This window comes from Saimiri boliviensis, chromosome 3 (assembly GCF_048565385.1).
Source record: "Saimiri boliviensis isolate mSaiBol1 chromosome 3, mSaiBol1.pri, whole genome shotgun sequence".
Lineage (NCBI taxonomy): Eukaryota > Metazoa > Chordata > Mammalia > Primates > Cebidae > Saimiri > Saimiri boliviensis.
In genome coordinates this window covers 144,228,162-144,300,250 of record NC_133451.1, presented here as the reverse complement: position 1 = coordinate 144,300,250, position 72,089 = coordinate 144,228,162, and positions in this window count along the sequence as shown.

Sequence of the window (72,089 nt, the reverse complement as noted above, 5' to 3'; positions counted from 1 at the left end):
GCCAGGTAAGAGATGCCTGCTTCCCCTTCCACCACGATTGTAAGTTTCCTGAGGCCTCCTCAGCCATGCAGAGCTGTGAGTCAATTAAATCTTTTGCCGTTATAAATTACCCAGTCTCAGGTAGTATCTTTATAGCAGTGTGAAAATGGATGAATACACCTTTTCAGATTAGCACCTTTTACTTAATAACATGTACTTAAGGTTCCTCCATGTCTTTTCACAGCTTGATAGATCATTTATTTTTAGTGCTGAATAAGAGTCCATTCTATCAATGCACCACAGCTGGTTTATCCATTCACCTACTGAAGGAAATCTTGGTTGCTTCTGAGTTTTGACAATTATGAATTAAGCTTCTGTAAACACATGTGTGCAAGTTTTAGTGTGGACATAGGTTTTCAGATCATATGGATAAATACTAAGAAGTGTGATTGCTAGATCATGTAGTAAAAGTATGTTTAGTTTTGTAAGAAATGGACAAACTGTCTTTCAAAGTGACTGTACCCATTTGCATTCCCAGCAACAAGGAAAGAGTAACTGTTGTTCCACATCCTCCCCAGGATTTGGGGTTTCAGTGCTTTGGATCTGGGCCATTTTAATTGACATACAGTAGATTTCATTGCTTTGGTTTGCGATTATTTAATGACATACTATGGGAAGCATCATTTCATATGCCTATTTGCCATGTCTTCTTTGGCAAAGTGTCTTTTCAGTCTTTTGCCCATTTTTACATCAAGCTGTTAATTTTCTTACTGTTGTGCTTCAAGAGTTCTTAGTATATTTTGGACAACGGTGCTTTATCAGATATGTCTTTTGCAAGTATTTTCTCCCTGTCTGTAACTTATCTTCTCATTCTCTTGGGAGTCTAATTTCTTTTAAAAAGCTTTATTAGAGGCCTCAACCAATAACTGCTACTTCCATCTCATGATCACCCCATGAGCAAGAATGTCTGAAAATGCAATGTTTTGGCTAAACGCACTGGAGGCACACATTAAATCATGATGAGATGGAGAGAATAGATATTGAATGGGGTATTAGTTCTATTTGGGCTGGCATAACAAAATACCAGGGAATGAGTAGCTTACCAACAGTAGAAATTTATTTCTTACAGTTATGGAGGGTGGTTAAGTCCAAGATGAAGAGAATGGCAGACCTGGTGTCTCGTGGGGACTTACTGTCACAGATGGTGTCTTGTAGCTATGTCCTTTCCTAGTGGAAAGGGGAAACTACCTATCTGGGGTCTCTTTTGTAAGGATAGAAATTACAATTGTGAAGACTCCACCCTCATAACCTAATCATCTCCCGAAGGTGATACCATCCTCCTAACATCATCACATTGATGAATATGTTTCAACATATGAATTCTGAGGGGGATACAAACACACAGACCACATCAAGTGGCATTAATAGTGTTTGCCACAGAAACCCTTTTACCTAGGGGCTTGTAAATAATTTTATGGCAGAGTAGAACTAAGATTCTAAATGAATAGAAGCTCATGTGCTTCTTTTTAAAATTTTAAACATTATAGAAACTAAAATCCAAAAGGGCAATTACAGGCTGTCTAATCAAACTCTCTTATTTTATACATACGGAATAATTCTCCAAGATGTGTAAGCAGTGTAATCAGAGTTTACAAAGCTAGTTGGTATCAGAGCCCTTGACTCTCATAGATGAGCTTTTGCCATTGCACCTGTTTTAGTGTGCAGTTCATTTTTTAAAAGCAATATTCTAATAATTTCTTCAACAAGGTAAGAAAAGCATGATTTCTTTAGAAGGTAATATCCTAATAAATTCTTTACCAAGCTACAGAAAGCATGCAAATAGTCTACTAGACACCAAAAAACCTCACCCAAATAGCTAAGTACAGCATCCATTCACTTTGCCTCTTATATCTTATTCTAAGCTTGAGGCAGAAATGAAAGGTTTAATAAGAGCTACAACCTAGATGACCTATATTTGGGTACAAAAAATAATAATAAACTCTTTGTTTACTCAACTTTGTTGATTCCATGACTAGATTCCTAGACCAAGAAATACAAGAAGTAAAAATTTAGCTGATTTTAGACCTCCAAAAAGAGTAAAAGAAACAATGTAGTCATATCTTTCCAAAAAACTATCTGTTAAAGTCTTGAAGGTTGAAAAACATCATGAAAGACATCTTGAATTAATGTATGTCCTTGAAATCAGTCCCTGAGTGTTAGAGGTTCAAATGATTTTATGATTTACATATAAAAAGTGTACTGCAAAGTTAATGGAGCTACACTGGATGGCATGAAGTTTTATATAAAATAAAATATACATAGCATTCAGGTAAGAGATAATATATCTATTTCATTAATAAAAGTCACTCCCACAATATATACAGCAGCATATAATGAGATCTAATTCACTCATCGAGAATACCAAGATATAAATCTATCGGTTAGGTTAGGAGGATGGGCCTCTATTGCAAATCAGATGTTAATAGTAGTTTATGGTTTCTTAGAATGCAGACACTGTTTTTGAACTGATCTGAAGAAACTTGCATGGAAAAACTTGCTTCATAGTGATATAAACTGTATAATAAACTGTAATGCCTAGGGGTCCTATTCTCTGAGTCATTCTAATTTTGGTTTATATGCTGCTGAATTAAGCATTGCCTCAGAAGAACAAGTCATGGGGCAATGAGCAGGAGATGAAGACAGGGCCACTGGGGAGTAACCAGCCGCTTGTCCTGAGGCTCACCTGCTGTACAAGCTTCCACATACCTGCCAGGGAAATTTTAAAATGGTGACTGTATTTCTGAATACATTTCAATGGTTTGACATTTAAAGATACAAAAGGGGAGGCAGGGAAGAATCTCCCTCCTATCCCTGCTCTCAGCCATCCCTTTCTTTCTTTCTGTCTTTTTTTTTGATAGAGTCTCACTCTGTGACCCAGTCTGGAGTGCAGTGGCATGATCTTGGTTCACTGCAACCTCTACCTCCTGGGTTCAAATGATTCTCATGCCTCAGCCTCCCAAGCAGCTGGAACTACAGGCATGAGCCACCATGCCCAGCTAGTCACCCCTTTCTTAAGGCAACTAATGTTATAAATTTTTAATGTACAATCATAACATTGTATCTATGGATCTATGTGTGTATTCATGAGTTGTTATTCATCTCATTTAGATAAAAATATAATTGGTTTCAATGAGTGGTGAAGAGAAATCTCCACTTGACAGAGGCCAAAAATTTTGGAGTTATCCTTCTCTCCTACATTCCTTCTTCCTTTGCTTGCTTCCTTCTTTTTATGCCCGATCTCAATGCATCTCCAATACAATTCTTCCTTTCAAAATATATGTAGATTTCAAATATTTCTCACCACTTCCACCTATACCATCCTGGCCCCAGACACCAATCTCTCTCAGCTGGACTATGTCAACAGCTTTTTCGTGCTTCCCCCTGCTTCCTTCCTTTTCCCCTTTAAAACTAGAGTGATCCTAAAGCAATCCAAGTCAGATCACATCACTCCTCTACTCACAACTTGCCAATGGCCTCCTGCTTTACTTACAGAAAATGTGAAATTCTTACAATGGGCCACACATCCCTTTATCATGTGTCCCTACATCTCCTTGATCTTACCCACCATTGCTCTCATCCTCACTCATTTCCCAGCCACACTGTCCTCCCTGCTTCCCTTAAACTTGCCAGTCTTACTCCCATCCCACCAGCTGTTCAGCTGTTTCCTTTGTCTACAGCCCTCGTTCCCAGACACCTATGTGGCTTGTCCCTCACCCCCTTCACCTACTTGTTCAAATGGCACCTTCTAGGCAAGGCCTCCCTAACCACCCTGCTTACAATGTCGGCCTCCACCCCAGCCCCTGTATTTCCCATCCACCTTGCCTGGGCTTGCTTTTCTTCATAGCATTTGTTGCCTACTGAAGTACTGTGATTTACTTGCTGGTTTTATTTGCTGTCTCCCTTCATTCGAATGTGATAACTATGAAGGGAGAGATTTTTGTTCATGTGGTTCACAGCTGTGTCCTTGCTGCTCAGAATAATGCCCAGTAAGCATATGTTAAGTGAATAAATTTCAGACACTCTAGGAAATCTTTCTACTTTGTTTTGCATATAGCATTGTTTCTAAATTATACCTGCCTAGACCACATATAGAACGAAGCTGACAGTACTCGAAAGCTGGCTGTTGTAATCATTCTGTCCCTACATATTCTCATTCTTGAGAGAAAAGTACATCTGCTTTATTTATGAAGCACAGAGGGTCATTGCTCTGGGATTGTGCCCACTGAGGAGGTGTTATGGGTTGAATCGTGTCCCCTCAAAATCCATATGTTGAAGTTCCAACCCTCAGCGCCTCAGAACGTGACCTTATTTGGAATAAGGTTATTACAGATGCAATTAATTAAGATGAGGTCATACTAGAGAAGGATGGGTCCCTAATCTTTTATGACTGGTGTCCTTACAAAACAGAAAATTCAACACAGACATACACACAGAGAATGCCATGTGAAAATAAAAGACAGAAATCTGCAAACCAAGGAATGCCAAAGACTGCCAGAAAATTACCAGAAGCTAGAAGAGGGGCATGAACAGTTTCTCCTTCATACCCATCAGGAGGAACCAGGTCTGCTGACACCTTGACCTCAGACTATCAGCCTCCAAAACTGTGAGACAATGAATTTCTGCTGTTTTTGCCACCTGGTTTATGGTAGCTTATTATGGCAGCCCTAAGAAACTAATATAGGACCTATGGAACCTTGGTACTTATTTGCTTTTGTTTACGAGTGGTTCACATAATTGGTGCAGAATACCACTCAACAAACATATACTGAATGAGCAGTAGGGAAAGTTCTCCATGATCTGCTTCAAGGAGGACAAGGAAGATGGGAAATAGAAAATCAGCAGTGGACTGTCATTCCCGCCAGGGCATAGACCACATCATTTAATATTCAGCTTCCAGAAAATAACCTGACTCTGATTCTTAAAAGACACATTTGTTGAGACAAACCGATTTATTGGGCAGAGCAGGCAGCTCTATGCCAAGCAAGAGATGTTAGATGGGAGACTGTGGGGCTGAGGGGCTGGTGCTCCCTGATCCATTCATGAAGTTAAACCAAACATCCTGGTTTCACATTGCCAGGAGTCTCCCTACTGACAGGACACCCAGGTTCTGCATCATTGCTTGAGTTTGCTTTTACTTAGGTAGATAGTATGTGGTTTTTAAAGCATATTTCTAGGGCTATTGATAGGAACAGATTTATTTTACATTTAAATAGCTGGTTCAACATTCCTTCAAACTCAGATGTGTAATTCTGTTGTTAAATTATTATGTAGCTTTTCTAAAAACTTCATTTTCTTAAAGGCTGATGTGAATACAGAAGCTTCAGAAGGAGTGTTCGAAGTCACAATAGGTGTTCCTAATAGATTGCCTTTCTTGGTTGGTTATTTTACATTAGAGGAGAAAATAATGCTATCATTATGGATTAAAATAGTGTGTTTTAAATGTCATTGCTATTAAATATCAAGGACATAGAAAACCAAAATGGTAAGGACAAAGATTTAGGATAAAAGAAATGAGATCCAATATGCTATTTTTGAAATGTGCTTATTCATGCGAGTTCAGAATGCATGTAATTATCTGGACAAATCAAACTTTTTTTCCATCTGAAATACTCTTATTTTTATATTTTTTGAGACAGTTTTGCTGTCACCTGGGCTGCAGTGCAGTGACACAATCTCGGCTCGCTGCAACCTCTGCTTCCCAGGTTCAAGCAATTCTTGTGCCTCAGACTCTCAAAAGGCTGCGATTACAGGTGTGTGCCACCATGCCTGGTAAATTTTTGTATTTTTAGTAGAGACAGAGTTTGGCCAGGCTGGTCTCGAACTGCTGCCCTGAAGTGATTGGCCTACCTCAGCCTCCCAAAGTGCTGGGATTACAGGTGTGAGTCACTGTGCCCGGCCTCCAAATGAAATACTCCTAAAAAGAAATCATGACTTTTTATGCCTGAAATTTAAAAATGTCTCTATTATTCATCTGTGGTTGACTAAAAAGGGCCATAATTCCCTGATTATCTATACCTTGATAAGTGTGAGGTGTGATTTGGTTCACCCTCCTCCTGACCTTGTGCTGACCAGTGACTGCTCTGACCACTGAAAGTATGGCAGAAGAAATGACATGCCAGTCTATCTGGCGCTCTTGAATTCTCAGTTACCATGTGAGAAGTTGGACAGACCTGCTACCATACATGGAGGGACCCTCAGTAGCCACACAGAGGCTTGAAAAGAGAAAGAGAGATGGAGAGAAAGAGAGAGTTGACCAGGCCTTTTTCCCATCTCTTTCAGCCTCCAGCCATTTGAATTATCCTAGACATTGTCAAGCAGAGACAAGCAGTCCTCACGGTACCCTGTCCAAATTCTGACCCACGAAATAGACATATTAGACCCAGAGTGAGACATGCTACTACCACCAATAAATTGTTTTAAGCCACTAGTATTTGGGGGAGTTTCTTATGCATCAGTAGGTAATTGGGGCATCATCTTTCACATATAGGTAGCTTCAGATGAGATCTTGTAACTTCCTAGGTGTTCTCTTTATGACATCTAATAATACCTCCCGTCTTCCGAACTGGAATTTCTCCTTTAGTTATATTATGCTTTCCAGCCCAGCATATACTGATTAATTTCTTATCACTCAGAAATAATCTATTCAAACTACTGATATTATTTACTTGAAACAAAAGGTGCCAAAAGTTTTGCATACTTTTTCTCTTGGCATGACATGTGTATTATGCTCACTAAATTATTTAAAAGAAAGTATGTGCATCTGATATGAAGATTTTCTTTAACTGATACTAGGAAAAAGTAGACTTTCTCATTAGCGTAAACAGTTTTCCAGTATCTCTTGTAGCAAAGTGTTAAAAAAAAGTTACAGTTGGCTCCCAAGAAGTGTAATATAGTATGTGCTGATAAACATGACGAGCAACTGGACTTGTATGGCTACCGGAAATTATATAATATGCCTCATAAATGTCTGGCACATATTAAATTCTCAAAAATGCTACTTCTCACCGTTTCTCTCTCTTTTTTTTTCTTTTTCTTTTTCTTTCTTTCTTTTTTTTTTTTCTGCTATGTATCATTTAAACCTTTGAAACCACAATCCTGGTTAAAACCATAGTCTATTGCATGTATGTGTTTTAACCATTTGCAATGTGAGCTTTAAAAAGCAACCATTTCTATGGCTAGCAGTTAAAGAGAAATTAGGGGTATAGTATACAGTATTATAGGTAACAGATTTGCAAAGTTCCTCTAGCAATTTGCGTTTAGTGGGCTTGTGTCAGAAGCTTAGAAGCTTCCATTGAAGTGAATTCATTTACCTTTTAAAAGAGATGTATTTAACACATGAAATTGAATTTACTTGCAAAATTCACTCTGCATCCTCAGGATCAGTAAGACATATGCAGCAGTTGTTTAATGTGCCAAAAGAACAGGGTGTTTGTATTTAGTATAAATAAATTACAAATACATACATGAACATGTGGAAAAAATTCCCTTTAGATGAAGTCAATTGTGCTTTATATATTTAAGGGTCCTTTTTATTAAATGAGTTTCTTTTGGCTTGACAAAACAAAACAGCAAGAAAATTCTACACAGAAAAAAATTATTGTAGTTTAATTTGAATGTAAATTGAGTGGTAGAAGAACACCAAATTATTTCATCTCTCCTAAAAGGGTAGAATAAAGGGCTTACTTACACATATACCAAGTTTTTTATGTCTCAGGTAAACAGGAGTTACAGCCCCAGTGTTCAACTGCATTTACTTTCAATCTCAAAACCACCACAGGCTTCAGCACAACTCATAATAATGTGTGGCCTCTGTCCAAGAGGAAGTTCAAGATTGGCATGCTGGCCAAGTTAAGAGCCAGGTATATGCATTAGCAGACTTCATGGGTTTTTGCATAGTATTTCACTCAAATGATTGCTGTAAATCACTCCAAAATTCATATTCAAAAATGACTGTAGGACTTTTAGTAGGAATAAAAAGTGTACAGTGGGAATTTACAGCCATTCTGTAAGGCTCCTCAAATTTTGATTCTGCTTTGCAAGGTGCATGAACTTGACGCCCCTGGGAACCGTTGCTGTGGAGAACGTATCAGATTTTTAGTACAGAGGTCAGCTTTTCACTTACTTTGTCACTGGCATGCTCAAAGAAAATTTGTTGGGGCATTTCTTCTTATCCTCGAGATAAAAACAATTGCCCAAGTTTTTTTCTTTTAAATATTTTGACCCAGAGAGAGACAATTCTTATCTGTCTAGAGGTGCTCTCAGAATTGCTCTCGTTTTGTGCAGTACATTTGGATGGAGCTATTTATATTAGTTCTCTGAAGCAAAGCGTCATATATAGCGGCAGAGCTGTCTACAAAGTGACACAGGAAACTGGATTGCAGTGGGGCAGCTGATCTAAATCATTTTTTGTTTCTCATTTTAAAAGCCCCTTTATGAAATCCACAGGTTTTTGCCAAGCTCTTCAAATAGTCTTTTAGCCACCACATGAGTTGAGTTCCTGCCTCTGTACTCTGACTGATTGCTCAGGCAGCTGCGTGGGTGGCTTCAGAGTTGCACTGAAGGCTTTTATGTGGTTTTTTTGGCTGATGGATTATTTCTACTGCCTTGTCCTTTTGGGTAGCATCTCAAATTTGACTGGCTGTGATGAACACATCGTTAGTCATTTGAGAAAAATATTTGGTGAAAATGCCCTGTGATGTAAATACAAATTTGTCTTCTTTTCCCAGCCTGGAAAATTTTCTGCCTCAGAAAATTGTAAAGGACTTGGAAGAATTAGATTGTGTCTCATTTTAATGAATAAGAAGCCAACAAAAACATCATCATCTTTGCCACCTTAAAATCCTTAAAGGTTTCTTGAATCAGAAGATAAAAGTAAAAAAGAAGAAAGGAAACTTAAGTTTGTTTCTGCCATATTACTAGACTATGACTAGGTATGTAGTTTGCCATAGACTCCTGTAAATAAATGAGTCCTGTTATCACATATTTAATGAGCACCTATTATGTTCCAGGTACTATGCTAGGTAATCTGCTTACAAAAATGAATAAAATGTGTTGCAGGTCAGGTTCTCTGGAGGGCAGAAACTGAGATGGAATTAAGAGTGCAAACATTTTACTGGAGAGTAACTCCTGTGAAAGAGAAGCTGAAGAAGCAAGACTGTGAAGAGGAAATCATCAGAACATGAGGAACACCTTAAAATACTTGTGCTGGCCCAGCAGGAAGTTCCAGAGTAATCACTGCCCCATTGGAGGAGGCCTGATTGGTAAGCAAAGGACTAGGCCCTTATGCCACTGCCATGCTCAGTTGTTGGCTGGGCACCACCCAAAGAAGGGCCTAACCTCTGCTACCACTGTCTTGCTCAGTCATGAACTAGGATCTCTCCAAGAAGAATTTGAACATAGCTTGAACGCTGAGGCAAATCCTGAAGAAGCTGACAGCTGGAGACTGCTGGGTAATCACCTTCTCTATTCTGGTCAGTGAATCTTTTCTCTAAGATATTTGGAAACAGCTAGTTTCTCAAGGGCTTTGATGGACCTAATTTCCTCAGGGATACTTCAGAGAGGTCAGTGTGACGAAATAGAGCCCCTGTCTCTGAGTTGGTCTCAAGACCACATCATCTTTCTCCTGCGCTATCCATTCTAAATTCTCTTCCCTCTATGTTGGCCTTGGCAGTTTTTCTGAAGAGTAGAACTTCCCGTTAAACATAAACTTCTCTGGCTAGGCTTGCTGCATGTTTCCATTCATATGGACAAAGAGTAGCAAGAGATGCTCAGATTGGATCACCTGAGTGCTACACATATTCCTGTTTGTCTCTATCATGCCAGGAAATCTTCTTCCTCATGCATTTTAGGATCAATTATAACAAGCTCATGACTTCTCTTCTTGTTTGGTGATCGGGGGACATAAATATCCCAAAGTGTTTAAGGGGCAGCTGTATCCTGTACTGCAAGGAATCCCTTGCTATTTCCCTGGGTGAGAGCATGCCCGCTTTAGAAATGAGGGCTTCTCATCCTGCAGACAGCCCAGGCAGGAATCTGCAGAGTACCCCAGTAGATGTTTGGAAATGATCGTAAGTGGGGCCAATTCTACTACTCTCCAGACCCATGGGAACCTGATGGTACCTGATGAAAATGTGGTGCCACAGTGAGGTCTCTGATTCAACAAATGTTCTGCTTCCTGAAGGATGGTGCTGCATCTCATAGGGCACTGCTTGTTAGCTAGTGCATCAGCTGCCTCTTCAACAAGTTGCTCAACACTTTAAAACACCAGCAGCTTCTGCGCGATGTGGGTGAAGTATGTGTAATATCACTAGTAAATTGCACAATCATGGGGTCCACCTTTTGCTCTTGTATTACAGTTAAGGTGGGTTCTCTGACTGGATGTTATGTTGTGTGGAATTCTATATCTGTAGATTAGGCATTCCATAAATTCCCAAGTACTGGTGCTTTCCTGTAGGTGGGAAAGGCAAATTCATATCAGGAATAAGTATTCCTGTGAGAAAAAACTGCTGGCATTTCCAATGTGAAAGAATCCCAGTGAAGTCAGTTTGTAGCCAAGTGGCCAGCTGGTCTTTTTGAGGAACGCTGCTATGTTAGCAGCTTAACATTTGTTTCTGTTGTTGGCAGGTTAGATATTGGAAGTGTTAATAACTAGACGGGCCTTGATGAGTAGCAGTCTCTGCTATTGGGCTCCTGCACAATCTCTATCTCAACTGCCACGGCCACTTTGTGTGTACATTCTGCCAGCATTGCAGTGGACAGATTGATAAAGGCTGGCTAACATAAACTAGGGCCAATCTATGTTGTCTACCTGGTTTATATACTTCACATGCAAGTCCACATGTTTAACCCATTCCTCTACCCAAGAGTGCCCTACTTTGAAGATTTCAAAGGCTCCCACTTGGCTTTCTCCATCCACTATGATAGTCTTATTCCACAGGCCAGGGACCCAGTGGAGCTTAGGGTTCCAACTGCCAGGTATGTCAATATCTCTGATACATTCATGGACAAGAAAAATATGTCAGGCTTTGGCCAGGACGCCATTTGTTAACTCTCCCCACAGGCTCCAACTGTAACAGGTAGACCATGGTGATGCTGGAGAATCAATGCCAACTTATACTGTATCCACCAGACCTCACAAAGTGTGTTTATTTCCATTTCCATAGTGTATGTAGTCCCTTGAATATGACTGTAGGTTACTTTAGAGAGGAACTGAGCAAATCTTTACAATATATGCTTGCCATGGTATTGCAAGGCATTTCTTTCTAGGGACCCAGACACTTCTTTAGTCAGTGGGTTCTGGATCTCAAAATTGGCTCAAGGACAGGAACTGAACAAAAGATCATGAATTTTTGTTTGGACAACCACTCTCAACTTCCTGCTTCTCTAGTCTTGCTTTATTCTTACAACAAATATTAAACAGCACCCTTGTTGCTGCCTATTTTACCCCTAGGGACACATGTTTAATTAACCATCTCTACGACTCCCTATAAGTCAAAGGCCTTTGGTTGTCCCTCTGAACTGGCTCCCAATGATTAAGTACCAATACATGGCTATTGGTACTAAGCCATTCTATTAAAGAACCCAGCTCTGTAACCACCTTCTGTATCACCAGTCCTGGCATGCAGAAGAGAGCCATCGCTGAACATCCTAGTGATACTGATATTTTTCCCACCAGCACATTCCTGATTATGACATCCAAAACTTGGTCATAAAAAGCTTAGCAACTTCTCCATGGCCTACCAGCGTCACAGATACCATATTGTGAGGAAGCTCAAACCAGCACAAGAGGAAAGAGCAAAGAGAGAGGTGACATCTAGGTGTTCAGCCTAAAAAATCAGTTGAGGTTGCACTCAGAAGCTGGAGGTGCCTTCACTCAACTGCTAGACATGTGAGTGAAGGCACCTCCAAATAATTCCAGCCCCTAGCTGTCAAGTCACCTGCAGCCACTAAGTCTTCTCAGCAGAGGCCCCAGACATCATGAAGCTGAGACAAATTGTGCCCACTGTTTCCTGTCTAAATTCCTGACTCCCACAAAATCCATGAGCAAAATAAGATGGCTGTCTTAATTCCAGGAAGTTTTGGCATGTAATAGTAAGCAGAGCAAAAAATTAACCTCACAAATATAAAATATATTCCTCTCTAGCAACAACAACTAACTAGAAAATATAATGTAAAATAAAATATTTAGAATAGCAATAAAACTATTAATAAATAGAAACTAGAAATCAGCCTGACAAAGAATGCACAAAACTTTATAGAAAAAAATATTGAACTCTATTAAAGAAAATAAAAATTATATTCAACTAAGTCTGCTTTAAAAAGCAAAAGTAATTTAGCAAAAGAGCCATTGATTTGACTATATACAAATCAGGACTAAGTCTGCTTTAAAAAGCAAAAGTAATTTAGCAAAAGAGCCATTGATTTGACTATATACAAATCAGGATTTCTGTTCAAAGAAGTACACATGTTGAAGTTAACAGATACTAGACTGAGATAAAATATTTGTGAAGTCTAAAATTAACAATGGTTTAATATCTAGACTGTATTGCAAACTTCTATAAATTAGCAGTAGAAGGGTAAAAAGTAAAATACGAGCAAAGGTGATATCTTGGCAATAATGTAAAGTCTGAATAAGGAACAACTTTTTAAAGTAAAACTCTCACGCAGGCACAGAGGCTCACACCTGCAATCCCAGCACTTTGGAAAGCTGAGGTGGGCAGCACTTGAGATCAGGTGTTCAAGACCAGCCTGGGCAACATGGCAAAATCCTGTCTCCACAAAGAATACAAATATTAGCCAGGCATGGTGGCACACCTGTAGTCCCAGGCTGAGGTGGGAGGACTGCTTCAGGTTGAGGCTGTAGTGAGGCAAGATCACACTACTGCACTGCATCCCAGGTGACAGAGTGAGATCCTGTCTCAAAAGAAAAAATTAATTAATAAAATAAAGTAAAACTTGCTAATAATTGAAGGAAAAGGCAAACTAAAACCAAGATGAAATACTACTTGTATTAGTCAGTTTCACACCGCTATTAAGATACTGCCTGAGACTAGGTAATTTATAAACAAAAGAGTTTTAATTGACTCAGAGTTCTGCATGGCTGGAGGGGCCTCAGGAAACTTACAATTATGGCATTAAGGTGAAGAGAAAGCAAGGTATGTCTTACATGGCTGCAGGAGACAGAGAGAGAGAGAGAGAGAGAGAGAGAGAGAGAGAATGCAGGGAAAAAACTGACGCTTTTAAACTATCAAATCTCCCAAGAACTCCCGCACTATCATGAAAACAGCATGAGGGAAACCACTCCCATAATCCAGTCACCTCCCACCAGGTTCCTTCCTTGACATGTGGGGATTACAATTTGAGATTTGTAATCCGAATTACACATAGAGCCGAGTCAAACCATATCACCACTTTATGCCCAAATGTCAAAAATTAGGAAAATGGATTAAACATAAAATATTAATGAGAATGAGAAAGCATGAGGCCTCTTTTTCACTAATGAAGGGGTTTAAGCATGGCAGCCATGCTTGCATGGACTTTAGCAGGATTTTAAAAAATTGCACATGCATATTCCCTGTAACTGATGATCTCACTTCTGAATGTAATTCCCCTTTCTCCCTAAAATGATTGCACAGAGATTTAAGGAGATGAATCAATCAGGGTCCAGACCAAAAAAAAAAAAAGTTATGCTAAATATTTCAGTAAATATTTAATATAGCAGGCCAATTAAACAGATATTGGAAGGATAAAAGAGGTCATAGTGCACACTGGGGTAACTCAGGGATTAATAACTGTGGATAGTAGCTATCACTTTTGGAACTCAGGGAACTAAAGGAAAGAGGTGGTATGAACACAACTTAGGGACTTTGAGGCAGGAGCCTTTGGGGTTGGTGCCCAGACCTCTGAGAGGAAGGTGCCACAAGGCTGATGGTACATGAACCACTGAAAGGGTATAGAGCTGGAGCTCAGATTGCTAAGGGGCACAGCTCATCTGCTATCATCCCTGTGCAGGTGTGATGCTGCTGGTGCTACGTACAATGTAAGAAGCTCTAGGCTGCAGCCCTAGCTGCTTGCTGTCAATGAAAGAATGCCAGTAGAGGCTGTTGGCAGGAAGAGCCCCTTTTCCCTACCTCATGTCTTGTGATCTTCTGCCAGTATCTTCTTTTGGAAGGACATAACTAGAAGTAAGCTGACAAGGAAGTCTGGGAAGTGCAGTTTGCGGAACTTGGCCTTCAGAAGGGTTGGCTAGAGTCTGAGGTAATAAATAAAAGGTTTTCTTCCCAGTATTGTTTACGGCAGCAAGAGATTGCAGCCAAAGTGGTCTCCATTGCTAGGAGAATAATACATAAAATATTATGGATGCATAGTATGAAATACCATGCAGCCAAGAGAAGCCAGGGGACTCTTGAGCAACACAGGTTTGAAATGTGAGGCCTCACTTATGTGCAAATTTTTTTCAATAAATACAGTGGAAAATTATTTTAAGATTTACAACAATTTGAAAAAACTCATAGATGAACCACATAGCCTAGTAATGTCAAAGAATTAAGAAAGAGCTATACATGTCATGAATGCATAAAATATATGTAAATACTAGTCCATTCTATCATTTACAGATATAAAATACCACAAATTTCTTATAAAAACTTAAAATATACCAAAATGTATACACACAAACACTAACGGAGCATACATGGTGCTGCTGGCAGTTGACAGAAATCTAAAAATTGTAAAGATGCAGTGTTAATCATAACTGCATAAAGTAACTGTAGTGTATGCTGTGCTACTGTAATAACTTCGTAGAGAGAGAGAGATCCAAGATGGCTGTTCACTAGCAGCTCGGGATTGTAGCTCCCAGTGAAAGCACAGAGAATGGGAGGACGCCACACTTTCAGATGAATTCTTGTTGCTCACACACCAGGAGATTCCCAGCGGAGGAGCCCCACGGGTCACCAGCGCAACTCTTGTGGCCAGTGAGGCAGTTTTGCCGGCGCCTCAGAGCGGGGGTTCTTGGTGCAGAGTCATTAAAGTACCATCAATCTTAACGCCGCTGTTTGAGCTGGAGCAGTGGGTTGCTCAGATTTTGGCACTGAGAATCAATAAGTTGGACGTCTACTCAGAAACCCAATTACAAAGACAGTAATGATAAAGAACACAGATTGATAAATCTATAATGAAGGGAAGAAACCAGCCTAAAAAGGCTGAGAATACCCAAAATCAGAACGCCTCTCCCTTTACAGGGGATTACAGTTCCTCATCAGCAACCGAACAAGGCCTGATGGAGAACGAGTGTGTTCCATTAACAGAAACAGGCTTTAAAAGGTGGATGATAAGAAACTTCTGTGAATTAAAATAACTTGTTCTAACCCAATGCAAAGAAACTAAGAACTTCGAAAAAAGGTTTGACGAAATGTTAACAAGAATACACAATTTAGAGAGGAATATAAGTGAACTGATGGAGCTGAAAAACACAATACGAGAACTTTGCGAAGTATGCACAAGTTTTAACAGCCGAATTGATCAAGCAGAAGAAAGGATATCAGAGGTCGAAGACCAACTTAATGAAATAAAATGAGAAGACAAGATTAGAGAAAAAAGGATAAAAAGGAATGAGCAAAGTCTCCAAGAAATATGGGACTATGTGAAAAGACCTAATCTACGTTTGATAAGTGTACCTGAATGTGATAAAGAGAATGAATCCAAGCTGGAAAATACGCTTCAGGATATTTTTCAGGAAAATTTTCCCAACCTAGCAAGGCAGGACAATATTCAACTCCAGGTAATACAGAGAACACCGCAAAGATATTCCTCAAGAAGACCAACCTCAAGGCACATAATCGTCAGATTCACCAGGGTTGAAATGAAGGAGAAAATACTAAGGGCAGCCAGAGAGAAAGCTCAGGTTACCCACAAAGGGAAGCCTATCAGACTCACAGCAGATCTCTCAGCAGAAACTCTACAAGCCAGAAGAGAGTGGGGGCCAATATTTAGCATCCTTAAAGAAAAGAACTTTCAACCCAGAATTTTACATCTAGCCAAACTAAGCTTCAAAAGCAAAGGAAAAATAAAATCTTTCGTGAACGAACGAGCACTCAGAGATTTCATCACCACCAGGCCTGCTTTACAAGAGCTTCTGAAAGAACTACTACACATAGAAAGGAACAACCAGCATCAGCCTTTCTAATAAAATACCAAAAAGTAAAGAGCATCAACATAATGAAGAGTTTACATCAACTAATGGGCAAAACAGCCAGCTAACATTAAATGGCAGTATTAAACTCACATATATTATTATTAATTGTAAATTTAAATCAACTAAATCCCCCAATCCAAAGACACAGACAGGCAAATTGGACAAAAAGCCAAAACCCATCAGTATGCTGCATCCAGACCCATCTCACATGCAACGATACACAAAGACTCAAAACAAAGGGATGGAGAAAGATTTGCCAACCAAATGGAAAGCAAAAAATAAATAAATAAACAAAAAGCAGGAGGTGCAATTTTTGCCTCTGATAAAATAGTCTTTAAAGCAACAAAGATCAAAAGAAGCAAAGAAGGACATTGTATAATGATAAAAGGATCAATGCAACAAGAAGAGCTAAAGATCCTAAATATATACGCACCCAATACACGAATACCCAGATATATAAGACTTATAAAGAGACATAGACTCCCACACAATAATAGTGGGAGACTTCAACATTAATATTAGATCAATGAGACAGAAAATTAACAACGATATTCAGGACTTGAACTCAGATCTGGAACAAGTAAACTCAATTAACATTTATAGCACTCTCCACTTTAAATACACAAAATACACACTCTTATCAGTACCACATCATACCTACTTACAGTTTTAAATGAAATACTGGCTGGCTGCTTGTTTGTTATTTTCTTCCCTCATTTTTTTCGTGTCTCCGTTATTAAGCACAATTATAGGCATACCCATTTTTGGACTGCATCCTAGCCCGGGCAATAAAGCAACACCCCTGTTCTCTCTCCCTCTTCCACTTTCTCCTTCTTCCTCTCCTTTATTCTTTTTTTAATTTTATTATTCTTTTTTTTTAAAAAAATACTTCCTAGTTACCTCCTATTATTGCAGTGAGCTCAGGTGTTGCCAATACCCATTTAGAATGCTGCGTGATGCTAATCATTTCTGTGTGAGCAGTTCAGCTCTTCAGTAAATTGCATATCATTGTAAAAGATGATCTCTTGTGGCTCTTGCATATTTTTCATCATATGTAGTGCAATACCATAAACCTTAAATAACACTATGGGACGTGTATGATGCTCAAAGTGCTCCCAAGAATCAGAGAAAAGTCATGATATTACAAGAAACAGTTGAATCGCTTGATATATGCCATGGATTGAGATCTGCAGCTACAGTTGCTCACTATTTCAAGTCCAGCATAAGGACCAGTATAAAAAAAAAGAAAATAAAATTTGTGAAGTGGTTGCTGAAGCTACACCAGTAGGTGCAAAAAAAACCTTATACTTTTTGAAAAATACCTTTTTATCTCATATTGAAAATGCAGTTTTTATGTGAGGGAGGGATTACTATACAAAAAGCATATGTATAGACTCTAATATGGTTTGAGAAAAAAGAGGTCATTATATGACAACTTAAGGAAAAAGAAAGATGCAGAATATAAAGCTGAAGAATTTAATGCCAGCAAAAGATGGTTTGATAATTTTAGAAAGAGGCTTGGATTTTAAAATGTCAAGATATTAGGAGAAGCAGCTTCTGTCAACCAAGAGGCAGCAGACAAGTTCCCAGATGCCATTAAGAAAATCACTGAAGAGAAATGATAATCTGCCTAAACAGATTTTTAATGCAGATAAGAGTGCCCTATTCTAGAAACAAATGCCACAAAGGACATGCATTAGTAAGGAAGAGAAGTGAGCACCAGGATTTTAAGCGGGAAGGGCATAGGCTACCTCTACTGCTGTGTGTAAATGCAGTTAGGTTTATAATCAGAACTGCCCTTATCTATAAAGCTGCTAACCCCTGAGCCTTGAAGAGAAAAAATAAACACCAGCTGCCAGTCTTTTGGTTGTATAACAAGAAGGTCCAGACAATGAGAACCCTTTTTCTGGATTGGTTCCATCATTGCTTTGTCCCTGAAGTCAGGAAGTACCTTGCCAGTAGGGGACTGCCTTTTAAAGTTCTTTTGATATTGGACAATGTCCCTGGACACCCCATGAATTCAACACTGAAGGTAAAGAAGTAGTCTACTTGCCCCCAAACACAACGTCTCTAATTTACCCTCTAGATCGGGATCATAAGGACCTTTAAGGCTCATTATGCAAGGTACTCTACGGAAAGGATTGCCAACGCTGTGAAGGAAAACCCCGATAAAGTAACATAAAAGTCTGGAAGGATTACACCACTAAAGATACCAGCATTGTTCTAGGAAAAGCTGTGAAAGCCATCAAGCCCCAAACAACACATTCCTGCCAGAGAAGACTGTGTCCAGATGTGGTGCATGACTTCACAGGATTTGCAACAGAGCCAATCAAGAAAATCATGAAAGAGACTGTGGACGTGACAAAAAAAAAAAAAAAAAAAAAAAAAAAGGCGGGGTGTGGGCAGTGTGAAGGGTTTCAAGATATGGATCTTAAAGAAATGTAACAGCTAACAGATATCACATCAGAGGAATTAACAGAAGATGATTTGATGTAGATGAGGGCTTCCGATCCAGTGTCTGATGATGAGGAAGAAGATGTAGGAGAAGCAGTGCCAGGAAATAAACTGACATTAGACAACCTGGCAGAAGGTTTCTGATGACTCAGAACTGCTTCTGACTTCTTTTACAACATGGATCTTTCTATAATAGAGACACTGAAACTAAAGCAAACTGTGGAAGAAGCAATGGTATTTTGGAAACATTTTTAGAAAAATGAAAAAGCAAAAATGTCAGGCAGGAATTATCATGTATTTTTGTAAAGTTACACCAAGTATGCATGCTTCTCCTGCCTCCCCTTCCACCATCCCAACTCCTTCCATCTCTGCCACCCAAGAGTTAGCAAGACCAACCCCTCCTCTTCCTTTTCTTCATCAGCATACTCAGTGTGAAGACAATGAGAATGAAGATCTTTATAATGACCCATTTCTACTTAATGTAGAGCAAATATATTTTCTCTTCCTTATGACTTTTCTAATGACATTTGTCTTTTCTCTAGCTTACTTTGTTGTAAGAATACAATATATAGTACATATAAAATACAAGCTATTTGTCAATCAACTATTTGTGTTAACAGTAGGCTGTTAGTAGTTAAGTTTTGTGGGAGTCAAAGTTATACACAAATTTTCAACTGCATGGAGGGAGATCAGTGTCCCTAATTCCCACATTGTTCAGTGATGAATTGTACATGTAAGAAACATGGATGTCTTAGATCACTTCATGTCGCTATAACAGAATATTTGAGACTGAGTAATTTACAAAGAAAAGAGGTATATTTAGCTCACAGTTATGCTGTCTGGGAAGTTCCAAGGACCCGGCACCAGCATCTGCTCAGCTTCTGGTAAACGCTTTGTGCTGCATCGCAAAGTGCTGTAAGGTCAGAGGGGAAGCTAATATGTGCAAAAAGGGAAAACCCAAGGGGCATCCTGATTTCATAACAACCTGCTTTGACAGGAACTAGTCCATTCCTGTGAGAACTAATCTAGTCTCACCAGAACAAGAACTCACTCACTCTGTGAGAATGGCACTAAGCTATTTATCAGGAATCTGCCCCCACGAAACAAACGTCTCCCACTGGACCCCACCTCCAAATACCGTCAAACTGGGAATCAAATTTTAACATGAATTTTGGTGGGAAAAACCCCTATCAAACTACAGCAATGGATAAATATCAAAAACAGCAATGACAGAAAAATTAGAAAAAGGCATCAGATTTAGTGTTCAACCATAATAGTGGATTCATCTAATTTTCTTTATAGTTTTAATAATTTGTGCTTCACATATTTTGATGCTCTGTTGTTAGGTATATAAACATCAAGAATTGTTATTATTATTATTTTTATTTTTGGAGAACTGGCCCCTTTGTTGTTATGTAGTGTCTCTCTTTATCCCTGATAACTTTTCTTCTCTGAAGTTTGCTTAGTCTAAAATTAATATAGCTACTCTTGCTTCCTTTGATTAGTGTTAGGATGGTTTATCTTTTGTCATATACTTACTTATTTAAAAAACTTTGCCCTTTATCAGAATTTATAGTAGATTTTTGGTAAGTTATTATAACTAGTGATACACAATAACTCAATGTTTTAAGTTTGTTTTTAATATGTAAGAGATTATCCAATCCCAACTATCTACTTTTAATTTGTATGTGTCTTTACATTGAAAGTGGGTTTCTTATAGACAACATATAGTTGGGTCTTGTTGTTTCATTTACTCTGACAATCTCTGTTTTTTAATTGGCGTATTTAGACCATTGATGTTCGAAGCGATTATTGATATAGTTGGATTAATATCTACCGTATTGTTACTGTTTTCTTTGTCCTGTGTTCCTACTTCTGTTTTCCACTCTCTGTATGCCTTTTGTGCTTTTATTTCTAGTTTAGTTTAGTTTTTGTTTGTTTGTTTGTTTGTTTTTGTTTTTCTGTTTAAGAGAAGGGGTTCACCATGTTCCCAAGGCTATTCTCGAACTCTTGGGCTCAAGGGATCCTCCCATTTCAGCCTGCTAAGTAGCTGGGACTACAGGCATGTGCGTTTTAACTGAGCAGTTTATGATTCCATTTTCTCTCCTCTCTTAGCATATCAGTTGTACTTATTTTTTATGACTTTAAGTTGTTTCTCTAGAGTTTGCAATATACATTTAGAATTAATTCAAGTGTCCTTTCAAATAGCACTATACCACTTTAGGGGTAGTGCAAGTACCTTATTATAACAAAATAATCTTAATTCCTCCCTTCCATTTTTTGTATCGTTTCTGTCATTTATTTCATTTATACATAATTATGTATATAATATGTAATTGAATATACATGTATTCAACAATATATAACAATATATAATATATAATTAAATATATTGTTGCTATTACTATTTTGACCAAACTGTTATCTGTTAGATCAGTTAAGAATAAGAATTTTAATTTCACTATTGTTTCTCAGAAGCTCTCCTTTATGTAGATCCAAGTTCCTGACCTATATTATTTTCCTTCTCTCTGAAGAACTTCACTTAACATGTCTTAAAAGGCAGATCAATGGGCAACAATTCTCTCCATTTTTGTTTGAAAAAGTCTTTATTTCTTCTTCACCTTTGAAGGATACTTTTGCAGGGTTCAGAATGCTAGGCTGTGTTTTTTTAATTCTCAAAACCTTTTATATTTCACTCCACCATCTTCTTGCTTGCATGGTTTCTATGAAGAGGTCAGATGTAATTCTTATCTTTGCTCCTCCATAGGTTTTGTGTTCTTTCCTCTGGCTTCTTTCATAACTTTTTATTTATCTTTGATATTCTGTAGTTTGAAAATGATATGCCTAGGTGTAGTTTTTCTGACACTTACTATGTTTGGTGTCCTCTGAGACTCTTGGATCTGTAGTTTGGTGTTTGACATTAATTTGGAAAAATTCTTAGTCATTGTTTCAAATATTTCTTCTGTTCCTTTCTCTTTTCTTTTTCTGGTATTCTTATTACATGTAAGTTATTCCTTTTGTAGTTGTCCCACAGTTCTTATATATTCTGCAGGTTTTTTTCACTCCTTTTTTTCTCTGCTTTACTTCTCCTTTTTTTTTTTTTTTTTTTTTTTGTTGTTGTTGTTGTTGTTGTTGAAGATGGGGTCTCACTTTGTCACCCAGGCTGGAGTGCAATGGCACAATCTCAGCTCACTGCAACCTCTGCCTCCCTGGTTCAAGCGATTCTCCTGCCTCAGCCTCCTGAGTAGTTGGGATTACAGGCACATGCCACCATGCCCAGCTAATTTTTTGTAGTTTTTAGTAGAGACGGGGTTTCACCATGTTGGCCCGACTGGTCTCAAACTCCCAACCACGTGATCCACCCGACTTGGCCTTCCAAAGTGCTGGGATTACAGGAGTGAGCCACCGTTCCCGGCTCTGCTTTTCAGTTTGGAGGGATTCTATTGAGATATCCTCAAGCTCAGAGATTCTTTCCCCAGCTGTATTTTGCCTATTAATAAACCTATTAAAGGCATTCTTCATTTCTGTTGCAGCGTTTTTGATCTTTAGCATTTCTCTTTTTGTTTTTATCTTGGCACTTCCATCTTCCTTCTTACATTGCCCATCTGTTTTTGTATGTTATCTGTGTTATCCATCAGAGCCCCTAGCTTATTAACATAGTTGTTTTAAATTCCTGGTCAGATAATTCCAATATTCCTGTCATGTTTGAGTCTAGTTTTGATGCTTTTTATGTCTCTTCAAACCGTGGGTTTTTTTTTTTTTTTTGGCTTTCAGTATGTCTTGCACTTTTAGTAATGTGGTGGTGAGGGGTTGGGTTGAGGAATAATTCTGTAGTCCTATGATTAGGTTTTAGTCTTTTAGTAAGCCTGTGCCTCTGAATTGTGAAGTTCACACACGTGTTTCAGTTTGTCTTCCCATCCCCCACCCACTAGGTAGAGCAGGCTGGCTAGAGGAAGGTGGAGTTAGGAATTTCTCTTCCTGAATAGGTAGGCTTTGATAAAACTCCAGCAGGTTAGGTTCTGGATAAACAGTTTCTCTTGAGAGCAGAACAGGATACTCTGGCATATTTCAAAATGGTTCCTTTTTCTTTCTTTCTGTTGGAAGGACAAGGGGTTTTTCTCTTTAATATTCACTGTGTGAACCTGGTAGAGCTCCAGGAAGTAAAAATCATGAGTGTGGCATCTTCCTCTCATGACTGGGCCCCCTTGGAGTTTTTGCCTCTCCCAGCTATTCACACTTTGCCTCCAGCAATTCATCAGTTACAGTTCAGGTTTCCCTACCCTGGCACTTGTTCCCTGACGATTGCTGCTCACAGGTTTCTGCTCTGATAAATTGTGATTCTCTGTATTCTGTTGGTTTCTCCAATTTCCCTGTGAACTCACTTCTGTTATGCATTTAAGAAAAGTTATTTTTTCCATCTGTTAAACTTTTTATTTCTTTTTAGAATAGAGTGACCACTTCTAAGCTTCTTAAATGAGGGTCTAGGGACTGGAAATCCCAAGGAATGAGATTTAAAGTTAAAATTTAAACGTCATTTATAAATATTTAAAACAATGTACAAAATTGCAGTACATATATTAAAAGATTGCTCACATACTTTAAGATATATGAGTAGATATTTATCAGAATGGGTAGCAAGATAGCTACATCCGGCACAATTCCTGGAATTACGCAAAATAGGAGCTTTAGTGGTTGCCTATGCTAAGGAGAGAAACAGAAATGAGAATTGAAATGGAGGGAAAGAAAATAAGTAAAATAAGAGAAAGAGGCCATTAATAGATAGAAAAAAAAATGTGCTATGAACTGAAGAGTATAACTCAAATCTCTATACCTGAGAGTTTTACAATAAGTTTTATTAGTTATCTTCTTTGCAGATTTTTTTCTAATGTGGTCCCTCATTTATTGTTGTTTTATAAAGCATTTGACAATCTGAATTTTTTCCTATAATTGTAGGAATTGATCTTTTCGTTTCTTATTGCTGTTAGCAGTGGATTAAAGATGTCTCTCTTCCCATTGAGAGTTCTTTATTTCTCTTCTTTCCTCTTAAATCTGGGCTGGTCTTGTGACTTATTTTGACATGTAGAATATAGGAAATGATATCACATGACTTGTCCATGTTTGACCTTAAGAGATCTGCAATTCTTACCTTGCAGCCCCATAGAGAAGTCCATAGAAGTGAACTGAGGCATCCAATTGACAGACTCAGTCGACCTTTCAGGCGATTGCCATCACCAACTGCAAGCTGTATGAAAGAGATATCTTAGATCTCCTGGCGCTGTCAAGCCTCCAGATTTCTGCAGCCCTATTCAACACCATGAGGAAGAGAAGAACTACCCAGCTGATGCCAATCAACCCAGAAACTCATGAAAGATAATAAATGACTGGGATTGTTTTGAGATGGTTTGTTAAAAAGCAACAAATAACTGAAGTACTTCTATTGCTTCAATACTGAGAAAATCCAGATACCAATGAACTCTTTTCCTATATTTTCTTCTAATTTTTAAAAATATCTTCTAGAGTTTTGGCCTACATTTCATTTTTAAAAATTCAGCCAAATGACAACTCCATTTGGTAGATAATTTATTCACTCTTTTTTAAATACTTTTTTTCTATAGATATTGAAGGAGGGTTTAGGTTATTTTTCCTATTATAAATTAATATATGTGCATTCTAGAAAGTGAGAGTAGGGAGGGCAGGGCTGGACCCTGCCCTTAATCTAACCTCTGCAGGGACAACCACAAGTACAATTTTGATGCATTTCCACTAATTTTCAGTATAAATTTTAGCATTAATACTATTATTTTGATATAATCCATTTTATAACTCAGGAATGCTACATATTTTGTAGGGTAATTCACAGTACAAAGCACTCTGCTGAGAAAGTGAGTGAGTACTAGAAAGCAGGGTTACACTAACCCAGAGGAGGTGTCTTTTCCTAACAAAGATGCTGGAAGCTTATAAGCCATGACCGCTCAGAGCTCTTTCACCCAACGGTGGAGACTTCTTAAGCTGTGGGTCTGTTATGACCTGCTCTATTTTTTGCTGAATTTTGTAACATAAGCCTTGCCTTGTATTGCTCAAAGCTGAGAAATGTTTTGAAGAAGGAAGCCACTAGACTTGGGCACAACTGAATATATGAAATACAAGGCTGAATGCAGTGGCTCATACCTACAATCCCAGCACTTTGGGAGGTCAAGGCGAGTGGATTACTTGAGATTAAGAGTTCAAGACCAGCCTGGCCAACATAGTGAAAGTCCATCTTTACTAAATATACAAAAAGTTACCTGGGTGTGGAGATGACCACTCATAATCCTAGCTATTCTGCATGCTGAGGCAGGAGAATCATTTGAACCCAGGAGGCGGATATTGCAGTGAGCTGAGATCATGCCACTGCACTCTAGCCTGGGCTAGAGCAAGACTCTGTCTCAAAAACAACAACAACAACAAAAAAGAATTATGAGAAAGTGAAGGATCAAGAACGACTCTGAGTGTTTAAGATTGGTGTTACTAGTATTACTAAAAGGGAGAGAGGAAGGGTACTGTAGTGTGTTAGTGGGTTTAGCAACGTCCCCTTAAAATTCATGTTCACATAAAATTTCAGAATGTGACCTTATTTAGAAGTAGGATTTCAAGATGAGGTCACATTGGACCTAGGGTGGGCCCCAAATTCAATGAAAGGTGTCCTACACTAAGAGGGGAAGACACACAGAGGCACAGAGAAAGCCAGGCGAAGATGGAGGCAGAGGCTGGAGTGATGCACCCACAAGCCAAGGAATGCCAGGGGCGGCCAGCAGCCACCAGAGGCAGGAAAGAGGGACAGAACCAGTCCTCCCTCCGAACCTCCAGAGAAAACCAATCCTGCTAACACCTTGATATTGGATTTCTGGCCTTCAGAACTGTGAGAGGACATTATTCCATTGTTTGAAGCCACTAAATTTGTGGTAGTTTGTGATGGCAGGCATAGAAATTTAATGCTGATACTTATTACCAGTAATTTATTAAGAGCTTATTGTACTACAGAAGGATGAACCCTAGGAAACTGTCAACATTTGAATGATTTTTTTTCACCTACTGAGGCAGCCATTTCATATGGTTCAACCTAATATTTGATGTAACTGATTTATTTCTCTCTCCCATAGATAAAAATCCCAATTTTCTTGGATATGTTTGCAACAGCTTTTTAAAGTAAGTATCATTATCTTTATTTTTACAGATGAGGAAATTGAGATTCAGAGACACTAAATAATGTGCTCATCGTCTCACAGATGATAAATCACAGAGCTAGAAAACAAACTCAAAATTGTCCGACCCTAAAATCAGTGTGCTTTATTTAAGCCAATGTATCTCAAACTTCAATAATGTCTATACAGATTACCTGAGGATCTTGTTAAAATGTAGATCATGATTCAGGAGGTGTTGGGTAGGGTCTGAGACTCAGCATTTCTAACACACTCATGGGTAATGCCAATATTGCTGGCACTCAGAGCATAGTCTGAATGTAGAAGGCCCAGGTATCCTGCCTTCCCCAACATGGTGTAACTGACAACGTGTGGGTTCTAGTTATATCCAGACAGATTCATAGTGCAGTTGGTTGAAAATATGGAACTGGACTATTTGGGATAAATGAGTGCTAGAGGCATAGTTTTAGGAGTCATTAGCAAAGAGAAGACAGTAAGACAGTTGAAAATGTGAATAGATAAGCTTACTGAGATATGCTCTATTCTAATTTTTTAAATGTTCATGTATCATTCCTTTTGGATGGGACCAATTAAAAAGAAAACAAAATCTAGGTATTCTTTGCATAATGATTAAAAATATTTTCTATTCATAATGTTTAGTTTCAAAGCAGCATTTTAAAGTCTTAACTGGATAGAAAGTGCTATTACATAAATTAATATTGCCTTTGGTGAATTTAATGAACTGACTTACATTCTTATTTAATGAAATTCTTACAACTTGAAGTTTATTGGATGCTTTAATGGAGTACTTCTTTCAGTTTGGGTTTAATGGAGCAACTGAAAAAACTGGGAAATATTAAAGGTACTCACATTTTCTATGGCCAAGAGTGAATCTGAGTTCAATGCCTTCTAGACTGCTAAGATGCCCATAAGGTGCATTGGCAACAACACATATCGCGGGACAAGAAAGTTGTGTGTGTGTGTGTGCGTGTGTGTGTGTGTGTGTGTGTGTGTGTGTGTTGTGTGTGTGTGGCGGGGAGAACATCTTCAAATTTCTTTAAAAAATATTTTCTTGAAGACTTCCATAGAATTCTGGGATTGGTCTGTCTTTGTGAGTTAGTAATGAAATTCGCATTAGAGTTACATCTACCGTAAAGAATTTCCCTACTTCATTTGCAATATTTTAAGAGCTAATTTGCAACATCTGTCTAAGTAAATAGAACTTACTTGAAAAGTAGAGAAGCAAAACCATGTGTCTGAAATATTGCACACAAGTACTTGATGGCTTAACTAAATCAAACCCAGATGGACATGTGGCCCTGTAGAATCTCAGTAGTTTTCTTGCACAACATTTCACAAAGGCCGCATCATTAAAGTCAAGTAGAATATTTGAGGCCAAGGAATTCCTATTGTTAAATGATATGATTAAGAAAATAATTGATGATCTCCATTACCCTGGCTAAAGACTCCTAAGACTTTTTCTCTGAATACCTTGTCTCAGAAGTTCTGGGAAGCAACTAAGCAAGGTACCCCTGGCTTATGACTGACTTAGAAAGAATATTGGCACCATAGAAAGATTTAAAATTTTCATTTGTGGATATTTTTCCTAGTGATTTCATACAAGTGTCAAATATCTGAGCTCTTTTCAGAGCCTGGAATTCATTATCCACCTGTTATAACTTGATAGAACTGTTTATATTATCTAAGAAACAAATATTTATAGCTACAGATATTTTTATAGAATATATATGTATATTCTGTTCAATAAATCAAGAGGAACAACGCTGACAATGATTTTGTCACAACAAATTCTATGAGGAATTCCTGAAGATAATTTAATAATTCAATTCAAAGTATCTTGATAGTTGCTAATTAAAACTGGGCAGGTAACTGAGTTTGTCTCCTTCATGGTATGCTACTTTGCAATTATTCAAGATAGAACAATTTATTGTGGGGAATTATGATTGATCTTTTCAGCTAATAGATTTGGTAATTCTTTCACACATGTAAGTTTGCCCAGATTAAAAGTAAGATATCCAGAAAAGTATCTGGGAAATAACAAAACCAGTATTCTTCCCCTAAAGGAGAGATGATAGGTAACTATTTTTATATCATTTTCTTTTTTTAAATAACTGAAGTATGTTCTACTTTTGTAATTTAAAAATTCCTATGAAGGAAAAAAGGTCAAGTAAATTTATAATAACTTGAGCAGTTGCATTTTGAAGTAATAGATTAAGAGTTTTTCTAGGTGATGGTTTATCTGGAAGTTAGAATGATTTATTGACTATCCCAAACTCAAAAGACATTCCACAGTAAAATATCTTTCTGTTGCAAAGACAAGGCTAAGCATAGTCACTTGATAAATACTTTTTGATGATTGTTAGAAAATCTCCTAAACCTTTAAAATTGAATAAGCATAAAACATTCTACACTATGACATTTTCTTGGCTTTCTTTTATAACTCCATGAAAAATCAAATTAGTTTCCACTTTGGCTAAATACTTCATCATTTGTGGTCAGAAGATGCCAAGCATCATTTTAGTTATTTTCATTTATGAATCAAATGATAAATTGACCCTTTGTGAATACACATATTATACACAGTGTAGTCTTATTTTAGTATTTCAAATTGACATTCTAATTAAGGAGGATGAGAAGAATCATGTCCCTAGGGACTGGTATTCAGTGCAAGTGAGAGTCCTTTGGAAGTGTGTCTTCACTTCCACTCTATCCTGCTCATTCAGTCTTCCACTTAGCCATGCTGAGTTGACCCTGTCTAAAGTGCATACCATATTGAACAGAAACCATATGCTTATGTGTCTGTTCACAAGAATATAAGCTCAGCATGCTTGTTGATGACGGAGCAAAGCAGGGTAGTTGAGCTCATACTCTTCTCGGATAACCCTTAGCTTATGGTCACATAAGGAGGTGGTAAAAAGGGCTGGCCATTTCCATCCAATGCAGGATTCCTCTCACAGGTAGTCTTTGATCCAGAGGTCCCATTGGGCTGGTAGAGATTTGTCATGTCTGTATTGTGGTCTGAAGCTTACCCTGCCCCACTCTGCTCCCATTCCTTTTCTTCTACTAGTGTTCTTCCACATAAATCTTTTCACTCCTCAATCAAGCTCACATCCATTTTCTGGAGAGTGCAGACTGTGACTGTTGGTGCCAGAAATTGTCCAAGAAAACAGTAAGGTGGGATACAGGAGCAAGTTCACTCACTCCTTGGCTAGTAAAGAGGTAATTGGTGTACAGAAAGCCCCTGGAACAATTGGCAGTCCACTTGATAAAACTTTCATAGGTAGTGAGCTGGAATGTGCAGGTAGAGAGAAATGCACTCAACAAGGAGATAATTTGGGTAACTGAATGTGTAGGGGGATGAGAAAAATGATAGTAGAATTGAGCGGTTATTTGTAAATTTCATTGAAACTCTACAGATTAATAATGAAAAGCTGAGGGCAATTGATGAATTGAAAACTACAAAAACCAGAGGGGCTCTTTGGTAGCTTTCAAAAACGCCCTCACGGTATGCAATGCATTCACAGGAAAAGCTGATCAAACCCAGGATTTGATATTCAGACTGGCTAAACTTCAAAGATGGTTGGAAGCTCAACCACAGTAGTCATGACTCTGTTTGGGAAATCCTGAACTCCTGACACATGAGATGAGGACGCTTGAGGGAATGCCTTTATAGATTTTGACTCCCGAGGCTATTTTGAAGCTTATCAGTGTGCACAAGAGACTTCCCCTCCTTATTCCAAGCCAGCCCATTAGAGTACTGACTGGGAGTTGGAAGGGGCTGCTGAAGGGGCAGCTGAAGTGCCATCACATAGATGACACTCTGGCCCTACTTCTCCTTCCCCAGCACCCTACCATTGCAGTTACATCACTTTCTTTGGCTAAAATAATAACTTTGTGTTTTACATGTCGTGAGTCAATATTGTTTTCTATGGAGCCAAGAAATCCAGTATGATTATGTATTTTCTTTCACAATCTATTAGTTTTTCTGGAGTTCCTGCCTAGCCCTTTTATACCCACAAACACACATACAACTCACCACACCAAGTATTTACTGCAATGTTTTACCCAGTTTTTCCACAAAGAGACCTGCAACCATTTATATTGGGTAAAAGCGAATTGCCAGCATTGTAAAGCCTTGTTGGACATGGAGTCCAAGTTCACATTTGTATCCAGAGTCTCAGAGACCCAAAGCGTCATCATGGCACCTCTGTCAAAGAGAAAGCACATGGGAGGAGGTCAGGTCATAAATGGAATTCTGGCCAAAGTTTGGCTTACAGGAGATCCCCAGGATCCACAGACCCACCAAATGATAATTTCTCTCATTCCCGAGGATTTAATTGGGATTGACATATGTGGCAGCTGGAGTAGCCCCACATTGGGTCCTTTTCCCTATTCTCCTTTCTGCAGATGGGAATTCTAAGAGCTGACAACCTGTTTGCATAGGAGACCAGCTACCTCATTTTCAAACAGTCAACTCATTTCCCTCCTTTTCAGCCTGTTCCTCTTCTTTGCCCTCTGTGATACCAAATACCTCCAAGTCCTTTTGAGCCTCTTGGAGCTTTGGCTTGCTTTGAATCAGGTACCCATTTTAAAGGCATTTTAGACTCTATTAAGTCAGCTACCACTCTGATCTATTTTATGTCTTCCAAGCTTTTTTTTTTTTTTAACTCAGAGTATTTCTCTTTTAAATGTTTCATTTGCACTTCTTGAGTTTCTGTAACTTTAAAATCCATTTATCATTTTAGCAGATATTTGAGAGAAAAATCTTCTCCCAATCCACCGTAATTAATTAAGCATCCAGCCCTTTTCTTATGTAGAGCAGTTACTTCACAGCTTCAGCAATTTGTATTCTTACACACCATGCTACTGGATCATTTGTGGAGCTCACACCACTTAGAAGACAATAGTATTTGTAATTAAGAAATAATTTTAAATAATTAAAAAATAATACAATGCTGCTGTATATGTTCTATATGCATATTCATATTATTTTTTAATAAAAAAAGTAAAGTTGGAGAGTTAGGCAGGAGTGAACTATAATGACCTTCACATATGAATTGGACCTTGAAAAAATGAGACATAAACAATAGCTACCATTTATTGAGAGCTTACTCTGTGCCAGATACTGTGATAATTGTTTTCTGTCCACTGTGAAAAAAGAACAATTATTAGCTCCATTTTACTAAAGAGACTGAAGCTCAGAGATTATTATGCTATAATCACTCATCACAATGTAGCATTAGGGTGTGATTATTTGCATACTAGGTTTCCTCCTCTGTTAGTCTTGTGAGCTCCTCCCAGGGCATATAATATGTGTCTCATCTGTTTTTAGTTTACTTCAGTGCTATATCCACCACAGAAACAGTGTTCAGAAAAATGTATAATAAATGAACATTGGCTACTGATTTCAAACATTAGGAAGAAAAGCATTTTGAAGCAAAACACGATTTTGTGTACATGGGAAAAAAAAGGACTTCTTAACTTTATTTTAGTACTTATGGGAAAGGAAACAGGAGAATTTTTACTTTGAACTTACGGGGCAAAGTATTCTTAACTTACGGTATTCTTAACTGGTGCCTTTAAAAAAAATCATCAAAGTCTGGCTGAGTATCCAGAGAATATTGCTATAACTAGCCATGAACTATGACCAAAAAGGACAGCTCTATATTTAAAAACTGTGGTGGCTGCTGGGATGCGTAAAGGAGGAGGAAATAGAGGAAAGTGAAGTTTACAGTTCTGTAAATTACAGCCCGCGGCAGGACCAGGATGCCTCCCTAACCTAAGCCTGAAGGCAAGTCATCCAAAGGGCGGCTACTCATACTTGTGTAATTAACGATGCATTTTTAGGGTAATAAAAAGCCTTACATTTTGGCTTACATTTCCTTATTAACCATTATAGTGACAGGCAATTTATTCCAAAGGACAACTGCCAGGATAGTCACAAAAGACAACTGACAGTTTAGATATGAGAATACAGTGAATGCCCCAAGTCTAAAGTTGGAAAACAAGAAAACAAAACAAACAAAATGACTGAAAATCAAGAACTGAGGAGAGAGAAACCCACAGTTAAACTCTGAGATACAAGACATTTTACCTTGATCCGTGCCATTCAGAATTATTTACTTGTCAATATCAACATTTAGGGTAGATATCAAGAAATCCCTTCTAGTACATTGAACATTGGACTCACTACAGAGTGAAAACTTGCCCTCCCCAGGAACTTCTAAAAGAGGAGTTAGTTATTTCTTAGGGAATGTGGAAGTATTTTTGTTTTGTTTTGTTTTATTAGTATTTTTTTTCTCTTTGGAATGTGGAAATATTTTGATTTTTCCAAGATGTATGTTTCTGAGGCAAACAAAAAAAAAAAAAGCTGAGTAATTGATATTCATTAGGTTATTGACTACTATATATGTATCTATATATCTATATATACATGTACACACACACATTTAAGGTTATTTTACTAAGAATAACCATATAAATATATAAACAATTATATAAACTGATAGGATTTTGCTGTGCACCCCCACCCAAATCTCATCTTAAATTGTAATCCCCACATGTCAAGGGAGGTTATCGGATCATGAGGACAGTTTCCCCCATGCCGTTCTTGTGATAGTGACTTCTCATGAGATCTGACGGTTTAACTGTGTGTGGTTTCCCCCACACCCCTCTCTCTCCTGCTGTCATGTACGATGTGCCCTGCTTCCCCTTTGCCTTCCACCGTGATTGCAAGTTTCCTGAGGCATCCCCAGTCATACAGAACTGTGAGTCAATTAAATCTCTTTTCTTTATAAATTACCCAGTCTCAGGTAGTTCTTTATAGCAGTCTGAAAATGGAGTAATACATAAATGCGTGTATATTTATTTATTTATAGTTTAAAGGGTCTAGAGCATGGCCATTGATTGGTCAGTCTCTGAGAACTTTGGTAGCCTCTGAACTCCCAAGCCTTGAACTAACTGAGCAGTAATTTGACTTGTTGAAAGTCCTTTGTGTGTTGGGCGCAGTGGTTCACACCTGTAATCTCAGCATTTGGGGAGGCCGAGGCAGGTGGATCACCTGAGGTCAGGTGTTTGAGACCACTCTGGCCTACATGGTGAAACCCTGTCTCTACTGCCTGTAATCTCAGCTACTTGGGAGGCTGAACTCAGCATGAGAATTGTTTGAACCCAGGAGGTAGAGGTTGCAGTAAGCCAAGATTGTGCCACTGCACTCCAGCCTATGTGACAGACCAATACTCTGTCTCCAAAAAAATAACAAAAAGAAAGTCCTTTGTGAATTCTTTGAAAGTAGGGTCTACTTATCTAAGTCAGTTTGATCATATACAATTCTTAGGTTCTTTCCAGAAGGTAACAGTAGCCGTTGAAGAAGCTGAGGTGGGTAAGGGTTACTTAGTTATTCCTTAACCTTGCTACAAGGTCATGAAGAATGCAAGTTTCAAACCAAATTCTGCCACATATACAGATATTTATTCATCAAACATTGATGAGCAAGCAGGTCCAAAACTATGCAGTTTTGTATATTTAATAACGTCCAGCTGTCTGTCATTTTAGGTTCTCTGAAAACTCCCATGCCTGATTAGAGGCTAACACAGCACTCAGAGTCAGGATCTTTTACCCCTGTATTATAGATCAGGCCATCAGAAGTCATCATAACCAATATCTAGACACAAGACTATAGGGAACAAACCCTGGGCTCCACCTAACAGGTAAATTCTAAGTCTTAGTTTACTTCTTCTTCTTCTTTTTTTTTTTTTTTTTTTTTTTTTTGAGATGGAGTCTTGCTCTGTTGCCAGGCTGGAGTGCAGCTGCACAATCTCAGCTCACTGCAACCTCTGCCTCCCAGGTTCAAGTGATTCTCCTGCCTCAGCCTCCTGAGTAGGTGGGATTACAGACACCTGCCACCACACCTGGCTAATTTTTGTATTTTAGTACAGACGGGTTTTGCCCATCCCCCTCTCTTGTTGGCCAGGCTGGTCTCGAACTCCTTACCTCGGGTAATCCACCTGCCTGGGCCTCCCAAAGTGCTGGGATTACAGGTGTGAGCCACTGTGCCTGGCCCTTTGTTTACCTTTTATACCCTATTCATGCAAGCTTGGAGCAAGTCTCTACCATATTTGTAACCACTCTCCTCTCCATGCAATATGAATACTTTTAATTTCACCACTGATATCTAATAGCTAACATTTAATATTCATCATGGCAGTCAACACTGTGAAACCCAAGAGATTTGCTTCTGGCATTCAGTATGCTGATGAGCAGAATGTAGGATGTTGATTCTGAGGTATAGAAAATTGAATAAAACTGTAGTTGCTCCCTATGTGAGTTCAACATCCCTGAACTGATTTATGCTTAAGACCCTGTAACTTAATCAAATAATATTTTAAACTAAACTACAGATCATGCTAATACCAACTAATTTACCAAACAAAGTACATGGCCTAGTGGGGCCACTCAAACTTCACTGAATTGAATGGGCTAGTTTGAAGGGTTTGTAAATTGGAATATGGTTATGTCAATTAGATTACATATTCATAGGCAGTCTGGGTGTTAAGATTAGATTATAGTAACTCAATCAAATTTTGATTTGATTGATTTGGGCTTATTTTGATTTCCAGTTCTCTTGGGGCACTCTGGAGAAAGCCCTTGGTTGGCTTCAGGCTCCAGAATTAATAAATTCTGTGATGTTTCTTTTGGGAAGGCCATTTATCGGTAGACTTTGCCAATAATTACTTTGAAGTGATGGTTGAAATTGTGTATTTGTAAGAATTGCTTAAATATTTGCAGGTAATAAGTTTAATTATTTATAAAAGAGTGGGCTTTTTTCTTTTCTTTTTAGGGGAAGCAGAGTGGGGCAATAGCTACACACTCCTGAGAAACAGACCACAACACTGTCAATCTACCTCACTATCTTCCTCTGACATGCTTGGGCAGTCCAGAAGCGGCGGGAGCCATAAAGCAGATGATGGTGCAGCTGTATTGTTGACTGCAGCACATGTCCTTTTCTAAACAACACTAGGTGAAAGAGCTACAGAAAAGAGGTTTCAAACCTCCCCATACAAACATCAGCTGACCCACAGCAGTCACACATAGAACTCTCTCAGCTCCGACAAGAAAGTGAAGCTTCGAGGCTTCCATATCTGGATCTCAAGGCCCAGCATGTGATTCAGAGTCACGAAAAAAGATATCACTTAGATATTCTTTTTGAAACGACCTTCATTTAAAATTCCTTTTAAAACATTCAGAAAGTCCTAAGCTATTTGCAACCATCTCTTGTCTCTTAAGTCACCTTAGTTTGAAAGGCTTACTCTTGGGATGAATGGTAATGTCTCTTTAATTAAATAGGCTGTGTGTGATAAGCATCAATTCCATTTGCTTCCTCTTCACCCTAGAACACATACTTTCTTTCCTACACCCCAGTTCCTGGAGAAAAATTTGTGGCTGCACCTGTACTGACACTTATCAGGTGTTCCCAACTAACAAATGCTTGGTCTGCCAGCTTTGAAAGCTTCCTCGTGCTTTGCCTCCTAGCTCAAGAGAAAACATGCACTTCCTCACTCAAGCTTTGATTTCTTGCAGTCTGTGGCTTACTGGAATAACATATGTGCTTGCTCAATGTCTTTATTTTGCCAACAAAACACCCACAATCTCAATGATATTTTCAACCCCTTGTATGGCATCCTGATGTCTATTTATACTGACATCCAGGCATTTTAGTCTCACTACTGGCACAGAGATGACATTTTCATGACTAATTATTATTGTGACAAAGTAATGCAGTCTCTCTCCAGACAAAACCCCTTAATGCCAGCTGAAGCTCAAAAATTTCCTTTTTGAAAGGTTTTGATGATAATTGTGTTTGGCTTCTAAGAAACCATCCATTTGCTATTATGTGATTGCAGGAGATTTAGAAGAGCAGAGGGCCATGCATTCCTCTTTAAAGCTAAGTGTTTGTACCAATATCAGAAGATGTGGTATTATTATTCATGTGACCAAAACACTTGACTTACACATCCTTGTCCTTGCTATTATCAGCTTATTGTGGGATCACATATATTACTTATCCTAGAATGTGGAATAAAAGAAGCTCTACAATGATTTAAATATGTATATTCAGCCTCTACTGTTAGGTTAGGATGGAGTGAGGGAAGATGAGCATGCAAGGCTAACCTAGAGTAAGTAAAAGGCCCTGATGACACATCCCAGGATAATGAAAATTTGGGTGTAATCCAATTAGCTCCTATATTCTGACCAGTCACCATTCTTGAATGCAGGTGTGTTAATGTTCTTATGTTCTGGGGAGTGGGCTGGGACAAAAGGAGCACGAAGGTTAACAGGAAGGCGGCAGGTGATCCCAAGTGGGAAGCAGGGTGCCAGGGCAGAGGTCTGCAGTAATCCCATTGGTCCAGCTTTTCAGATTGGGTTGACAGAGCAGCTTTCAACCAAGCAGGAGATTTCTGGAGTTACTCTTGCTGTCCTCGAAGATCCAGCGACCCACATGACCCAGAAGCATCTACATTGATATTCAGACGGGGGGCTTAGGGCGACAGCTCCCACTAGGTGGTTCCAAAATGCATCAGGGACTTTGCTGCATTTGGATCATACTAAGAATTCCTCATGGTAACTCCCAGCTAGCAGGCAAGATAATTTTATTAACCTCCCAGTAAGGTAACCCCAAAGGTGACACAATCTTTCTGGACTCCACTTGTGGTGGGATTCTACCACAGCTCCCTACTTACTCTTAAAATATGACTGATGCTCCCTTAACATTATGGAATCAGACAAGTGTATCATGACATTGACCCTTCAGCACAAGTATCTTCTTCCTACTCCTCAAATATGTTCTGTCAAATAAAGTTAAGATCATGGTTTTCAGGCAGCTTTGCAGTGAAAGAGCAAACTATATTCCAGATTTTGGCACTGTGATACATATGAATATGTGTACGTGAATATATGCAATATATACGTTTACAAATATATGCTATTATTTGTACTAATTAAATGTAAAATCATAGGTAAATTTAGATTTGCATTTAATGTACAGAGCTTGAGATGCTAATGCACAGGTTGCAAGGGAAAAGTAAACAAAGCATCACAGTATGTGTTATGGATACCCTACCAAACTAACACCCAGCTTGCAATCCAATTTGAGCATTTATGTTTTTTCTTTTTTCATCCTGTTTTCTTTCTTTCTTTCTTTCTTTCTTTTTTTGGAGTCAGTCTTTGTTACCCAGGCTGCAGTGCAGTGGCACAATCTTGGCTCACTACAACCTCCATCTCCCAGTTCAAGCAATTCTTGTGCCTCAGAGTCATGAGTAGCTATGATTACAGGTGTGCATCATGCTTGGCTAATTTTTGTATTTTTAGTAGAGACGAGGGTTTCATCGTGTTGGCCAGGCTGGTCTTGAACTTCTGACCTCAAGTGATTCACCTGCCTCAGCCTCCCAAAGTGCTGGGATTACAGGCATGAACCACCATGCCAGCCTTTTTCATCCTGTTTTCAAAGATAGAAGTTGGTAGCTGCTTTAGTGTACAATGAGTCTGCAGGGGAATTCAGTAAAGCAGATAATTATTGTTTGGGGAAGAATCAGTTAAGTGGTTTCCTCACTTCCGTAAGCATGGTGTGAACAGACTCCATTTTCCTGATGGACACTATCACTTTGAAAAAATTTTCCTTGTTCAACAGTATCACTATGAAAAAAATTTCCTTGTTCTGGGAAGGGTCATGTAAGTGGCCTTGCTTAGTCACTTAAGTGCAGGGTGAGTTGGCTGTTATTCTGGAAAAGGCGTATAATCAGAACTTTGATATCTCAGTGTCTTTATAAAGTTGTGAGGTCATCATTGCAGAAAAAGGTGGGAATTTCCTTGGCCAAATGCTCCTGGGGTCATGTTCCATTCTGAGAAGTGACCCTGGATGGGAACTGAAAAAGTTTGGTCACTAAGGGATTCTTGAGCTCAGGAATCTCAGATCAGGAGGGTCTTGTAATGGGACAAGATATTGGGGATGATCTTTCTCTATAAAAAATGATGTGAAAAGAGGGAATAGAGGATTCAGACTCTTCTAGGGAGCTACGGCACTGCCCTCTGGCTTCTAGGGCATAGGTCGCTTTTCATTTTCTTGCATTGCTCCAGAGAACTCCAAACAAATGTTCTGGGACACCTTCACCCTAGGTTTCTCAGCCTTGAGCACACTGCTTCTCTGGAGTCAGAACTTGTCAAATATAATTGACATAGACATGACACTTCCCACAAATATCTTAACTTACACCTATGTAGATTTAGGGGACTAAACCAAAGAAGAGTAGAGTTTAGTTGACATTCAGTACAGTTTAGCTGGAAGTCATATAAGTTCATGGTTGGTGAGCTTGTCCAGGTCTGACAAAAATTATGTTGATTTATATTTGAATTGCTAGCATTTATCACAGCACTTAGACTCTAGAAGGCATTCAGCAATGTTGTTCACTATTGAAATATTGATAACAGTAGTGGTAAAGATGCTGTCCTTCTCTTAGAGGGGTTCACTTGCTAACATCTGCACATCCAGCCAAGGCAGGAAAACACAGACCTTAACTGCAGGATTATCCTGAGAATTTTCCCTGGTTTGCCTTGGGCATAGCTGAACTTAGTCAACACATACATTCTCCTCTGTAGTTACTGCTCAAATTTTCTCTTCCTCCCTCCTTACGTGTTTCTATTATTGTTTGAAATTTTGAAAATTTGTTTAGATACTTGCACCTGGGGCCAAATAAGACTATTTCCTGTATGAAGGAGCTTAATTTCATCTTTGAGTTCTGTCTGGGTGCTGTATGAAGGGGAGGACTATTCAGGCTTTGGATCCATGTCCATAGGGGTCATCTTGTGTCACTATCTAAGAGATTCTCTTTTTATGGTGTATCAGTTCATTTTCATGCTGCTGATAAAGGCACACCTGAGACTGGGCAATTTATAAAAGAAAAAGGTTTAATTGGACTTACAGTTTCACGTGACTGAGGAAGCCTCACAATCATGGTGAAAAGCAAGGAGTAAGTCATGTCTTACAGGGATGGCTGCAGCAAAGAGAGCTTGTGCAGAGGAACTACCCTTTTTAAAACCATTCTATCTTGTGAGACTTCTTCACTGTCATGAGAACAGCATAAGAAAGACCCGCCCCCATGATTCAATTACCTCCCACTGGGTCCCTCCCACAAGACGTGGGAATTCAGGATGAGATTTGGGTGAGGACGCAGCTAAACCATATCACATGGGGAGTCACAGTTTAGTCTTCACCATTGTCTCTGGGAATTAAGTTGGGGGTGGGAAGAATTCAGATTTTCATTTTTTGTCTTTCTGCCAAAGATCAGTCATTGGATACTTAATGCCTAATCCACCCACTGGTCACCACAGGACCAAGTAAAGAGGATCTACCACTTAATCTCAAGTTTGGCTTTGGATACAAGAACTCTGCTTTAGGGCGCATTTCTTCACCTTCTCCAGGTCTTTCCTTAAATGTTGTCTACTCCTGTGGCCATCTTGGAGCACACTATTTAGGGCACATCACTTCTTTACAGAGAAAGACCATCCCCAATATCTTGTCCCATTACAAGACCCTCCTGATCTGAGATTCCTGAGCTCAAGAATCCCTTAGTAACCAAACTTTTTTCAGTTCCCATCCAGGGTCACTTCTCGGAATGGAACATGACCCCAGGAGCATTTGGCCAAGGAAATCCCCACCTTTTTCTGCAATCATGACCTCACAACTTTATAAAGACACTGAGATATCAAAGTTCTGATTATACACCTTTTCCAGAATAACAGCCAACTCACCCTGCACTTAAGTGACTAAGCAAGGCCACTTACATGACCCTTCCCAGAACAAGGAAATTTTTTTCATAGTGATACTGTTGAACAAGGAAAATTTTTTCAAAGTGATAGTGTCCATCAGGAAAATGGAGTCTGTTCACACCATGCTTACGGAATTGAGGAAACCACTTAACTGATTCTTCCCCAAAGAGTAATTATCTGCTTTACTGAATTCCCCTGCAGACTCATTGTACACTAAAGCAGCTACCAACTTCTATCTTTGAAAACAGGACGAAAAAGGCTGGGTTTGGTGGTTCATGCCTGTAATCCCAGGACTTTGGAAGGCTGAGGCAGGCAAATCACTTGAGGTCAGGAGTTGAAGACCAGCCTGGCCAACACGATGAAACCCTCGTCTCTACTAAAAATACAAAAATTAGCCAAGCATGATGCACACCTGTAATCGTAGCTACTCATGACTCTGAGGCACAAGAATTACTTGAACTGGGAGATGGAGGTTGTAGTGAGCCAAGATTGTGCCACTGCACTGCAGCCTGGGTAACAAAGACTGACTCCAAAAAAAGAAAGAAAGAAAGAAAGAAAACAGGATGAAAAAAGATAAAAACATAAATGCTCAAATTGGATTGCAAGCTGGGTGTTAGTTTGGTAGGGTATCCATAACACATACTGTGATGCTTTGTTTACTTTTCCCTTGCAACCTGTGCATTAGCATCTCAAGCTCTGTACATTAAATGCAAATTTAAATTTACCTATGATTTTGCATTTAATTAGATATCTGTTTTCTCCATATCACTCATCAACATTTGACCTGCCACAAATGTAACTTACCTTCCTTCTTCATTGTTTCTCTTCCCATTCGATACTGTACATTTCATGAAGGTGTGAGTTTTGGTCTGTTGTTCATCAAGGGAACAGAGGGGAGGGGAGCGGAGGGGAGGGGAGGAGAGTGGAGGGGAGCGGAGGGAAGGGGAGGGGAGCAGAGGTAATGAGAAAGGAGAGAGGGTAGGAGGAAGCAGAGGAAGTAGAGTTCAGGGAAGACAGCCAATAGCTTCAGAGAATCACTAATGGAAAAGAGAATTATTATTTTGGTCTTCTCTAAAGGTTCAAGTCTATGTTTGAGAGAAACATTGATAAACATATGTACAAAAACCCAGGGGTTTTAGGACTAATCAGTTTATCACACCTTAGAAGTGGCCACAGAAACTGCTCTCACACACACTTAAATCTCTGCATGATGTGTTTATTTGTGTTTGCAGCCTTTCATATATCTCTTCATGGAAAGGCAAGGAATAAAAAAGCTTTATTTCCTAGAATATGATGTTAATGAGGTCATGACTACAGGTTCAGTCCTTAGATAGGCCAAGTATATTAATGTCTAACTGCCAAGAGTGAACCTGTAAATCTAGCTATTGCCTCAAAAACGTTTCAATTAATCGTTTAGTTTCATAGTAATGAGGCAAGTGAGTGAGGGCGGGAATATAAATGGATCGATGCAAATCCATTACTGGTTCTAGAGAAGCAGCTCAAAATTTCTGACCCACTCCCAAAAGCTAGCATATAATGCCCATTTTCCCCCTAAATTTAGAAATACAACTTGTTCAAAACAGCTAAGTACAGAAGTCAATTCAGAATAAATGATGAAATCTCAACTTCTTCCAGATAAGGACAAAAATCTGATTATCAGATCCTTTTCTTCTAATGTTAAGAGGCGGATAGGCAAGCATATGAAAATAACATCCCTGTGGGGGTAGTTCCTACTGCCTCTCACACTGTTGGCTAACAGTTAACAACCTTGGAACATCCACAGGTGATTTTTTCTTACTAACATTATTCTCTTCATTTATAAACATTTTGAGAATTTGCTATTCATTTTGTAGATGTCAAAAATGAATCAGACACAGATATTGTATTTATGAACTTATAGAGTCCATAAAACACAAGAACAGAAAATCAAACACCGCATGTTCTCACTCATAGGTGGGTGTTGAACAATGAGAACACATGGACACAGGGAGGGGAGCATCACACACTGGGGTTTGTGGGGGGGGGGAACTAGGGGAGGGACAGCAGAGGGTGGGGAGTTGGGGAGGGATAACATGGGGAGAAATGCCAGATATAGGTGATGGGGAGGAAGGCAGCAAACCCACTGCCATGTATGTACCTATGCAAAAATCTTGCATGTTCTTCTCATGTACCCCAAAACCTAAAATGCAATAAAATATATATTTTAAAGTAAATAAATAAATAAAATTTTAAAAAGAAATTAACGGGCAATTAAGGAGACATGACAATAACATCTTGTCAACACCTGCTGTTTGCCACATTTAGTGATTGACCTCAGTAAGAACAGTATAAATAATTCTGTTTGCTTTTTTATTCAACATACACAAATGTGGTGCCAGTTCTTTGAATAAAAAGAAAAATCAAAAGCATTCCCATGCACGACATTCTAGATTCCCTAATTATATTCAAACACCTTTGAGCCACACCCTCAAAAGTCTTGCAGCAACTGAGCTGCAGTTAAAGCTGCAAGGCTCACAAAACAAACAAACAAACAAAAATCAAAGAAGTGAGACTGAGGCATTGCAAGGAGAAATCCCAGCAAATAATTTCAAGCTGAGCTTTCCTAATTTAAGATAACCTTGAAAATGCCTGAAGTGAAGAAGAGACGTGAACAGTTATGCTGGAACGAGCTGGGTCTCCTGCTGAATTTTTATCAGATTATCAACTGGGAGAGCCAGTGGTAAAAGAAGTAAAAGGTGAGGTTGATTTTATTTTTTAAAAGCCCGAGAACAAAAGTAAATGGCCAATAGGTATCTGAAAACATCTTCAATGTTACTGATCATCAGGGAAACGCAAATTAAAAAAACACAAGGTTTTTTTGTTTGTTTGTTTTGTCAAAAAAGACAAAAGACACCACCTATTATCAAAAAAGGCAAAAGATGACAGATATTGGTGAGGTTGTAGGGAAACTGGAACTCTTGAATACCTTTGGTGAGAATGCAAAATAATGCGACTGCTATGAAAAATAGAATGGAGGTTCTTCCAAAACTGAAAGATTGAATTGCCATATGACCCAGGAATCTCACTCCTGGCTGTAAATCCAAAAGAACTGAAATCAGGTTCTCAAAGAGATGTCTGCATTTCCACATTCATTGCAGCACTATTCAACATAGCAAAGATGTGGAAATAACTAAAATGTCCATCACCAGATGAATGAATAATAAAAATGCGACATATAGATACAGTGAGTGTTATCCAACCTTCACCAAGAAGGAAATCCTGCCATATGGGACAACATGGATAAACCTGGAAGACATTTTGCCAGGCGAAATAAACTAGTCACAGAAGGACAAAATGGCATGATTCCACTTACATGAAGTAGCTAAAAAAGTCACACTCAGAAATGAGAAGAGCAGAACAGCTGTTGCTGGGGGCAGGAAAGAGGAAAAAAATGGGGAGTTGATCATTAATGGGCATGAAGTTTCGATTATGCAAGATGAAAAAATTCTACAGATCTGCTGTACAGCATTGTGCCTATGGTTAACAATAATGTATTGTACACTAAAAAATCTGTTAAGAGGGTAGATCTCATGTTAAATGTTCTTACCATAATGAAATAAAAATTAAAGAACCTCAGAAGTTACCCTGTTACAAAGGGACTTGGTTAAATAGGTAGAAAAAGATTCTCATTGGAGTTCTCATGGTGGCTTCTGCAAGGATCATGGAGATGTCCATCTCCCTTATATTGGAGCAGTATTTCCAACTGAGGTGTGGAATTGGGGGATACAACTTCTTCCAAACATTTATTGGCAATTGGAGAAATGGCTGGTGGCTGAGCCCACAGGGTAGTACATCATTCTTGGTAGCTCTGGTGTGTGTATGCACATGTACATGTGCATGTGTGCACATCGCACACACGTGCATGTGCATGCAAACACACACACACACACACACACACACACACACACACACACAGGCGGCTTTTGGCTTTAGCAGCCATTGTGGGCCAGCAGGAGGGGAGGCAGCCAGTGCAGCGACTGTTCCTTGTGAGGAAAGCGGCTATCTCCACCGTTCCTTTCAATGTGGCTTTCACCTTCAGCCCTCTTGACATTTTTCCTTTTCCTAAGGTGTGTTCTTTTGGGCCCAAATGGTAAGAGTGACAATGGCTTCTCTCAGCTTTTTTTTCCTTTTTTGAGATAGGGTATCTTTATGTTGCCTAGGCTGGAGTGCAGTGAAGCAAGCATGGCTCACTGAAGCCTCAACTTTCTGGTCTTGATTAATCCTCCTGCCTCAGCCTCTTGAGTAGCTGGGACCCTAGGCATGCATCAATCACCATGCCTGGTTAAGTTTTTTTTCTTTCTTTCTTTCTTTCTTTTTTTTTTTTTTTTTTTGTGGAGATGGCTTTAATCATATTGCCAAGGCTGGTCTTGGACTCCTGGGCTCAAGTGATCTTCCTGTCTTGGCCTCCCAAAATGCTACGAATACAGGCATAAGCCACCACACCTGGGCTTTCTTTCTTTTGGAAAGTAAACTCCAGCCATTATAACCCCTAACATTTGCTCTTGATGTTTCTGCTTTAGCTTAATATGGTGGGAGCTTTTAGGCCTTGTATTGTCTGGTTTTTTCAATACTTACTGTTTAGCCTTTCAAAGGACCTAAAGTTCCTGTTTAAAAAATGGATATTAGAGCCTTAGAAGAAATGAATAAAGTGTCCATGAATGTAGTTGGGAAAAATAATTACTGACAGACATCTTCCACCTCTTGGCTATTGTGAACAGTGCTGCTATAAATCTGGGCATATAAATATCTCTTTGAGATGTTGCTTTCAACTATTTTGGATAAATACTCAGATTTGGAATTGCAGGATTATATGACAATTCTATTTTTAATTTTACAAGAAACTGCCATACTGCTTTTCATAGCAGCTGCACCACTTTATACCTCCACCAGCAGCACACAAGTGTTCCAATTTCTCCATATCCTCACCAGTGCTTCATATTTTCTGGATGTAAGGTGTTTTGCTTGTTAGCTTTTGATAGTACTCATCCTGATGGATATGAAGCAATATCTACCATAGTTTTAATTTGCATTTCCCTAATCATTATTGCTATGAACTGAAAGTCCCCTCTAAAACTTATGTGGAAATTTAATTGCCATTGTAGCAGTGTTTGGAAGCAGGATCTTTAAGAGGTGGCTAGGTCACGAGGGCTCTGACCTCCAAAAAATTAATGCTGTTATCACAGAAGTGGGTTAGTTATTTCAGGAGTGGGTTCCTAATAAAGGGATGAGATTGGCCACATTTCTTCTCTTTGTATTTTGTGCTCTCTTTCTCTTCTGCCATGGGATGACCCTCATCAGATACCAGTGCCATGCCCTTGGACTTCCCAGCCTCCAGAACTGTGAGCCAAATAAATGTCTATTGTTTGTTATTACCCAGTCTGGGTATTCTGTTCTAGAAGCAGAAAATAAACTAACAATTAGTGATGCTGAGTATCTTTTCATATGCTTGTTGGCCATTTATACATCATCTTTGAAAAAATGTCTATTCAAGTCCTTTGCCTGTTTGTAATTGGGTTACTTGTTGCTTTATTGTTGTTGAGTTGTAGGAGTTCTATGTGTCTTTTGGATATTGACCCTTTATCAGATATATGATATAAAAATATTTTTTTCCATTCCCCAGGTTGCCTTTTCACTGTCTTCATTGTGTCAAATGTTAAATTTGAAAAAAAAAATCATAACAGGAAAATCTCAAGGTCTAGGTTTTAAATTTCCTGAACATTATACAAACAAGTCTGTCTCTGAATGTTCTGAAAACTGTAGAACTCTGAATTTAGGAGACTAGATGTCAGGGTTGGAAGTTTTCAGCTTTGATAAAGCACAGTATATTTTTCCACGTAAAGTGCATGATTTTGCTTGAAAAACGAGAAGTGGTATGTAAAGGATGTAAAATAAACAAGCAGGTACAGATTGTGAGGCAGGCCAACACCTAAAATAATTAAGGGAATGCAGAACAAACCATATAAATACCATTGTATAAAAACAAGGGTTCTAATCTGGAAACCTAAAACAGGGAAAGGGGACCCTAACCAACTTACACAAAATCATGAAGAATGAGGACAAGAGAACAGTCACAATATAAATTGATTTAAGATGTAAATTTGTTCAAGTAATTCATACTTACAGGTTATAATTGAGTAAATCAGGAATATTTACAGTGTAGTTCCTTTAAGATTGCCAGGAGATCAATAGGCTTCTGAACACCTGCTTTGTGGCTATAAAGGAATAGATGGCAGCAAAAACATGCAGAAAAAAAAGAAACAATAAAACTTACTTTATATTTTAAAATTTTAGCCCACAAAACAATGCTTTATTTAAAAATTCAAAACCTGAGAGCACAGGAAATTGGACTCCTTTGACTCTCAATCACCAGGCCTAGCACATGCCCATTGGCAAATAATTCCACCCAGAATACTCTGTATTTCCATCTGGAGAGTCAGGCTAGAGCCTCAGGTGACCCTGGCTGTACAGCAGAAAAAGGGATACCTCGCAATATTCTAGTTCTGTTGCCACACTGGAGGCCTACCCAAGTAAACCAGCAGGTGCCAGAGCAAATAGAAACATCAGATATTGATTTTGGAAACTTATCCCAGAATACTGACCTGGACCAAAGGGAACTTAGCATTATGGATGTAAATGAGGAAGGCAGCAACCTGTCAGAGGACTGCTGACTGTCCAACCAGCAACTAGAGTTAGGGAGACTTGAAGAGAAAGACTTCCAAGCCAGCGGAACCAGATCTGAGCGTTTGGCTGACAATGATCTCAATGTTTAAAGAACAGACCCTTAAGCACAAGCAGAAACTGACTTAGATTTCTATTTATCTTACACTAAAAAAAAGCAAAAACAAAAACAAACAAACCCAGCTTAAGCAAATCAAATGGAGTACTTACTGCAGCCTGAGCTCTGCGGGAGAATCAAGAAAGTCTAGGCCACCTAACTTTCCACTGAGGAGCATTCCTAGAAACACATGTAAAAATAGATCTTCATACAGCAGACTGTACTTTCCTGTAGGAATGAGACTGTAGTTTGAGGTTGGCTTCCTGATCCAGGGTATGACCAACAATAAATTATTAGGCAAAACTTCGTATATAAATCTCTGCAATTTAAAAAATTATAAAAGTGTGCTTCATGTACCTATAATAAGCACTTTACACATTGATTATATAAAAGACAAATAAGGCTGGGCATGGTGACTCATGCTTCTAATCTCAGCCCTTTGGGAGGCTGAGGTGGAAGGATCACTTGAAGCCAGGAGTTCAAGACCACCCTAAGCAACATAGTAAGACCCCATCTGTACAAAAAATTTAAAAGGTTAAGCTGGGCATGGTGTTGTGAGCCTGTAGTCCCAGCCTACTCAAGAGGCTGAGATGGGAGGACTACTTGAGCCCATGAGTTCAAGGTTACAATGAGCAATGATCATGCCACTGCACTTCAGCTTGGACAGCAGAGAGAGACCCCATATCAAAAAATAATAATAGGCCAGGCACGGTGGCTTGTGCTCATAATCCTAGCACTTTGGTAAGCCAAGGCGGGTGGATTATGAGGTCAGGAGTTTGAGACCAGCCTGGCCAACATGGTCAAACCCTATCTCTACTAAAAGTACAAAAATTAGCCGGGCCTGGTGGTGCATGCCTGTAATCCCAGCTACTTGGGAGGGTGAAGCAGGAGAATCGCTTGAACCAGGAAGGCGGAGGTTGCAGTGGGCTGAGACTGCACGACCGCACTCCAGACTGGACCACAGTGACATTCCATCTCAAAAAATAATAATAATAATAAATAAATAAAATAATAAAAATTTGGCCGGGCATGGTGGTTCATGCCCGTAATTCCAGTGCTTTGGGAGGCCAAGGCAGGTGAATCAAGAGGTGAAGAGATTGAGACCATTCTGGCCAACATAGTGAAACCCCATCTCTACTAAAAATATAAAAATTAACTGGGCATGGTGGTGGGCACCTGTAATCCCAGCTATTCCAGAAGCTGAGGCAAGAGAATCAGTTGAACCCGGGAGGCAGAGGTTGCGGTGAGCTTGAGATTGCATCATTGCACTCCAGTCTGGGTGACAAGAGCAAGACTTCGTCTCAAAATAACAATAATAATAACAATAATAATTTTAAAAATAATAACAAAAATAATTTTAATAACAATAATTTAGGTAAGCTCTAAACTGTCAACAGAGTACATAAAAATACAGCTGTAGCATTTCAATTTTGTTTTATTTTATAAAATGTGCTGCTGCAATATAGATAACACAATTGCCTATATTTATTAAGTACTTACTAAGTGCCCCCACAAACGAAGAGCTTTATCTGCATCATCATATTTGATCTTTTCAATGAACCTATAGGGAAACTGAGGCTTAAAATGGCAACATAACCAGTACAATTATTTAAGAAGTGACTGAATTGCAACTTAAACCCAAAGCATCTAACTCTAGAGCCAGTGAAACAAAGCTCTGAATTACGGGGAAACAAAGTGAATTTTAAGCATTTCATTATTCTATAGAGTTTGAGAGCTGAAAGAGACATCAGATAACATTTAGCTCAGTTCATTTATGTTATCAATAGTGACCATAATTTCAAGAGGAGTGAAATTACCTATAAGTGTTTCTTACTGAGAAAGCCAAGGGCAGAATTCTACTGATTGCTAAATTCAATTTATTTCCACTTTATCTAGTTGACTCAAGACAGCCTCTTCTCACTTTAGTCCAGCAATTTTAGGATGTGTACAATTTCCATATACAGAATGAATATTCAAGTTCCCTCAAGGAATACCATAGTCCCAATTGGTTGTGTAATCTATTAATCTATTACCTCAAAACTTAGTGGTTTAAAACAACAAACATTTACTGTCTCAGAGTTTTTGTGGGCAGGAATTCAGGACGGGCCTTGCTGGGTTGTCCTAGCTCAGGGTCCGCTCACTCACTCTCAGTCAGGCTCTTTGTGGGTTGGTAAGGCAGGCAGCTGACTGGGGTGGAGAATCCACATCCAGGATGGCTTCCTCACTTGCCCGTTGGCAGAAGGCTGTAGTTCTCGTCACGTGGGCCTTTCCATTGGCTGTTTGAGTGGCAGGGCGGGTGTGACACATTAGGTTCAGCTTTTTTTTTTTTTTGAGACAGAGTCTTGCTTTGTCACCAGGTGCCAGGCTGGAATGCAGTGGCGCAAACTCGGCTCACTGCAACCTCCACCTCCTGGGTTCAAGCAATTCTCCTGCCTCAGCCTCCCGAGTAGCTGGGACTACAGGCGCGTGACACCACGCCCAGCTAATTTTTGTATTTTTCAGTAGACACGGTGTTTCACCATGTTGGCCAGGATGCTCTTGATCTCTTCCACTCGTGATCCGCCCTCCTCGGCCTCCCAAAGAGCTGGGATTATAGGCGTGAGCCACTGTGCCCAGCCTAGGTTCAATTTTTTGAAGTGAGAGGAGTATCAGAGAATTTGCTTGCAGATCTTAAAACCACATCTTCCTAGCAGACATTTTCTTCTTCTTCTTTTTTTTTTTTTCCCTCTAAATCTTTGTTTTGTTTGGTGTTCCTCCTCCCTTCAAGGTAACTTGGATGTAGACCTTAATTAACCTGAAACAATCATGGTAATCCTATAAGGGACATAGGATCCGATCTCAGCAAGAAATATCAAGAGAGGTCTGCTGGAGGCCTTATGAGAATGGTTTTTGTATATCAAAAATAAAATCCTAAGCCCCCCAGCCAACTGATGGACCCCCTTCTCAGCCAAGGACATTCCAGAGAAACCTGGAAAAGTAATTAAGCTCTGGGAAGGGGGTTGGACATACCTCATTATACCCTCCTCCCTGTGGAATTCAGGCACACCACTGTGTGCACCAGCATTAATGTTAAAACAGAGGCCTTAAGACTGACAGAAAAAACCTCGTTCTAGCAAAAGATATCAACATGGTAGATAGTCGGCCCCGAAAGAAATTGAAGTGTATTACCCCAAAATACATTTCTTTGACATATTTTGAAATGGTCCTGCAAAGCTGTCTCTTATGGGGGAAATCTACATCTTGTAGAGAATCTCTTTCCATTTCCAGATCTTTTCCCTGATCCAGGAGAGATTTAACTAAGAGTCTGAAATATTTATAATCTATTCTCTTTGAAGCCTGCTACCTGTAGGCTTCATCTTCATGACAAAAACCTTGGCCCTCAAATGCCTTAGCCTAACCCAGACACTCCTTTCTGCTGATTCCAGGTCTTCAGATAATAACAACTTTTTCAACCCATTGCCAATCAGAAAACCTTTGGGAATATTCCCAACCTCTACCCTATTTATTACATGAGATAATACATGTCCTTTATTGCTTAGGCCATTTTAAATAGTGTTCTCTGTTGCTTTCAGTCGAAGGCCACCTAATATCCTGTGTAAGATTTAATTCCTGCTCCAAAATGTGGAATTGGTGCTTTTCTTGGCCTAGTCCCAGGCCAGAGCTGCATTTACTAGTTCAGAATCTAGAGTGAATAACGGAGTCAAAAGGGCTTTCCAGAATGCAAGGACAAAAAATTGGTTTTCCCCATTCAGTCACTACACCACTCCCCCCTCCATCCAACAGTTTCCAATGATTTTCCAGTCATCTTTGGAAACTGAGTTTGGGGTAAAGAAAGGAAAGGGAGGGAGGATAAAGGCTTGACTTACTGGCATCCCTCTGCTCACCCTGTACCTATCACCTAAACTGTCTTCTCTCCTGTCCCTTCTAATTAGCTAAGTCTAACCTCCTCGTCATGGTATTCAAGTCACTTCTTGTTCAAGAAATTTGAGAGCACTGCAATTCCTTTCACATTGATCTGTAATTCCTCTGGGGTCATAGTAACACATTTGCTAACCACCTGGAGCCATCTCTTGGGTTATATATTCCACATTGCTTTTCTCTTATTTCCTATCCTCCTTAGTACATTCTAAATTTTCCGGAGGTCAGAGACTCAGTATGGTGCCTACCTGTGTATGGTGGATGTTTATAACTAGGTCTTGATACAGTGATTTAAAGGATAAGTGAAAATGTGGGGACAGAAAGAAGACCAGAAGAGGAAAACCTGGGAATGCATGTAATCTTGATTCGGCCTGTCTTGGAATTTACAATGTAATGGTTTGGGTGCCGTGTGAGGCAGATGCCTTAGGATTCTTAACACAGTCATATTATTTTTCACTTACAGCTACACCTAGGTATCAGAAAAGGAAGACGGGGGAAGCTGAACTGAGTCGTGAATGTAGATTTGCTGGGATTTCAGAGCTAGCCCCTGTTCTCCATGTTTCCACAGAATTTCCTAGAAGTATTTGCTAATACTCTTGGTCATGGCTTGTTTCACTCAAATGTGTTTTCATCCTGGCCCCTCTAAGCAGCGGTTCTAACTACTGGTCCTCAGGGTATAAAATAACAAGTGAAAGCAGTTGACACCACCGACCATAATTTTTGCCAAGAAATTTTTAAGCAAGTTCCAAATGGACCCGATGAATGCTCATATTAGAGTACTGGACGAGGAAATTTCCAGGAACAGTAGCCTCTGCTGGCACCTCTTCCAGCCCTAGAGAAGTGCCATTTACCACAGGCTTCTGCCAAATGCTTCATTGCTCCCTAGAGTAACATATATTTACCTTCAAGGTTGTAGCCAGAGCTGTAAACTCCATGTTTTCAGTCCCCTAGAAAGGGGAGTGTCTCAACAGAAATATGTTTAGTGCATCTGGGGACTCTTTTCTAAAATTTCTTCTTTGTAGTCCTTTGTGATCTTAAGTTGATCTAAGTTGATTCTTTGAAGTTTAATCTCAGATATAAGGATGCAGGAAGATGCTTACAATTCAATCAGGCGTCAGGATTCTGTTTCCTTAAATGCAAAGAGAAAAACTGGTTGAAAAATCACTTAATCAAAACATAGAGTCACAGTTCTTCCTGGAAAACTTCTGGTAGTGATGGATTTTTTACTTAAAAAAAAAAAAAAAAAAAAAAGAAATCTCAAAGCAACCAGGTTTTCTTTCTTGTTTTCTCTCTCAGATTTTCCTCTTTTGCTTTTTTGCATTAATATTTTTTTCCACCTCCTATAAGAAGTAGTTTCTCTGTCCTCTTGTCTTATTCCTAGAATTATCAGTGGCATTACTCCTGACCGATGACCTCAACAATAAACCATTGTCTGGACAAGGCACATGCCCCTTGTTTCAGCTTTTATACTTCACTCTGGCTTTTTATTTCCCTTTGGAACTATGACAGTAAGAGCATACACATTTTCTGATGTTTCTTCAGAATATTTTATCAGGATACTGCTTTCATTTGCTTTCTTCATAAACTCTAAATTTCTCCCAGGTGGCTTATGTGGTGAATGAGTCTTTGGGCCCCACTGTCACCCATACCCAACCTTTGAGCCTAACAGTAGTTCCGGCTGGAGGATGCCCTTTAGCTCACAGTTAAGAACAAGGGGGGCATTTTACCCCACCACTGGTCTAATTAATTTAAGAACAAACAACAGAGCAAATGGCTCAGCTGCTGCATGGGCCTTTCCCTGTGTCCATGTCTCTGACACCCAGAAGAATGGGTTTCCCTTCATGACTAATGTCAACTGGTGCCTGACCATGATCCTAACTGCCCGTCAGTCTTTGTTTTGGGTGATATGAATGCAATCCCATATATAATCAGAGTCTAAATCTGAATTTACAAACAACTATCATTTTCAGAATAACAGTGGCTGCTTCTTAACTCTTAGCAGTAATTCTTAAATCTTGATGTGTTTCAGAATGCAAATTCCCTGTTCTTTACCTCAGATAATTGAAATGGATTGTTTGGGAAGGTAATTTCCAGGAATCTGTGTTTTCAACAAGCAGCCCTAGGTACTCATGATGAAGGGAATCTAAGAGACTAGTCTGGAGACATTGTCTTAGAAAGTGTATTTTTCTGGTTTTTATGATTCATAGAAAAAAATGCTTATTTTAATAACTTTTAATTTTATTGGAAGATTTCATTCATCCAACAAATTATGTGCCAAGTTTGCACATTGTACTGAAAACACTGGGATTAGTAATACAGCATTTCTCCCATCAAAGAACCTCAAATAATCCACTGGTTTCTTTTAATCTAATTATCTAATAGTTAAGAGCTCAGGCTTCACAGTCAGGCAGACCTGACACTGCCAAATCATTAGTTGTGTGACAATGAGCCTGTTGCCACATTTGAAAATGGGGATAATAATACCTACCCCATATGGTTTATTGTGAGGATCCATACACATCAAGCGTTTAGCACTTCTGATAGATGCAGAAGGAAGATAAGGGGGAAGGTCCCCAGAGAATCTCCGACCAGTATGCCCACTGGGAGGATGGGGTGGAGCCTCAGGAAGTTCTTGCCCTTTGCAGCAGGGAGGAGCCTGGGCTCTCCGGTTCCTGGGTGGGAACCTGGGATTTAATCTGTGAGGCTGGAAACCTGCTAGCAGGACTCTCTCTTGCTTTGTGGAAAATTATTTTTCCTTTTTCTTTTTGCCCACTAAATTCCATTTTTCCTCACCCTTCAAAGTATCTGCATGCCTAACTCTTCCTGGTCATATGACAAGAATCTGGTTTTTGCTTTTTTCTACAATACTTTTTTTCACTCAAGTGTCCAGAACATAGTAAGTGCTCAATAAACGTTAAATAAGGATGAGGATGGCTAATGATAATAATCATGATATGACAACAAAAATAATATTTACAAGAATTAATTAGCTCCTTAGGACTTACAAAGATAAATCCATTTTCCTTTTCAGATGAGGAAACTTTCCATTTTTTCTTTTGACAGATATGCTACATATATTTCACAACCCCGACTCAAAAGAATGACCACTTATAAAGAATATGTATTTTGGGTGAAATCTAAAATCTGCCCCTAGGAAAATCTCGCAGGAAGTTTTATTCTTTGGCCCGGAGACCCTCTCATTTGCCAAAAACGAATAGAAGAAAGTGAGTAATAAAAGATCTATAGAACACAAATTAATTTAGAATAAAATTCATTATACCTTTAGTTCATAGGTGAAGTAAACATGAAAGATTACTTCCAAAACATTTCTAATTCATAAGTAGTATTTACTGAATAACTTTCTATGTACATGCTCAAAACTATTCCTAAATGAAAGATTTGTTTCTTATACACATGTATACAACAATTGAATTATTTAATAATAATTCTGGTTATTTTTGAATAAGTTTCAAAGTCAGTAGTACAGACAATGAGTATTCTGGGAGTAAAGAGAAGGAAGGGATATGGTGGGCAAGGAAGGTTCTGGAAAATAGAGAATAGATCTCAGCAAGACATTGAAATATGGGTGACAAGACCGAAATGAGGAGAAGGTCTCTGCATGGGAGTGAAGCACCCACTTCCAAAGCAAAAAAAAAAAAAAAAAAAAAAAAGGAAGGAGAATGCACTAGAGCATACCAAACACCAAATCAGGGAATGGCATTTTGAGTGACAGAACCAGATTCTCATATATGCTTGCCAGTTGGAGCCAAGCACAAAGAGGAATGAGAAAGAACATTGACCCCACATAGATGACTGTGTCTCAAAGGAGGTTTCTAATCTAAAACACAGAACCAGATTTCCCCAACGTACAGGCTATGTACTAGAAGTAAATTAATTAACTTTGGAAGTTATTGTTATCTACTTTGATTTAATTACCATTACATCTATCTTATTTGATGGGGGACCCATGCATGCAAATTAAATTTTCAAAACATACTGTAGATATAAACATATAACCCAATTTTTATATTATACATTATGTCAGTTGCTTACATCCAATCATACCTACATGTGTATATGTCAGATTAATTTAGAATACCATATTTGGCTACAGTATTTTGCTGTGCTTATTCAGATTTTATAATATTATAATTTGGCCTATCTTCTGAAAATATTAGAGATATCCAACTCAGATATGACCAAATTACATTAAAAAGTTATAATTTAAAATTGAATATCTTAAAGTCTATTTGACCAATGTCATTGGAGAATGAAGTTGCTAATATAGAGTGATCCAAACATATGTCAAAATACCTTCTCTGTAAACTGTGAAACCCTTATTTTGACATTAATTTTGGGATGTATAGTCAGCAGTAATATGATGAAAGAATTTAGAATGGATTATTGTGTTTTTTAAAAACCTGTACCAAAAACAATGTAATGAATATTGAAATACGAACAAATTGCTATAATGCTACTGCTGCTGCTGAAAATTATGATGATACCTAAACTTACTAGCATTCACTACCTACCTGGCACTGTTTTAAGTGCCATACATATATATTATACACACACACACACACACACACACACACACACATTTTTATACTTTAGTTTGTTAGTGAGTACAAACACTATATAGACAACTAGCTTCTAATTTTTCCAAGATGACGAGTTTCTACATTAATGCATAAATTAATATATAAATACAAGTATGAACATATGCTTACAAATGTCCTTACTGAAGTTCGAATGCTTGGAGGGGGATGAACTGAGTGGAAATTAAAGAACAAGAATTTTTATATATTCACAAAAATGAAGAAAATGAAAATATGAATACAAAATTATATTAGTTTTGCATTTGTATTATGTTTTCATATAATTATATTAAATATATGATATTAAAATTCAAAGTGAATGGAACACTCACTGAATATCTCAGGCCTTTGTGTTATACTGTGAAATTTTTATTTGGAATATTTACCGGAGTCTTAATTTTGTCATTTTTTAAAATGGGAGAATTGCATTGCTAAAATAAAGTGATCCAAACATACCTCATCAAAATAGTTTCATCTTCTCAGTAAATCATGAATTTGCTGTAGCTGTATCTAGATTTTACTAAAATTCCCAGATAGGTCAAACTAACTTTAATTTATAGTTACGATCAAAAGAGCAGATGACTATGTTGCAAGAACAAGCACTGAAGATGGTGTATTCACATAGCTTAAAGAGCAATTAATAAATACAGTAAAAACTTAATCTCAACTCCTGGCATGTAAGGAGCTTGGGAGTTGTCACTTCCAGTCTCACAACAAGAAAAATGCTGAACAAACTAAAAATCAACTGCTTTTCTTAGATCCATCAGAGAACTGAGATCATGGGATAAACTGCTGCCCCTAGATTTGAAGGACACACATTCAGGTACAGAGAATCACAGTTTATAGGAATAGAAACCGAGGAGCAAGAATCACCATAGGAATTGATTAGGGTAGGAAAACCTAAACTGTAATTGACAACTTGCTAGACGCTAAGAGTGGACAAGCTTGAGAGATGAAAACTTCAGTGAGAAGGGCCTCATACCTTCGTAAGTTTTATCTTTAGGAGCTCCACCAGGATCTCATCATGAATATAGGAAGAAATTCCTTCATGCTTCTGACAGCAGGAGGAAGAAAGTAGCCATTTTAAAATATGTCCAGAGCACTCTATTCTTCTTAACAAGGCCTTCCTTCAAGGCAAGCTAATTTACCGGAGTCTAACCAGTCTAGAGGAAGGGAAATATCTGAATTTAGCTTCTACTAGCTGTTGGATTTCAGTGGGAGAGGGAGGACAACTGAGAAACAGTGAATATGATAGCCCAGGGGCACAGGCTCCCTAAAAGGCTGAGACGTAATCCAAGGACTACAGAAAACTTCTGTTCCACATCTTACCACTGCATCAACATGGCTTCTGTATAACAACAGGGAATTACAGCTGTAATCTGAATATATCAGGCCTTATTTAGAAGAAATCTCCAGGGAAATCCAAGAACAACAGCGGAAACAAACATAAGGACACAAGAGGAAATTTTTGCCTCTGATCCACACAACTACAGGAAACAGTAAACACAGCCTAACTCTTAGCCAAATAAACATAAAACCTCACACTAAAGTCCTATTTACTTCACTTCCTTTCACCTAATATATCATGTCTGGCTTTCAACACAACTTAATCTCATGCATTTAAGGAGGGTCATCATTGTCATTCTGCTGTTTGGTTTTAGGCACAGAAGACCAAATATATTAAATGCATATATTATAGACATATTTATTCACTCATTTATTTATAATTAATGTTGCCTTTATATTGTCGAGGGTTAACACTTTCTTTCCTCATCTTATTAATTCCTTAGTATAAAGGCCGCAGATTTACTGACACCAGGTGAAGTTTTTCTTCATGACACTAAAGTTGTCATCAATCCTCGCTCCTAGCCTCTTACTTTGTTTTCTCTTTTCATTGCCACAACCTTATCTCAGGTTTGAGGCTGTCTCTGAAGTAGAAGCTCCAGCTACTTCCTAGATGAGCAGCCACAGGATGTTGGGCACCAAAGGCCTTTCAGATAGTGGGAACTGACCCATGAGATTGTGGATAATTTGCTGCTATAAGACCCTCTTGACATTTCTCAGCACTTTGTGAAATTGAGGACAGGCAAAGGAGGCTCACCCTATTGACAAGAATAGAAGTATGACTGCCTTACCTGATGGCTCTTGATAGGAACAGAGGAAATTATTCTATTCAGTCAAATTATTAGATTTCATTTAAAAATGAATTCATTGTACATTCCTGGAATGCTGAGACCATGTCACATGCCTCTGTGAATCCCACACAGCTAGTTAGTACTCAGCAAAAATCATTAAGGCTGGACGTGGTGGCTCATACCTGTAATCCCAGAACTTTGGGAAGCTGAGGTAGACAGATGCACTTGAGGTCATGTGTTTGAGAGAAGCTTGGCCAACATGGTGACACCCTATCTCTACTAAACATACAAAAATTATCCAGGATTGGTGGCGTGTGCCTGCAGTCTCAGCTACTCAGGAGGCTGAGGAGGCGAATCACTTGAGCCCAAGAGGCGGACATTTCAGAGAGAGCCAAGACTGTGCTATTGCACTCCAGCTTGGGCAACAGTGTGAAACTCTGTCTCAAAATAAATAAATAAATCAATCAATAAAAGAAAAGAGAAAAAAAAGTCATTGAAAGGAGTCTTGGGTTCTGAAGTGTGAAGCCATGGAGGAGATTTGAGAGGGTGGCACAGGCACTGGCTGAGGTCTTCGAGTCCCTCTCAAGCCGTGTCTCTCTTCCTGACCGCTCTGTCATCACCGGGGCCTCTCTCTGTTCACATGTGCCATTCGTGTTTCATGCTTTCCAAGTGTCTGTAACACTGCGAACACATCCAGGATACAATGCCTTCAACACTGGGGATCTCAGTGGACACTGAGAAATTTAGAAAATGAACCATAGTTAAGACTGAAATCAATCATTATTAGATCAGAAGCCATCTACAGTGAAGGGTTTCAAGACGAGCAGTATCTGTCCACCATGAACAAGACTGGAGTCTAGAAACCAGAGTAAAATCAGAAGTTTGAGGTATACCCCTCACCTCTGAGAATACCATCATGATTATGACTGTACCCGCAGCTCTCAGGACATTAGAATAACACAGTATCAAAAAGGAACCGAAGTCCTTAAAACCACACTCGAAAGCATTTCAGGATACAGGAGCTACTAATATGGTCGGTCAAATCATGTCCCAGGCATGCATTTCCAGGAAAAACATGAAAAATATCCCTGATTTTATCCTAAATAGTGTTATTCTGAAACCATCAGAAGTTCAACTATATTTTACATAGAATCTTGAAGTATATTGTAATCTAGAACCCTGAAAATAGTGTTCACTTCAAAAATAATAACAAGCAGTGAATATTTACTAAGTGCCAGGAACTGTGTTATTCGACTTACAGGCATTCTCTCATTTAACAGCCAAAATAATTTTATCAGAAATATACTAAAATTATTTCCAATTTACAGATGAGCAATCTGAGACGTATGAAGGTTAATTACCTTGCTTGTAATTAGCTGAGAGCTAAAGCTTGAATTCAGCATTTTTAATTAAACGCATCCTCTCAAATAGTGCGTGTTAGCTCAGGTCTTCCAGGAAATCGACTTCAAGAAGGTTTTAACCATGTACAGATTTTTTTTTTTGAGGGAAACCGTCTTGTGCGAGAGCAAAAGAGCTGAAGAAGCGTGAGCGCCAAAGGGCACAAGGCCGGAGTGACCCGGTGAAGGAGCGGGGCCGGTGGGGAGGCGGGCAGCCGTCAGGGAGGGGTCTGCTAGGGAGGGCGGCGCGGGCCGAGGCGGACGATCTGCCTTTCCTGTTGGAGACGCAAAATCTCTTACCCGGAGGATTTTCATTTCTCCAGAGAGAAACCTGAAAACCCACATCCTGAGTTCCCGGAGCCGCTAACTCCCTCTCCTGCCGCAGAGGCGTGGGAACGCCGCGGGGTCGCGGTCGCTTCCACTCGGAGCCCTGCGGCCCCCAGCGCCCAGGAGAGGGCGCCTGCGGCTTCCCACGCGTGTCAAAGAACTTCTGCAGATAGTCCCCCGGGTGCCCAGAAGGCCCTTGAGAGAGGGGCTTCTCCTGGCCATCTTCCAGAAAGTTCTCCGAGAGGCGTTTGCTGCGCCCTGGAGCCCATGGAAACAAACAGGCAGTTCCGGGAGGCGTCCTCGCCGAGCACGAGGCTGGGACACCAGCGGTCCTTCATCGTCTCTCGCTCATGTTTTATCTTGCCCCCGTCAAGCCATCCTTTGTTTTCCCACAAAATAAAGACAAATAAGACAACCGTTTCCTTGATTTTATTCAGACCTGAGAGGCGGGCTTTGTCCACCGGCCCGCGCCCACTTAGGCAGGGACTGGGCCAGGTGTGACGTCATCAGTCTTTCACGCTCTGGCTCCAGCTTAGGCTGTGTGCACACAGTATGCCCGCAAGGGCACTCAGTGGAGCCTTTGGAATATATAACATATATTCCTGTATATCAACGTGCACACAGTAACATACATGCATGTACATATAACTGCCTGAACCAAAGGATGAACCCTCCTCCTCCCTGGCAGGCCAAGCATCACGACGCAAGGTATGCATCATTCGTCAGCCTGTGACCTCTCTATGATGACCTCAGGACCTCACTCCTCCTCTCCCACCGCCTCCCAAGGCAAATTGGAGAACTATCAAGTGGAAAATATCTGGGACAACTCCCATTTGTGACTAATAGGAACAGAGTGACAGAAGAAGCTCGATGGAACCAGAGGCAGGTGGACCCTTGAATGCTGGGCACAAACTACCCCAGCTTCTCATCTCAGCTAAGGGCAGGCGTCCAGTGGAGAGTTAGCCAACTTGAAGGAATTGAGTCAGAAGCCTGGACAAAAGAGTCATCAAAGCTTTAAAGCCTTCAAATGAAATGTGTTTTTGCATTTAGTCCTATTTTTTTAAAAGAAGACTGGTCTTGCCAGATTATGTTGTTTTAAATATATTTGTTTGTTTGTAAGGCCAGGTAATATTTTTACTATGGTCTTCAAAGTAGTATTTAATTTTACTGCTTCTATAGAACCCCAAACGATTCCCTCTTTCATGATGTATCAGTGTCTCTTGCAAAGGGTAAGTATCAACTTGTTAAAGAGCAGAGATTTCACAGTTAGTGCTTCCATAAAGCTGTGTTTAAAATGCCAAATACAGCGTTAAAAATAAAGGCGGATTTTCATCCTCCTCCAACATCTCAAATTCATCAGGATTGTGTGCTGTGGGTGGAAGTGGAGGAGGAAGGGAAGGGCGGTGGTGAGGGAGAGTTGAAAGGCCAGGAGTTCTGAGGTTATAAATACACAGTACAGCAAGCCGACAACCAACGCTGAGACAGCAGCAGCAGTCCGGGTGGAGGGGCAGACCTCGGAACGTTAGGAGTTTCTGTTCACACATGCTTTCTTCCCTCCTTCCCCTCGAATGCAGCCAGCAATGAAATCCTTCAAACCACTTACAGTCAGGAAAGCTCAAGACATTCCACAAGTTCCTGGTTTTGACACAGTTAAAAATAACAGAAAAGAAGAAGGGATCCCACAGAATTTATAGTTCTAGAGCTGTGAAATAGAATCAAGAAATGGAGAATAATGATGATATTTAGCTCTTGCACAGAGTTTTTCATGTTCAAAGGACACAATAAACAAGGACTAATTTTCACTCCAGTGCTGTGAAGAGGTACATAAATATTATCTTCATTTTATGACTACAGGACCGGAGACCAGCTCATGGAGGCCAAAAGAAATCTTAGAAGATGGCCTCCATGGGCTTTGTGGGTGTAGTTGGTCTAGTGTTTCTTCCAGAATTTTTTTTTCCTCTTGTCACTTGGACATTGCTGTTAGCTTAACACTCCTTGAAATTCAGTTTTACAACACTAGCAGGTTCTAAAGATATATGCATATCTGCTCACCAGATGGAAGGCAGGACTGTGTAACAGATAGGAGACAAGCCTGGACTGGAATCCCAGCTCTGCTACCTGCTCTATGTCCTTGGCTAAGACTCCGTTTTCTCCTCAATTGTATGGTGAGCTATTGCAACTTCCTTTTCCTGCTAGCCACTAAAACCGAGGACTTCCCTTCTAAATTTCAGCCACTACCCAAAGTTTTCCAGGACCCACTTTCTCAATTCTCCTTCGGTGGGTTTTGTGTCCCCGCCCAGATCGCTTCTTAAATTGTAATTCCCATAATCCCCACATGTTGCGGGAGGGACTAGGTGGAGGTGACTGGATCCTGGGGACGGTTTCTCCCAGGCTGTTTTCATAATAGTGAGTTCTCATATGGTCTGATGGTTTTATAAGGCAATTCTCCCTGCTCTTGCTAGCTCTCTCTTGTTGCCATGTAAAGAAGATCTTTGTTTCCACTTCAGCTTCTGCCATGATTGTTTCCTGAGACCTCCTCAGCCATGTGGCACTGTGAGTCAATTAAACCTCTTTTTTAAATAAATTACCCAGTAGCAAGCAGTTTTTGAGAGCAGTGTGAAAACAGACTAATACACCTCTTTGCTCACCCCAGAGTCTATTAATTGAAAAAAAATGTAGCACAAGTTAGAGACTGATCCCAAACTGGGCTGTGCCTCAGAATTAGTTGCAAGGCTTGTTAAACTCACCAAGGCCCCGTTCCTATCCCTAAAGATTCTGACTCCGTAAAGGGCCCTAGAATCTTGCTGTTGTTGTTTTGTTTCATTTCATTTTTAAACACCCAGGTAATTTTGATGCAATCCAGAAGATTATACCAGCAGCCAAATCTCTCTTAGAACCCTCAGCTCCAGGGTTAAGAACCTGCTAGGAGGTTTCTAACATAATGCTGCCTGCTGTCTTTCACCCTCCTTGACTTTAAACCTGAGGTCAGCCTTTCCAAATCAGTGCACCTCATTTCTAAGCCTTGTTCTCTACTTGAAGTAGAAGGAAGCAGAGTGATACTAGGAACAACCTTGAGGAGGAAGAAGAAAGGGCAGAGAATAAGGGCATTGCTTTTTCAAGGGGAACGAGACTCCTGTGTCAGTGCAAGGACTTGCGCGCTCTGGAAAATCAATCTTGACTTGTTTGTTCATATGATTTTGCATTTTAAAATTCAGTAAATACTTTCCGAGTGTGCAGTGTATGCTGGGCACCATAACAAGCATCCAGGAAACAATGAATGAGATGGAGGCTGCCCACAAGGTGTTCACAGCCTAAAGGAGAAGAGAGAAAAACCACAAACTAAAATGTGATCTTATAAGTACATATGCTCACACCTGTAATCCCAGCACTCTGGAAGGCCAAGGCAGGCAGATCACTTGAGGCCAGGAGTTTTGAGAACAGCCTGCCCAACACGGTGAAACTCCATCTCTACTAAAAATGCAAAAATTAGCCAGGTGTGGTGGCGTGTGCCTGTAATCCCAGCTACTTGGGAGGCTAAGGCAGGTGAATAGCATGAACCTGGGAGATGGAGGCTGCGGTGAGTGAAGATTGAGCCACTACGCTACAGCCTGGGTGACAAAGCAAGACCCCATCTCAAAAACAAACAAACAAACAAACAAACAAAAAGATACGCTGGAAACAGCACATATGCATTGGGAACACAGAGATAAGGGAACAGAGAAGTCATAGTGGATAAGATGTCACATTGAGAGGGACATGAAAGTTAAATTCACGAGAGACGGAAAGGCATGTAAATCATAGAGAAGGCATGAGCCAAGATCCTGAAGCATGAAAATGCCCAGATCCCTGACATCGGTCTTAAACCATTAGCCCACCTAAGACGGGACCATGTCCTGCTACTTGAATAGAAGAAGCACACAACCATGAGAACATTCTCAGGTTCACCTAACATGTTTTTTTTACAACTTTCAAACCAATTTTCAGCATCACATTGAAATTTCGGGGAAATAATTTTAGTACTTCCATTTAAGATTCTGCTTTAGTAATATTCACTAAATGATTACATAACTGATTCATTAATGACTTCCTAGAACTCTCCAATTTTGTGAAGTGTTTTGCTGCTGTTTGTGTTGGCTAATTACTTACATGCTCCTTAGAGTTCAGTAATATTACTGTCATTTCATAGATAAGGAAACAGGCATGGAAAGTTGGAAACTTTTCTAAGTTTACAAGTATCAAATGAGAATCAAATGGATTACTAGACAATATATTCCATTTAAGTTCACAGAAAACTGTGTGAATAAACTTTAAATGAGGAGTTAGAAAGTTGGATTTTTATTTTACTACTACTATAACTCACTGAAGAAAATCTCTTAGCCCTTTGAACCTTATTTTTGTCATTTGTAAGATAGAGTTAATAATTCCTACTCTGAATCCTCTTCTCATAAACCTTTAAAAGGTAAATGAGATAACTTTGATGTGATGCTTTGCATGCAGAAGCAGAACACAAAATAAATACAAGGCATGGCTTTTAGCACTAGCAGTTAAACGACACAACTAAGCCACAGCATCAAAGGGATACCATAACTATTTCTTTTTTATTTTTATTATTTATTTATTTTGAGACGGAGTTTTGCTCTTGTTGTCCAGGCTGGAGTGCAATGGCATGATCTTGGCTCACTACAACCCCTGCCCCATGGGTTCAAGTGATTCTCCTGCCTCAGTCTCCTGAGTAGCTGGGATTACAGGCATACGCCATCATGCCTGCTTAATTTTGTACTTTTAGTAGAGACGGGGTTTCTCCACATTGGTCAGGCTGGTCTCAAACTCCTGACCTCAGGTAATCCACCCACCTCAGCTTCCAAAGTGTTGGGATTAGAGGCATCAGCCACTGCGCGCAGCCCCATTTCTTTTAAAGAGTAAGATGTGGTTTCCAATGTAAGTAATAAGAGGTGAGAAATTCTTTGTATTAGCTGACTTTGCCTATTTTAAAAGGAGAAATAAAAACATTAAATGTAGAATTATCACATGATCCAGCAATGTCACTTTTGGGTATCTACTCAAAAGAAGTGAATGCAGGGACTTAACAGTTATCTGTAGACCATATTTTAGCAGCGTTATTTACAATAAGCAAATGGTGGAAACAACTAAAATTTACATTGACAAATGAATGGATAAATACTATGTAATATAAACCACATTGGAATATATGGTGCAATATTATTAACCATTAAAATGAAAGCAGATTCTGATACATGCTACAACATGGATGAATCTTAAGGACATTATGCTAACTAAAAATGCAACAGTCACAAAAAGGCAGATACTGTAGGGTTCCACTTATATAAGGAACTTAGAGTAGCTGTAGAGACAGTAAGTAGAATGGTGGTTGCCTGTAGGTAAGGGAGAGGAGAATGGGAAGTTAGTGTTTAATGGGTATGGAGTTTTAATTTGGGGTGATAAAAAAATTCTGCAGATGACTGGTGGTGAGTGTGACAGAACAATATGAATGTACCTAATGCCACCAGACTGTATACTTAAAAACAGTTAAAATGGTAAGTTTTCTGTTATGTGTATTTTATCCGAATAATAATGATAACAATAATAGTAAATCCTGCCCACAAAAAGGGAGAAGAGAAAAAGCTCACACTGAACTCAGAGTTTAGAGATCTAAATCAGCTTCCAGCTTAATGCCCTACATTACATATCTTGGATAAGACACATAGCTTCTCAGTTTTCATTTCTATTATATAAAGATAATAGTATCTTCTTTACATGTCATAAGGATTAAATATACGTAAAAACATCCTATAAACTCTGACTTCTATGAAATATAAAATATTGTATTCTATCTTACCAGTTTGGGAAGTGAACAATTTTAGGAGCAAAGGACTCTGAGATTCAAAGAAGGCTGTGAGTGGCAGAGCCTGGTCTGGAACTGAAGGCTCTTCCATCCACTCCAGCACAGTGCTGCCTTTCTTATTGCTTTATTTTCTTGGGAAAGTGAAACAAAGTGAAGCCAGCCCCAAGTAGCCTACCATGACCACCTGACTTGCTGGTCCTCATGCAGATTCTTCTCACCTTGGCAGTACCAACGTGAGAATTTAATGATAGAGGAGAAGAAGAAACATTTCTTTCTGTGGGGACACTTGGAAAAAACGATCCTCTTGTTTACCTGGATTCTCTTTTATTCCACAAATTATGTCTTTCATTTATCCCAGTTGACATACCTCAGTTCATTTATCATCCTGAAGAATGTTCCTAATGTCTTGTTGCCTAAGAAAAAAAGCTTTGGGAGTGGAGAGGGGAAGATGTTCAGTGTTCTCAGTGCTGAGGCTGGGAGAAGGGCAGGGTTAAGTGTGACCTATCACCTCTTGCTTTGGCCAGAACAGTCTCCTGTCAGCCACAGGGCCAAGAGACTGCGTAAAGCTTCACACCTGCACTCCTCATCTCCTTATCCCCATGGCAGTATGAGCCATATCATGTTTCATGTTCCAACTCATGCTCCAAAAGGGCAGCTTTCAATATCTAGGGAGTAGGGGCAAAGTAGGACATTTGGCACTGATGAGAGATACAATTGTGTGTGATACTCTTTTACTCATGAACAGCTGCAACAGGAGCTGCTAAAAATCTTACAGAACAAGATTCACTTTTTAAGAAAGTCTTTGCAAACAGATCCTGAGTCCATTTTGTGGAATCTCCGACTGAACTTACACAAAGGATTTAAGTCGATTTTCCCAGCACTGAGTCTGCATGGGTGCGAACCCAAGCCAGACTGCTTAGAGACCTTGGAGATGAAAGGCCCAGCCAGAACAGCCAGCCAAACCCACTGGCAACTGGCCCTGCCACAAATGGAGCCAGAAGTTGGATTATTTCTGCTAGAATTTTCTTTTTCTGAAAGATTAGAATGCCATAGGAATAAGAAGTCATGGTGAAGACAAGTCACCTGTAACCTATGTCACCACTAAGCATTAATCATAATTTTCATCATTCGTTTGGCAAAATTGTCATTGGACATATGAGGATAGGTAATATACTAGACATATGCAAGTTGAGCTGCCAACCAAAACATAAACAAACAACAACAAAATAGATTGAATTTTTATTGAAATGACAGCAGTCCTTGGTATTTTTTGTTTGTTTTTCGGTATGTGCATGTGGAACGCATAAGTGAAACATGACATTTTTTAGGACCTAATACCTGCACTGTGTGGGGTTAGGTGCAGCTGGACAACGTGAAACTGGACATAACCAAGTAGTTAAAAGAATGCAGTTTCTCCTTCTCTTAAGATCTCTGTGTCAGACTCCTCACCTAAGAAAAATTTGCATGAACAATATTTCAAAAGTTTGGGTACATGATTGAGTAGACAGTATGTGTGATAAGTCAAGTTTAGAAATTAACTCTATACACCAAGGGTCCCCAGTGGGGAACCTGTTAGGGACTGGGCTACACAGTAGGATGTGAACGGTGATGAGCAAAAAATGCTTCATCTGTATTTACAGCTGCTCCCCATTGCTCACATTACTGCCTGAGCAATGCTTCCTGTCAGCTCAGGAGCAGCACTAGATTCTCATAGAGGTGTGAACCCTTTTGAAAACTGCGCATGCAAGGGATCTATGATGCTGCACACTTTCTCTTCTTTCCTTTTTTTGAGACAGAGTCTCACTCTGTCACCCAGGCTGGAGGGCAGTGGCACAATCTCAGCCCACGGCAACCTCCACCTCCTGGGTTCAAATGATTTTCCTGCCTCAGCCTCTTGAGTAGCTGGGACTACAGACATGTGCCACCATGCCCAGCTAATTTTTTTTTTTTTTGGTACTTTTAGTAGAGACGAGGTTTCACCATGTTGGCCAGTCTGGTCTCGAACTCCTGATCTCAAATTATCTGCCCACCTCGGCCTCCCATAGTGCTGGGATTACAAGCATAAGGCACTGAACCCAGCCTGTTGCATACTTCTTATGAGGCTCTAATGTCTAATGATATGTCACTGTCTCCAATCACCTCCAAATGGCACTGTCTTGCTGCAGGAAAACGAGATCAGGGCTCCCACTGGTTCTACATTATGATGAGTTGTATAATTATTTCATTATATATTATAATTTAATAATAACAGAAATAAAATGCACAATAAATTTAATGTACTTGAATCATCCCAAAACCATCCCCTACCCACCCCCACCCCAACTGATTTTTGGAAAAATTGTCTTCTGTGAAACCAATCCTTGGTGCCAAAAAGGTTGGGGGCTGCTGCTATACACCGTAGTCAACTAAAGTAACAGCATCCTAAATCCTGTTAACCTCTAACATAATCCGATTTCAACTTCCATTTACCTGGTTAAATCTGTAAATTTACTTTGACTCTCTTTTAATTTTTTAAAATTAATATTGAATTGGTGGCTTCCATAAAACATTCACCAACATAGACCACATTCTAAACCATAAAACACATCTAAACACATTTAAATAAATAAAAATTATACAAAGTATGTTCTCAGACCAGAGTGGAATTAAATCTGAAATCAATAACAGAGAGATAGATATAATATTCCAAAATATTAGATATTAAATATACTTCTAAGTAACAGATGAGTCAAATAAGAAGTCTCAAGAGACATTTTTAAGTGTTTTACACCAAAAGAAATTTAAAATACAACATTAAAATACGTAGGATCCAGCAAAAGCAATAATTAGATGAAGATTTATAGTACTGAATGGATATATTAGAAAAAATGGAGGCTGGACGTAGTGGCTCATGCCTGTCTGTACTCGTAGCACTTTGGGAGGCCGAGGCGGGCAGATCACTTGAGCCCAGGAGTACAAGACCAGCCTGTGCAACATGGCAAAACCCCGTTTCTGCTAAAAATACAAAAACTAGCTGGGGGTGGTGGCACACAACTATAGTCTTAACTACTTGGGAGGCTAAGGTGGGAGAATGGTTGAGTCTAGGAGACAAAGTTTGCAGTGAGCCAAGACTGTGCCACTGCACTCCATCCTGGATGACAGAGCCAAACCCTCTTTAAAAAAGAAAAAAGAAGAGCAAAAAGGAGGATCTAAAATCAATTATCTAAGCTTCCACCTTAGAAAACTAGAAAAAGAAAGCAGTTTATACCTAAAGCAACAAAAAAAATAATAAAAATTAAAGCAAAAATCAATGAAATTGAAACAGAAAATCAATAGAAAACTTAATGAAACTAAAAGCTGGTTCTTTGGAAAGATTAGTAAAACAGATAAACTTCTAGCCCAGCTAACCAAGACTAAAAGGGAAAAACATAAATTGCCAATATCGGAAATGAAAGAGAGATCGTAACTACCAATCCCATGGACATTAAAATGATAATTAAGGAATATTATTAACAACAATATGCCCATACATTTGGTCACTTAGATTAGATGGACTAATTCCTTGAAAGACAGCAACTACCAAAACTTATAGAAAGAAATAGATAATCTGAATAGTCCTATGTAACATGTATATACTGAATTTTGTTATGGGAGGGAGGGGGAGAGAGAGAGAGAGAGAGAGAGAGAGAGAGAGAGAGAGAGAGAGAGAGGACTGATTTATTTTAAGTAATTAGGTCACACAATTATGGGGACTGGCAAATCCAAAATCTGCAAAGAGGGGAAGAAGGCTAGAGACCCAGGAAAGTTGATGCTGCAGTTCTACTCTGATTGCCATCTGCTATAGAACCAGAAAGATCCAATGTTGCAAGTGAGATCCAAAGGTAGTCTGCTGAAGAATTCTCTTTTGCTTAGATTATTAGGGTGGGCAGTTTTTTGTTCTATTCAGCCCTTTAATCTGATTTTTCAATGAGCAAATGATCTGAATGGATATTTCTCAAAAGAAGATATACAGGCCAGGTGCAGTAGCTCATGCCTGTAACCCCAGCACTTTGGGAGGCCAAGGCAGGTGGATCAGTTGAGATCAGGAGTTCAAGGCCACCCTGGCCAACATAGTGAAACCTGTCTCTATTAAAAATACAAAAATTAACCAGGTGTGGTGGTGGGCACCTGTAATCCCAGCTACGTGGGAGTCTAAGGCAGGAGATTCACTTGGACCCAGAAGGTGGAGATTGCAGTGAGCCCAGATCATGCCACTACACTCCAACCTGGGCAATAGAGCAAAACACTATCTCAAAAAAAAAAAAAAAAAAAAAAAAAAAAAAAGAAAAAGAAAGAAAGAAAGAAAAGACATACAAATGCAAACAAGCTTATGAAAATGAGATATCGTCTCACCCAAGTTAAAATGTTTTTTATCCAAAAGACAGGCAATAAAAAATGCTGTCAGGAATGTGGAAAAAAGAGAGCTCTCATACACTGTTGGTGGAAATATAAGTTAATACAACCACTATGGAGAACAGTTTGGAGGTTCCTCAGAAAACTAAAAATAGAGTTACCATTGAGCCAGCGATCCCACTGATAGATACCCAAAAGAAAGGAAGTGTACTGGAGAGTTCTGCACTCCCATGTTTACTGCAATTCTATTCACAATAGCCAAGATTTGGAAGCAACTTAAGTGTTTATCAACAGATGAATGGATGAAGAAAATGTGATAAATATACACAATGAAGTATTATTCAGCCATGAAAAGGAATGTGATCCTGTCATTTGCAACAACATGAATGGAGATTGTTATGTTAAATACAGTAAGTCAGCACAAAAATACAAATTTTGCATGTTCTAACTTATTTGTGGGAACTCAAAACTAAAACATTTGAATTCACGGAGATAGGGAGTGAAGGTTACCAGAGGCTGGGGCAGGTAGTAGACGGTGTGGAGGAGGGAGGGTGATTAAGGAGTACAAAAAGTAGAAAGAATGAATAAAATCTAGAATTTGATAGCACAATAGAGTGGCTATAGTCAATATTAATTTAATTGTACATTTAAATGTAACTAACAGTATAATCAGATTCTTTGTAATATAAAGGATAAATCCTTGAAGTGATGAATATCCTATTTACTCTGATGTGATTATTACACATTGTATGCCTGTATCAAAATATTCCATATACCCCATATATATATATATATATATATATATATATATATATATATACCTACTATATAGCAACAAAAGTTAAATAAAAAAAAAATAAAATGGGCAAAGATCTGTATAGACATTCCACCAAAAAAGATATAAAGACAGCAAATAATTATACAAATAGATAGATGTGCAACATCATATGTCATCAGAGAACTGCAAATTCAGACAACCATGAGATATCGTACACACCTATCAGAATGGCTAAAATCAAAACAACTGACAGTGCATGGAAATTTTATTCATTTCTGGTGAGAATATAAAATGATACAGCCATCTTGAAGACAGTTTGGCAGTTTCTTAGAATACTTGACACATTCTTACCATATGATCCAGTAATTATGCTCCTAAGTTTTTACCTAATTGACTTGAAAACTTATGTCCACACAGAAAGTTGTGCATGGATGTTTATAGCAGTTTTATTCATAATTACCCACATTTGGAAGCAATCAAGATGTTTTTCAGTAGGTAATAAATAAACTGTGGTACATTCACAATGAAATATTATTCAGCAATAAAAAGAAAGGAGCTGTCAAACAATGAAAAGACATGGAGAACCCTTAAATGCATATTGAAAGAAGCTAGCATGAAAAGACTATATGCTATATGATTCCAACATTTAGTGGGAAGAGGGGAGAGATAAGTAAAATAAGGGTGATAAAATTATTTTGCATAATGCTGTAATAGTGAATATACAACCAGATGTGTTTGTCAAAACCCATAAAGCTCTACAACATAAAACTTACCCTTATGATAACATAGAACATAAACCTTAAGTAGGCATACTAAAAAATCATTTTGGAGGTTGAGGATCCCAGAAAAGAATGTAGACTGTGACGAGAGAATCCATCTGAATTACAAACATGCAAAATAACCTCACTGAAGGGGCAGGGAAAAAATGTATTGACCTAAGTAACTTCAGAAATGAATCCACTCTATAAAACTAAAGACAAAAGAAACTGCACATAAACACTGTCTTCTAGCTGATATTGTTGCCTCCCATAGGAGTAAAGGTTAACAACTCTGACATTCTTATATATGTATACTGGACTGAAAAAATAAGCAACTCAATGGCAACTGATGAAAGCCAGGCTTCCCACTCTTGGGGTGGAAGCTTTTAGATACACATAAGAAGAGATTATAATGATCCATGCGATAATAGATTAGAGTGGGGGCATCAGTAAGAACTCATGTTTAATTTAATATATAGCCAAATGACGACACAAATAAATACTTACAGATATGTTTATATACATGGTTAGTACACATGCAAACAATCCAATGCTTTGTTGGCTGAGAGGACCTGAAAGAAACAACACCCCAGTAGTAATGAGCACACATGGGATCCAGATCTTGGTTTCTAGTATCATTCTCTGATGAAAAGAACGAGGGTTCCTTGAAGAAATGGTTGATTCCAGGACTAGGAAAGGAAATACATGAGTCAGGAATAACTTGTAGTGCTAGAAAGTAAGAAAAGAAAAAAAGAAAAAAACAGACAAACCCTAACAATGGCAGTATGTTGAAGTCACATATGCGCCAACTGAAGAACTCTAAATGGCCAAAGCCTGAATAATTTTGGGCAATATGATAAATGAAATATTATAGGGCCATAATTCAAAGTATAAAGCAAATATCTGTAAGTCCATGGTGATCCAAATAAATGATTGGATAAATTAATGAAAGGCTAAGAAACTCACAGCCAAGAGAAGCCTAAGGAGACATAAGAGCTGAATGTAAGATGGTATACTGACACAAGAAAAGGACATTAAGTCAAAAACTAAGGAAATCTGAATAAGCTATGGGTTTTAATCAACAATAATGTTCCAGTATTGGTTCATTAGTGGTAATTAAGGTACTATACTAATGTAAGAGATTAATAACAGAGGCAAATGTGGTGAGGACTCTTCATATGGGAACTTTCTATACTAACTGCTCATTTTTTTTGTAAATCTAAAACTCTTCTAAAAACTACATCTACTTGCCTTAAAAACAGTTAGAAATTGAATTATTGGCTTTTAAATGTCAGCTCTTTCTCTTTTCCTTAATAATGGAAAATCTATATAATATCACTAAAAGCAAAAGAGTTGTCCTTAGGGTCCTATGTGGTGTCCTCTTTAAGTATGAGATCACCTGAACCAATCTCTAATAATAGTAAA